Source organism: Camarhynchus parvulus, chromosome 12 (genome assembly GCF_901933205.1).
Source record: "Camarhynchus parvulus chromosome 12, STF_HiC, whole genome shotgun sequence".
NCBI classification, from domain to species: Eukaryota; Metazoa; Chordata; class Aves; order Passeriformes; family Thraupidae; genus Camarhynchus; species Camarhynchus parvulus.
The window spans coordinates 16,467,958-16,537,757 of NC_044582.1; the positions used below are offsets into that span (position 1 = coordinate 16,467,958).

Below are 69,800 nucleotides of genomic sequence, written 5' to 3' on the forward strand. Positions count from 1 at the left end.
ACCGTGTCCCCACGCTGCTGACCACCCTCTGGGCTTCCCCTCCAGCCACCAGCCCCTTCCCACCTGCGTCCCCAGCAGAGGCTCACAGGGAAAAGCTCTGACAGCAAGGCTCATCTGAGGAATAATTAAAAAGCGCTATTTAATTCAGCTTAAATACGGACAGCAAACAAAACCCTCGTGCACCCGAACCCTGCAGGGCCTGATCCCACTCCCCCTGCAGTGGAAGCCCTGGGAAAGCTCCCTCCCAGGCACCCTGTCCCTGCACACACGGTGCTGGATGTGCTGGGAAGGGCAGGAGAGGCCTGAACAAACGCTGCACCTCCAAAAGACACCCAGCTACCTGCAAAAACCCCACCGAGCCTTCTCCAGCCCTGGCTCAGCTGCATAAAAATATTTCAGCTCAGTGCCTTGAAGTTGCAATTAAATTGTAGTAATTTAAGATTATCACAAGAGCAAAGGGCAGCAGCAGCTCTTCACCAGACTCCTCTCACCACTTAATGCTCCTCAGTCTTGGGGTTAAATGAGCTTCTTTAGTATAAGTACCTTAAAGCAAGTGAATCGTAAACAAAATTTATACTATTTTCTGACAGCATATAATCTATTTAAATTTATTAAAGCTTCTCGGAGAAAATTTAAGATGACAGAAGTATCATTATGCCCCATAAATAACCAGACAGCCTTGCTGAAATAACTGTATTTTACATACAAATCCTACATATGTGTGCGCATATGTTATTTCATTTGATACACAAATACATGCTCAACGGATATTTCACAAAAGGAATTGTGTTATCCAGTTCAATCTCTCAATATAAATGACCACAAGAGGTACGAATACTAAACACTAGATACATTCCATATATTTGCCTTTTTACCACCAGCCTTTTTCGTAATTTTTACAGTGCTATGAAACAGGAGTAATTCAGGAGCTACAAATGTTTACAGTATATCACATCAAGGATGCTAATGTGAATTTTAGCTCTGAAAAAAGGTGATCCACTCCATGAGAAACGCACACTGCGGCGTGTGCTGCACGCTAATGTCCGATGCACAATTCCCTGCTCAACTTCCCTGCTCCTTCTCCTACCAGGGCAAAACCCAGCTGTGTTACGGTTACTGGTGGAACTGATTTAAGCAGAAAACGTTTATAGATGTTAAAAAACATTACACATTACGCAAAATGGCTTAATAGCATACATGTGCATGTTTAATGCACATAGTTTTTATTGTCTAATTAAAATATATACCATAAAAAAATCTTTACAGGCTTTAGAGTAAGTTATGCAGGACAGTTATGAAACCTTACCTTACAGAAAGTATAAAGTACTTATTGTGAGATCTGCACTGCTAATTAAAAAAATGCTTATGCAAAAAGATTTAGGATTTCTTAATTCTTCAGCAGATGTGCACTTGGTCTGCCTCCTGATTAATACACATTAGGGTAACAGCCTCTTACTTAGATTTTTTTAAAAACAGATATTTCATTGTTTTAGAATACTTTAAAGGAATGAAAGTGACGCACATTTAAAGTTTGAGTTCAAGTGTTTGAATACAAACATGAAACTGTCACACAACAAAACTAACCTCACTCCCCTGGTTCATTTCAACTAGTACCTAAATCCTAGCTGTTTATTGAAGTAAAATCAAGTGCCTATTAATACTCTTTACTGGTATTTCCACTAAAAACTACACAGTAACAGTCTCTGTGATACAGCCATGAAGACACATTACACACAGTCTTGTAAAAATCCCGGCGTAGCAAAACCAAGGTCCATCCTGACTGCTTGGCAACATGTTTGAAGGAAAGATATTACAAGTTTTCCAAACTCTAGGAATGCAGTCATCCAATATACAGTGCTTAATCAGAACCAAACTCCTCTATTATACACCAACACAGAACTTACACACAGAGAGAAAAAAAAACCAAATCCACGTTTCCTTACAATTCAGCGATCCAGAAATAAAAGCTGAATTCCACAGAACTTTTAGGTTTTTCTGCATTGCACTAATCTAATGCCTTCTTCTCTGCAGCTCTAGACAGCGTAAATATAATCAAATCCTAAGTCCCTCTGAAAGTGTAAAAATGCACTTCAAACCATCATCACTTAAAAAAAACCAAACAAACCCCAAACCCCAGCCCATGCACAAAAAACTAACTTTGCAATCAAAACGGTACGCAACAGAAAGCCTTGTTTGAAATAGTAGTTATTTTTCTCAGAGTTATCCTTTGGTTTCACAACAAAGATCAGCATTTGTAATGGTCCATTTCTGCATAAGTGAACATATAGCCTTGCTGCCTGATCGAATAGTCCAGAGCTTTCAGTGAGGCAGCTCCTGACAACAGCCCAGCAGCAGCTTTGTTTGATCTCTCCTGCCTTCCTTAATCTGGGTTGTCAAGGTTCACTTGTTGGAGGCTGTTTACTTTACTTTTTCCAGAAAAAAAAAAAAGTGATTTTTTTTTTCCTGTCTCTCATACAATGACTAATCCAAAGACTAAGGGGGAAGAATGCTGCCAATGCAAGATGTTAAAGCTACAATACCTTTTTGCAATGAGATTTTAGCCGACACCTTTTGAATGGTAACTAGTGGAGAGCTTCCTCCCCCAGTGCCCTGGTCCATTCAATATGGTTGGGAGATAGTTCAAACAAAATGTGCACGGGAAAAGCTTCAGAGGAGAGAAGTTGAAACGAGTAGCCCCAATTTCCCTGTCTTCCCCCAAATCTGGCTGCCGAGATGCACGGTACCTCCTTGCCCACACTCGCTTCTCTGGGAACTGGAGTTATTTCAGGCTCTCTCAAACTTACAAAACGTAAGAGCTTCTCAGCAGTAACAAAAACTGTAAAAAAAATATTAAACCGAGCAAAGTGTATGTGTTCCCAAATATTAAACCGTGGATTACCAGCACAGGGAAAAAAGTTTCTTCAATGACATGCTTGCAACTTTGTCTAATTAAGCAGCTGTCACTAGTGACATCAACATTTGGTCAAATCAGGTAAAATCCAAGTTTAGAAAAACTGTATGGAAAGCAAACACAGTTTAGAGAACTGTTTTAATATTTAAAACCATCCAGCACCCCAGAAATCAGCAGGCTAGACAGTGTAGACGACACGCTACGAGCAGTACACATCCATTACTCACTCCGAGAACAGTTACTAAAAATGAAACCTTAAACTTCTGAGCACAGAAGTTGGGCTCCAGCTTCTCTACAGAAGCGGCTCAGAGAGCGCTCGCAGGCGGCAGATGCCTCGGGTAGGGACCGGAGGGCTGCGCGCTGCCGCCGCTGCCGGGTTCAGAGGGAACCGGGGGGAAAAAAGACGGGAAAAAAGGAAAAAACAAAAAAAGTAATCTCGCTCGGGTTGGCTCACTCAAAGCAAAAACACGCAATTAAAATCATTACAGCGAAGTGGCAGCAGAAGAGTCGCTGAAAGCGCGGCGCTCCGCAGCCCGCCCGGCGATGCTCTCCGCGCCGGGGCCGCGCGGTCATTAATAGTTACAGGCGGTGCGGAGGGGGCTGCGCTGCGCCCCGCGGAGCCCTGCCCGCGTAGCTGCCCGCGCCCCGCTCGCTGCGCTGGTTTGGGTTTTTGTTGTGTTTTCTTTTTTTTTTTTCCAGGAAAGAAAGGAACCCACAAACCGGCGGGGCGGGGGTGGGGAGGAGGGAGGCGCGGACACGCCGCTCGGCCGCCAGCAGCGCGCACCCCTCCGCTGCCCGGGGACGCGGCCGCGCAGTGCGGGCCGGCAGGTGCGCGGGGCGGCCCTACTTACCGGGCACCGGCGGCGGCTCCGCGGCGCGCAGCGAGCCGCGGCTCCGTCCCGAGGCTCCGCACCGCGGGGCTGCGCGGGAGGGGGACGTGCGCACACACACGCGCGTGAAGGATGCGCGGTCCGCACCCGCGCAGTGAGAAGTTGCGCCGGGCTGAGCTGGGGAGGCGCGGGTGTTTATTCAAACACTTCGTTTCAAAAAAAAAAAAAAAAAAGACAAGAATTGGGGGGGATGGGCGCAACGCGTCCCAGGGACCCGCGGTGGGGGCGGATGCGCGGCGCGGAGCTCCGCGCCTGCGGAAGGGGCTGCGCGGGCGTAAAGCCGCAACAGGTGCTCGGGGAAGGGGGAACGGGCAGCCGGGCTTGGTGCGGGGGGGCGCGGCCCCACCGCAACTTCTTGCCCCGAGTGCAGAAGTTGGGGCGTACGCGCTCCTTGCGCGGCGGCTCGGAGGGACCCGGCGGAAAACACGCGGAAAGCGCGAGCGGGGATGGGAGGGGGGCGGGACGCGCCGCATCCCACCACGGCGGGGAGTGCGCGCAGCGCGGGGCGGGGGGAAGTTTCCAAAGTGGGCGGGGGGGGGGTGCGGGCGGCCCCGCAGCCCGGGGAGGGGGCTCCGCATCCGCGCACCGCCGCCCCATATCCCCCCACCCCCCCGGATACCGCGGCGGCGGTCGGGGAGGGGCGGCCGGGCACGTGGGGCCGGCGGGGGGAAAAGTGCAACAGCCCCGGAGGAGCGGGGAAAGTGTCGGGGGGCGCCGGACTCACCCGCAGGACTCGGCCCTGCCGCTGCCCAGCACGGCGCGGCCGCGGCGCGGGCGGGCGGCGGCGCGGAGCGGCGCGGGGCTGCCTCCGTCCCGTCCCTCCCCTCCCGTCCCTCCGGCACGCCGAGCCCGGGCGGCGCGGCGGCGTGCTCCGCCGCTCGGTAAATAACAATAGAGCCCTCCGCCCGGCGCCGCGCCCGCGGGCCCCGCACGCCGCCCCGCCGCGCCCCCGCCCCCGCGCCGCCCCGCGCCCCTCCCCGCCCCGCGCAGCCCCGCGCGGGCGGGCCGGGGCGGCCCGCGACACCCCCGCGGAGGGAGATGTTGTTATTTTTTGCTGTTGTCAGTCTCTGACGTCACATCCACCTGCTGGGTAAACAAGGCTCGGCGCAAGGGAAAAATAATAATAAAAAAAAATAAAATAATAGAAGCGGGGGGTGAAGGGCGAAAGCCCCGCAGGCGCGGAGCTCCGCGGAGGACGGCCGGGGGGCCGGGGGGGGGGCCGGGCCGGGGGAGGCGGGGCGGCCCCACGGGGAAGCGAAAGTGGCGGTGGAGCGCGGAGCGCAGCGCCGCGCATCCCTGCGCACCCCTCCGCACCCCGAGGGACAGCTCAGCGCCCGGGCCGGGGCCGCTCCGTCGGCGGGGGCGCAGCGCTGCGCACCCCTACCAACTTTTCTGCGGCCGCGCGGGGGGCAGCGGGGCATCAGGCCAGCGGAGCTGAGGGATGCGGTGGATCCCGGAGTGCCCTCCGCGGGTACCCGCGGAGCCGCCTTACCTGCGCGGAGCGGCGAGGCGGGCGCTGCCCGCGTTCCCCTCGCAGCGCCCGCCGCTGTGGGCGCAAACACCGCTTAGACACACTGCGCGGGTGCGCAGCGGCGCACACCGGCCGCTGAGCGGGACTGACCGTCCCGGGGACGGGGCTAGGTGCCCGCTCGCAGCCGCTCCGCGGGGGTGGGTCCGCATCTCGGTGGGCGCGCGGAGCGGCAGCGCTCCGGCCGCGCCGTCGGGGCTCCCGAGGAGAGGGGTGGCAGCGACCGCGGGGAGAACGCGAGAGGGGGCAGAGCCGGGACCACCCGGCTGCCCCAGCCCTGAGGCTCCGGCACTCGCGCACCGCGAATTTTAACAGCACCGATGGCCTTAGCGCGGATTTGGAACCTCCGGCGGCGCGGGGGCTCCTTTGACGGCGGCCGGAGCAGGCGAGGGGAGCGGCCCCGCCGGGCAGCCCCTCGCCCTGCCCGGGACCCCGGCCCGCTGCCGGCAGCACCGCGGCGCCGACGGGACGGGGCTCGGTCGCCGGGCGCCCCGCGGGGATGGAGCGCGTCCTGGCCGGCGCTGCGGGCGGGAGTCAGCAGGCGGCCGCGAAGTTACCGAGCGACCGACTCGTTCGGGGAAAAAACTCTTTTTCCGTGACCCGCTCGGCTTTCTTCCCTCCCTGTTTTTTGGGCGATCGCGTGTGGCTGCCCGCGGGACTGACCCGGGGGTGATAGTTTCACACTCTGTCAGGAGCGGTACCGCGGGGCGAGCCGCGCCCGCGGGAGCCCCGCGCTGAGCCCAGCCTCTCCCCTAGTCCCGGTCCCCGGCCCCGGCGGCTCCGGCAGCAGCGCCGGGCCCGCGGCGCCACCTCCCGGCAGAACGGCGGGAGCCGCGCTGGCAGCAATTAAGACCTGGAATTACCCTAATAGCGAGGTACTTATGCGTAATTCATTATATTTTAAATAATTGAGAGCGGAAAATCGCTGCAAATAAATATTTGCGGAGGTGATGCTCGCGCCGCTGCCGGAGCGGTGCGCTCAGACCGGCGGGGAGCGCTCGGGGCCGGGAACGGGCGAGAACCGGGAGCGGAGCGCTCAGCATCCCGCTTCTGCAGCCCCGGTACCGCAGGAGACACCGCAGGGGTTTGTGTCACCTGTCGGGACCAACAGCTTTAAAAGCGAACATCATCTTGTTATTATATCTTTTAGTTCATCTGTTTCTTCAGTAGGAAGAAAAGGGAGCTAAACCTGTTAAAAGAGCGTTTTTTAAACACTCTCCCCTGTACTGCTAAAAAACAATACTTGTTTTACATTTCATCCTCGAATAAATGCTTATTGGCTACTTCTTCATCTCCCGTTTTTAACTTCACACATCCAAACCAGTATATCAACTCTGTAAAACATGATTAATTCCACAGACAGTACCAGCGGTGGGACTTCTCCCTCCCCCTCTGCCTATGTAGCTGCTAATTGTGCTTGAATTGTTTACTGCTGTATTGTTTTACAAGTGCCTGGAGAAAGATGCTTGATATTCCCACCACCGGCAGAACCATCCCAAGAGCAAATGCTTCACAGATTTTGGCAGGGATGTACACAGGCTACAACTACAGCTTGTTAGCTAAAAAAAAAAAAAAATTATGAAGGTGATGACGCCTCTGTAATTATAGGTGTTACTTGTTATAAAGTCAGAATGTTTTCCAAGCTACTGTAATGCCACACCTCCAATGTCCCAGGAGCCAGGCCTTGGAGTCCTTTCTGCCTTAGTCACTGGTTTATGAGGCTTTGCAGAGCACATCACCAGGCTGCACGGCGGGTTCCTGGCCCACTTGGCACTCCTGCGTAGGTGCAAAGCCCATGTGGGTACTCAGCTGTTATTTTACCTTTTACATCAGACATGAAAAGATGAGATACACACCATGTACTGCCCCAAAAAGTTGGCGGACATAAAGAGAAATGTACATTGGATTTACAGCCTGGTTTTATGATTATCTGACTTTTGTTTCAAATAAGCACAAGCAGAAGCAGCCCTGTGAGTATTCTTATACTGCAACTTGAGGCAAAACCCCTTCTTGGCAAAATGGTGGTTGCTGCCTTCCACATTTCCTTGTTTTTGGTGTACTCAGGGCAAATCAGATCAGTCTGGCAACAAATAACCTTCAAAAAAGTAGAAAATGCAGTTCCACCCATCACATGGTACACGTGCAAGGTAAAATAACTGGACCTTTCTTTTGCTCAGAGAACTTCAAGGGCAGGAGAGGTCAACTTGCCTATGAGGGGGAATTTTAAAAGGTGTAAACATCAGCTTAGAGACTAAGCCCTATGCTCTTGGTAACACTTGCACCAGCTTTGGTGGAAGCTGGGTCTGTTCTCCAACTGGGGAAGTCCCACAAAGAGATAATGTGACACAGCCAAGGTCTCAAGTTGGCTTGTCTGACAAAATAAAAAGTGTAAGTTCTCCCAAATGAGAGCTGTAACCAAACCCAGATATTTTTTAAAATGAAATATTGTTGATGGGGAGGGGGGTTTCCAGCATGCCAAATTCTGATCCCTCAGTTGCAAACACATTTGCATCCTTCATCTGCTTTTGCTATTATACTTTCCCAGTTTCCCTGGCCACAGTAGAAGCCATGTCCTGGCCTGTGCTGGGAGGACAAGCTGGAACAGAACTGAGCTTCCATGTGCCAGGAGGTGCCTGGCAGGACAGGGCTGCCCCACAGCCACCCCGAGGGCTGGTGCTGGGCTGGCTGTGGCAGAGCAGGCAGCCAGCAGCACAGCCAGCTTGGTGCTGCTTGTAAGGGAAAGAAATGGCTGTGCTGCCCCGCAGCATCACAATCCAGGCAGAGCAGGCTGCAGCCTGGCTCCACGCACAGGGCAGAAAGAGTCAGGCACAGAATAAATGACATTTTGCTCTGTTGTGAGTCCAGAGAAGCTCCACTGCAGTCAGAGTTGGTTTGGATTTGCATGGGCAGTGCAGAGACATGAGTCTTGGATTCACCCCAGACTCCTCTGGGTTCCTGGTGGATGGGAAAGGCTCCCCACGTCCGTACCCACACTAATCCTCTCTGCTCCTGGAGGTGTCCCTCCAGCCGCCACTGTACCAGAAGCCACCCAGAGATAACTTTTCTATAGCACATTTCCATTTGGCCTGAGCTGCCAGCCAATACATATTTCCTTTTCCTGTGGGGGCAATGAATAGCCATTGTATTTTCGTTGGACTATTAATCTGCCTGAATTTGGTCGAGATTCTTAAATGAATATTCATGGGAATTAATGTAATTTAATTCCTATTGCTTCCTGAATATAATTACATGCCGTACGTGGATTGGCAAACGCCACGACCCATCCAATCTTGCTGAAAGTCCATGGCTGATGAAACACCAGGAGCTGGACACTCGTGCAGCACTGGAGATGCACAAAGCACTGCCAAGATGCAGCTTGACTTCAGGAGAAGAAACCAATAAAAGAGGGAAGATGTACACTATAGGAAGCAAACACCACCTTGAGGGATAGAAAGTATGATTAAAAAGGTATTTTAATACAAGCTCTTCCCCAGGTATTTGTCTACATGTAGGGACTACATTAAACATTTATATTCTTTTGAAAAAAGCTTTATTTCTTCCACTTCCTCAACCAAAGAAAAACATCTTTCAGGGCTCCTATCCTGACCTCTTCTGAGAGACAGCATCTCTTGGAAGACCTTCAGCACATCCTACAAATAAGAAGTGCCCAAGTGCAATCCTCCTTCTCCCAGCAGTCTGCCTGCCCAAGTTCATGCTGTTCCCTGAATAATAAAGCATAATCAGCTCTGTATTAAAGCAAAACCTGTCCCCAGCATCAGTGCTACCAACCCCTGTCGTAACATAACAAGGACTCTTCCCAAAATATTTGGGCTTGCCCTGTCACAGTGAGAGGCGTTCAAGTTCAGCGCTCTGTCAACAATGCCAGGTGTCTCCTGAACCTCCGGCGCCCGAGCCAAGAGAGAGAGCTCAGAAGCACAGGAATAATCATTATTCACATTACTAAAATGTAACGGAATGTTTAAACAGATAACGTAACACAATCCCTCACAGCACAAAAAAAAAAAGAAATACTGTTTATTATTTATCCCTGTCAGATAGAAAATGAACTCAATCTCCTGGAAAGGAAAAGCAAGGCTCCCTTTTTTTTTCCCCCTTCTTTCTGCAACTGACAGCCATGAAAAAAATATTCTATTGTGGCAGCTGCGCCCCTTCAAAGGGGCTGATGTTCACTGTGGTTCTTGATAAACCAACTGGTGAATTTTGGGGGTGAAAAAGAAGTGACTTGAAGCCAAACACATCTAAGGAAAAAAAGCCTCGTGAAGTCAAAAATCCAAGAACAATTTCATGTTGAGTCAATCCGAAGATTTCATTTCAATTTTGATTTTTTGGGGGAATAAGAAAAAAGACACACACCCCCTTGCTTGAAAATAAAATTAAAGGACATTTTGAACACAAAGTAGTTTCAAAATGAAAAATCAAAGTGTTTCATGTCAGAAGTGTCAAAACTAACAGCTTCAGCATTTGTCAGAGCTTTTTTGAGTTTTTATAAATGACAAGTTTGGCATGTGTGCACAGACCGTTTTGGTGCTGCTGAATCTGCATTTTTGCATGCAAAAAAAATTGGTCGGGTGAAATTTTCTGCGGAGGAACCGTTTGCCATTCCCTTTGTGTGGAGACCAGCAGCACTCTCCCCCATGGCTGCACTGTGCAGGAGCCTCACTGACACCTCCAGCTCCTCTTTGGCTTATTAATATTTTACCCTTCAGTTTGCAGGACTCCACAGGCCGGGTCTTTTCCAGAACCAGCTCCCTGGTTAGCAGGAGGAGGTGCAAAGGTTAGGAGAGACCGACTGTGCATCTCCAGCTTGATGTGCTGCTGTGTGACAGGCGGCCACAGACCCATCCTAAGGTGACATTAGGTAATTTATTAGCTTGGTTCATTGCTGCTAAGCTCCCTTTCATCGGCTCGCTGCCTTCCCAAAGTGAGGGTTTTCCAAAAATGTTTTATCCCAAAAAGTTGGGAGAGGTTACAGTCAGGTTTACACCTTACGTAGCAGGAGAGCAGGGGTGGAAAGTGAGGTATGTAGCACCTGAATTAAGACATTTAATTTAAAATCCTAAATTACATAAAAATCTTAAGTTACATAAATGCTATTGCTATAAAAATGTACCAGCAAGCATTTACAATATTAGCAACTGAATATATTCCTGCTAGGAAAGCAGCAGCCACCCGGATTTTGCAGGTCTGCTTCCAGCCTAGCTGACTTTGCTGCAGGTTTGGGACAGTGCCTAGTCCCCTGGGAAGGCAGCAAATAAGATCTTCTGCAGATAGCAGACACCTACCTGCCTTTTGCTACCCAATTTCTGTAACACTTTCTACATCTCTCTGATGACAGCAACACTTCTTGCTGTATCTTGACAACTTCTAATTAACCCAATCTCAGCATCTCTGAAGCTTTCAGAGGAAAACCAGCGTGCTTCTCTAGAGCAAGAGACCAAATCCAAAACACCATCTCCTCCTCTGACCTCCAGCACAGCCTTTACTCCATGGGGGATTCAAACCCCAGGTCATGTGCAGTGTGACTCTGCTAAAAGTCAGATCAGCTCCTTCCCTGCCTTCCTGGAAGGCAGCATTGGAAGAAGCCAGCAGAGATGGAAACAGATTTCTAACATCTTGTTGGCATTTCTGGGTCTGCTTAAACTCCTGCTGCAGGAGCACATGCAGAAATCTCCATGAGGACATGCCACACTTTCAGCTTCCAGTGGAACAAGCAGTCTCATTTCAGGGAATTGGTCTCTTCATTCCCTGCCCTGCTGTCCCCACAAGTTCAGCATTGCCTGTGAAGGAGATGCAGTAATTGCAGCTGTCCCTGTCAAGGGTTTTCTGTTGATGCTGTCTCCAAAGTGTTCTATGCTGAAGTATTATTTCATCTTAACTTTTTCCACTATTATGACTATTTTTAAATCCAAAAGTCCAACATCAACAAAGATTAAAGCTTTTAGGCTAGTTACATATCTATGAAAACAACAGTCTCCTGTGTCTTGGGAGATAAACACTACCAGATGCTCTAGTAAACACCAGAAAGGGGAGAGAAGGGGGAAAAAAAGAGAGTGGCCAGGAGAAGGAAAGGGCTGAAAATAAGTTAGAAATAGCAGAACAGGAAACCAGAAAAGTAAATTCCTGCTGTTTCTGGCTCTGTGGCAGTGAAGAGGTTAAACCCCAGTACACTGCCATCTCTAGACAGAACTAGTTGTTATTGCATTGATAAAACCCCAGGTTGTGTTTTCCTTGTCCATTTTGACCTGCATCTGACGTTAGCATTGCAAATGATGTCTGTTGCCATTCAACTACTCAGAGTGAGTGGACAGAAACAAGACAGAGAGCTTAGCAAAGACGATACTAATGGAAGGGGTGGGGAAAAGTCTGATTTACATGTAATTAATTATTATTTATGTAAAAACCATATCGTGGTGGTGGTTCTTGACATCATTTAAAGCCTCTTTTCAAAAGAGGAGTCTCCCCTGTTAGTGCAGTAATCTTTTCTGTGCTGCCAACATGAGCTGTGAAAACTGATGGCCCATCACCACCACTTGCAGGGTTCTCATCAACTGCCCAAAGGAGAGAGGGACAAGAATCCTACCTCCTTCATAACAGGTGACTTTGCATTACCAGGGCCATGGAATGCTAGCGAATCGTTCAGTGGGAAATCATCTGACCCGAGGCCAACACCATGCAGAAAAAGACAGAGTTATGCATTGCTATTGTGAAGAAGTTTCAGATTAAATAAATGTATTTTCTTCTGAACTTGTAAAATGATTAACTTATTTATTTGATTTCAGTATCTAATCACAAAATAATTACCTAACCCAGCCCCAAGGTATCTTGGCAATGTTGTTTGAGACACACTCCAGCACAGACAAAAGCTCCCGCGGGAAGACATCAATCATCTTCCTGTACAAATGAAACTGGTCCACAAAAATGAACGGCATGGCTCCACCCCAGCTCTTTCAAAATTCAGCTGTCTCAGCCAGAGCTCCAGTCCAGCTCCCAGACACATCCCTGCCCACTGGTTTGCACAGGAGCCAGGTCAAACCTCAAGTGCATGGATTACATATGGCAGCATGACCCAATTTATTCAGGCTCTGCTGGACAAAATCTATGCAGTGGGAAGTTTATTGACAGTGCCTCACTGGTTCTCTCTAATTTGTCAAAGAGGCTGCTGGGCAGGAAACTCTGTTAACCTCAATCATGATTGGGACAGATTAAAAGGAGCTGGACTCAAAACCAGGCAGGTCTCGAGCCACCTTCCTAATAAAGAAGAAATCCCACAGCACTAATTGGAGCAATTGGATGGGGTGGGAACTTTGGCCGGAGCCTGGGGGCGGAGGCTGGAGCGGATGGGATGGACGGTGCTCATTGGAGGGAGGGAAGGAGGGAGAGATGTCACCTGCACTCTGGTCCCACTCACACACTGCACTCTCTGCGCAGCCCACGTGTCCCTGCACATCTCCCCACCCTCCCTCTCCCCCACACCCACCTCCAGAGCATTTCCGCACACAGCACTGCCTCTGTCCATGCTGCCAGCTCACAGGGGACACAGAGGGACACAGAGGGACACTGGTGGCTGCTGAGACAGCCCTGTGCTGCCCAGCTTCATGAGGACACACAGGGCAATCCAGGTTTGCCTGCCACAGGCCAGGTGTACCAAACCAGAAGCACTGCAGGCAGAAATCTGCCTGAAGGTTACCACCTACCCTTCTGCTTTTAGACAACAGCACAACACAACCTGTTCTCCCATTGTCACCTTCTTGTCAACTGCTGTGAGCACCAAAGCATAGCTAATCCCACCTGAGAAAGGGTGGAAATCTCCCCTTAAACATATATTTTTATCACAAGTGAATAATTTCCAAGCAGCACAAAGCAGTATGTCCTTCAACCCTCACCCATCCCAGCTGTGATAGGATTTTCATCCTGGGTGAAATGGCTTGTCCAGCCTTGCCCAGCTTGTGAATGGGCTCAGGTACCAGGCAGGCAGCTGATATCCCAGTTGGGAGAAAAAAGATTGCCCTAACAGAGAACCATCTTCCCCCATTGCATTATTTGTTTCGTGGAAAGTAGGAAAAGCTACTGTCATCAGCTTGAGACCAAGCAAGCTCAGCTCGTGCAGAGCATGCTTGGCATGAGGAAGTGTTTTTGTTTCTTGAAGCAGGCTCTGAGAAGGTCAGACTGTCTTGCCTGCAACTCCATTTCAGGCTTTAAATGGTTTTTATTTGTTTTTGCAATATTTTTTGCCTATGTCATCATTAAAAGATTTAATTTTTCTGCTTGCTTTTTATTTGTTTAGTTGTTTTTTTTTTTAAGTCACCTTTACCTTAGGGACAAGTAGGCCAATATCTGTGTATTCCAACCTTCAAACTTGCAAAACTGAATGAGGTCAGTGCAGGGACTGTTTTTCCTACTGAAATTAGCACAATCATAGGACAGAAATGTTTTCAGAGCTACTGAAAACTCTTTATCTGGTCCATCTAGATACCAGATGTTTTCCTACAAATTCTTAGCTCTTTTTGGTTCACAACTGCTCTCTGCTGTCCTTGCACATCAAACATCTGCAAAGTCAAGACAGTGTTTTGAATCTCAGAAAAAATTCAGGCTTTCAGGAGGGTTATTCTTTTCTGCTGTGGGTTTTTTTTTCAGAGAGAAGGTATTGTTTTAATGGGAAGCCTCACACCCAAGAACCTTGTGGCTGTTTGTTCCTACCCACGATAATTGTCTGGCCAACACATTACAGCTTCCACCCCGATACTGTCAGAGTCAGAGGCACATTTCCTTCAACCCTCTGACTTGGTTAATCACATCAGGTAATTTGTTTATGAAGTTCAATTCTACAAAGCCCAACCTGGAAGCAGGTATTCATCCTCCCAGATACAAGCACTTCTGCTGTAATTTCTTTTAAAGTCAGAGCTGATCTTTATCTACAAAAGGCCGGAGCAATAAGTATTTGGTGTGTTTAGAAAACACCTCTCTTTCACCACACCTGCAGCCTGGCTGCCAACTTTCATCCATGTGGACTCTCTACAGCTCTGGGAGACTCTGGTACAGTAAACAAAGTACTTTTCTCTGGATTCCCATGTTCCAGGTACCTCTCCCAAATTTTTTATGTACTTATGCCTATAGGTCTTCATGCAGGCCCTGTTTCCACAGCATTTCCAAGGGTTTGGTGGGGGTGGGAGGTGATGGTAGTTGGGTTTCCTTCCACTTCTCCTCCAGATTGTCCTATTAATGATTTTACAAGAGATACAAAAGAGCCTTCACTGTTGAACAAGAACAGAAAACATTTCAGGAGTCACTCCTAAGATTTTTTTCCCCCCATTCTTGAAGTAAAAGACAAATGAAATTCTATCTTTTCAGTCTTTTGTTGAAAAACTGTTACAGCACCCAAATCTGCAGCTGTCTCCCACAAGCTGCTTCTACCTGATGCAAGGTCCCATAAGCCTCTCCCTTGGCATCCCCGGTGTTCATGTGGGTCATAGCAATGCCAGTGCCACTGAGCAAACAAACTTCAAAGTAAAAAGGAATGCCAGAGCCAGGGAGACATGCCTGGGGGTGAGAGAACTGGGCTAATAAACTCACAGCATCACCCTGGTGCCAACATCCCAGTACTTTTTGTGCCTCTCATTTATGCAGTTTCTTGGAATGGTTTCCTAAGCCACCATTTCATTTTGGAGATGAAAGGAACAGGCAAGGGTTAAATTGGAGCCACCATCCCCCACCCCAGTCTATTCACTGCAGAAGGAAATCTGTCTCTCTCCCACCCCTCAGCATCCTGTCTCTGCTGCCTTGGAAAACACACAAGTCCCTCACGGCTTCCTGAGGGGCAGAGACCTCAGCCTGCTCCCAGCCCTCCTCCGCCCTGGTGCACCCTGCAGCATCCTGGTTTTCCCAGGGCAGAGAACCCTTCCTGGAGGGCTCCAGCCACAGCAGCTTCTTCCCTCCCACCTGGCCTGGCCAGAGGAGCTGCTCTAGCAGCAACATCTCTGTCTCCTGGGTTTTATCCCAGCAGCTGCTCAAACTTGGCGTTGGGTACAGCGGGTATCCCACAGCTATCACAGCTTTTCTGTCACCAGGGACTGAATAATTCCCAAGTGGCTGCTTCTCCCCTTTGTCCCCCTTTACCAGGTATACTCCACTGGCTCATTTTCTTTTTTTTCTGTACAGTTGATGGGGACAGCCAAAAGGAACTTCAAACTGCTCCCCCCAGGTCATCCCATCCTCATCCAGTGTGCTCCCCACTGGGTGCCAAGCAGTTTCCCCATCCCTGTGACTCCGAGGAGCCAAGCCATACTGAGAGTAATCTGAAGGTTGGGAACTCACAGGCAAGTTCCAATGTTAAACCAAGTCACAGAGCCTCACAAAGCCCCCCAGAGGTCACACAGGGGTCGCTGCTTTCCCTACAGGGCCCTAGGCTGCAGCTGAGCACATTTGCTTTCACTGCATGGAAAGGTTGGCTCCAGAGCCTCAAGTCCTCACCAACAGGCTCAGAAAATGGGCCAGTTCAGTTTCCCCTTCAGATACAGGGGATGGATGCCAGAAGGAGGAGGAGAAGCCAGCCCTGGGCACCTGAGGAGGCTCAGCATCACCTGGAGTACCCAAAGTTATCCCAGGCACTACAACCACACAGCCCAGCACACTGGGAGGTGCTCAGTACCCCCACAGCAGCATCACCTCGAGCTGTGTCCATGCCAGGAAGTGCAATTTGAATTCCAGAATGGCCCTGCTGCCTTCAGTGCGGAGCTGGAGCAGCTTGGTGTGAGCTCCAGGGCTGGATGTTACAGAGACATGCCCTGAGAATGCTTCCAAAGGGCAGGAACTGCACACTGTGCATCCTCATGGGGAATCTGTGCAACCTAACTAGGGCACTGTGAATTCACACCCTGGCTCTCTGTGCTGGAACTTGTCCGTGGAGACGAGCCCCACATGGCTTCTTCCAACATTCCTGGTCCTGGGGAAGCAGCATGGAGAACTACAGCGTTGCCAAATCTAAACATTGAAAATCATGAGTCATAGTTTCCGAAAATTATCCCAGTGGTATTAAAAAACAAAACAAAACAAAACAAACAAAAAACCAACAAAAACCAAACAAACAGAAATTTAATGAATTCCATTTTTCATCTCTCAGATGACACCCAAAAGTTTCTCCACAGTTCTCAGGGCTAAAAACTCAAGGGAAAACAAACACATGACAGAAAGCGGGAGTAGAGATTTTCATGCATTCTTATGATTCCAGAAGCTGGAGTTTTAAAGAAAAAGAAATAAACAACAAAAGGCTTATGATATAAAGATTATAATTTGGCTAGCAACAGAAGTAAAACTTCATGGTTTATGTGACAAACCTCAACTGAACAACTCAGCTCAAAAACTTGGAAAAAGAAGGTGAAACATTCCAGTATCATTTTGGCTGCCAAAATAACAGAAACAATTGTGCAAAATTTCAACACAAGGAAAAAACAAAAATCATTGAGATTTTTTCCACTTTCATGAACTCAGAGACAAACAGATGTTGACAAAAAGAGGTTGCAAATAGTTCTTGCTGTTGCTCAGCTGAGCTTGAGTTGCAATGCAAGTGCATCTCTCGTTCATTTAATCATCTCTCTCCCTCACACACAGCAGCCAGTGCAGTGTCTCTGCACCCTTGGTGCTCCTTTACAACTTTTACCAGCACAACAGGGTTAACTTCAGCCTCTTGTACCATGTTAACAGTCAGAATGAATTATTCTCATTTCTTCTGCAAGAACATACCCATACTGCCCTAAAAGGGGCACGGACCCTGTTTCAGACATATGGAAAATCCCTGTTCCTTGGTAACATCTGCACTTTTTAATAGAATTCTACAATTTGGACTACAAGTATCAAAGGGCCCAGCTGGCTCCTGTGTGCTACTTTCTGTCCTCCTTCAGCAGAGAAGCAAGCCTTAATTGTATTTATTCTGGATTAGACCTGTAGGACCCAACCTAAATCATACCAAGATCCAAGAGGTGCTCTCCTGGAAAAAGCCTTCCAAAATGGATCCCATGTCCAAATTGCAGATGACGCCATCATTGGTTTCATTTCAAGGCCATCCAGATGTTCAGTAAAGTGATTAGGAAGTGGTGTGTATCAAATATAAGATACTCCACATTGAATTAATGCATTTATTTGCTCTGAATGGTTTTCCAGGTCAGGGCAGCACTTTGCCTGTCACAAGGAAAGTGCTTTGACAGAACACATGGACATTTCTGCTGCTTAAACCGAGCCAGCAAACAGAATGGCCAGCAACTCCCAAGCCTCAGAAGAGTCCAAAGAACTACTGTCTCTCTGATATATTTATTTCCTGGCCCACTAAATGCATGAGTTCAGATCCCATTTGTCAGCATCCTTCTTAGGAACAGCCATTTGAAAGGAAGCAAATAAACATAACAACGTTATGGTGGGGTCATCGAGTTTTCAGCCTATTACTGACTAGCAGGTGTGCAGAGTATCACTCAAATCAGTTGATACAGCCCTTTGCTTTGAAGAATGAAAGCCCAGAACTTGTCTTGTCTCTCAGTGGTGCAGCACCTCTGCCCAGATAGACTTGGTTGTTCCAGTGCTGTCCCCAAGCCAGGTGTCCATGCTTGGGGCACAGGGCTCTGGTACATAACCTCACCTCGGCTCTGTAACTGGGACAAGGTCAGCAAAACCTGCCCAGGACTAGCAGGAGCTGCTAAAGCCTTGTCTCAAACTACTGCAGAGTGTAAGTGCCTCCTACCTCTCCCATAGGGACCTACTGGGGGTTTTTCATTCCCTTCAAAGAGGAAGAATGAGGACCAAGAACAGGTGAGAGCACAACATGGGTGGATCCTCTGTTTTATTTCCACATTTAGCCATCCAGGAGAATCAGTGGCCCCCTTCTTGCTCCTTGTCAGAGAAGCATTCAGTGGATATGTTGACTATTACCCCATCTGCCACAGTTTTCTAGGGAGAATTTCAGAAACAAAATTGTCAGGCAATCAGAAAACCACTACATCCAGAGGCATCGCATCCTCTGCTAATGGAAAGCATCCATGGACATGGGCAGGATCTCCATTGTCAGGGTCCCTTCAGGCCAATGTCTCTTTTTCTCACTTGGGTTTCTCCTTACACCTTCTGCTTGTGAACAGGGGAGGACTCACAGGCACATGAGGGGAAGAAAATCCAGATAAGAGAATGCAGCTGGGTTGTAATTTGTAGTTTCACAGTCCTCTGTGGATAAGCCCCAACACAATACATCCATTTGCCTGCAAATTCTGAATTGTGTTAAACCCACAGTAGTTCTAATGTAACAATATCTTCATGCTGAGCAACTTGAAGACTACTGAGAAATACGGCACTTAAGCTGAACAAAAAGCAAATTCCCAGCAGCACCTTCCACCCCCATGTTTTTATTGAGTTTTAGTAGAAAAGAATTCAAAAATACAGAGGGCCTGCAGACCAGACTAGGCATTGTCTGCATTAATTTGGGGTTTACATTACTTTCAGCTGATACTCAGATGAAAAATTAACCCAGCATTCCTCTGTGGTTTAGGATTTTGTGAACGAGTTTTATAGACACATCTCTGCTCCCTTGACCTGGTGATCCCAATGATTTCCACTAACATGGGCACTCAGGAAAAGGAGGAACATCTCTCTGTGTGTGTATGTTTGTTTGCAAGCCAGTGTCCTGGATGAAAAGGGAACTTGCAGAAGAGTATCAGCTCTGATCCGAGAGCTCTGGGTCATGGTAATGTGACTTTTCACCAGCTTTAGTGACATAAAAATCTGGCCACCAAGATCCCCTGTCTTTTGCCATGCTGAGACAAATACCAGAAACTGATTTAAGTGGCATCAAGATTTTTTTATTAGTTCCTGAAGCAGTGGCACTCACATCTTTCTGCTTGTGAGTGGTGTTGGGCTGCTCAGTGTTAGGTGTTTCTTTAAGGTTTTATCTCAAGTTTATCCCTTAAGGCAAAAATAAAAGTTTTTCAGATTATGAAAGTGCTGGGCTTCCAGCTGCACTTATCCCATTAGGAAAATTGAATTCTTAAAATATATAACTTCATAGTTGTTGTTTCATTAGGTTAGGTAGGATGCAAAACAAAGGATCGCATTTATAAAGATTCCTCAATGTAACATTTACAGTTCCTAGTTTATTTCTGATGGAAGCTAAGTTTTTAGCAGCCACACATAAATTCAAAACACAAGGCCTTCCCTCATACCAGAGGATACAAACCTGAGCCACTTCTAAGAACCTCCAGGACCAGCCAACTCTTTCCATACAGGGGAATAATAAGCAAAAGCTCCATCTGAGAGTGAGCAGGAGGAAATCCCCGACTGTGGGACGATAACGGGGCACCAGCACACCCCAGCTGAACAGAGCACATGTTGAGAGCTCCAATCCAGACACCTTCAACAGCAATCCCACCTGCTCCACCATCCTGGAAGGATCCTGCAGCACTACTGCAGTACTGCCACCTCCCAGGAAAAGGCTGGTGGCCTTCTCCAGTAGCAACATTGCCAGCTCTTGGGAAACACCACCACAAAACTCACCAAGTCCCACTGTAATGACTGTGGCCTACCACACCACACAGATCACTCCTGACTCCATGAAAACTGCCTCCCACTCAGCTTTTCATGATTGCCCCCTCCCAGCAGCCAGTAACCCCCCTTAGCAGAGCCCAAGGAGAACACCTACCTCCCCACAGCAGCACATGAGCTTCCCTCTCTCCTGTGGCTTCATTCCAACTAGCCTTGGTCCATGACTGGCAGAGAGCTGAAACGCATGGGAGCCCCTTCTCAAAGGCCATATTGCCCTTTTTCCTTTCCAAACCACCTACTTGGAGCAGAGCTTACCTTCCTTTTGGGCTCCTATAGCCTGAGGCAGCTCTGGGAAAACAGCTTGTGCAGATGGAGCAGGTCAGGCCCATTCCCCTCACTGTCTGCTCACAGATGTAGGCGTTTTCCTCTCCTGAGCAGGAGCTGGAGGTTGCACAAACACAGTGTGAAGCATCTCCCTGCTCTGCTTCCTTAGGTGGGATGGCTGGGAGAGAAAAAAAGGGACCTCAGCGCCAGGATTTCTTGTCTGGATACATTCCACTTAAAGGAGCTGGACCCTCTAACTTAAAGGACTAAAAGGCGTTTATATGAGACAGGGCGGCAAAATTAGAATTAAAGCAGATAAAACATTAGGTTTTCAAAAGTAACAGTAAGAATAACATTAGTTGTAAGTGATTGGCAGGAATTAACATGGGCATCCTCACTGCAACAAGGTCTACAAGCTGTAGCACAGAAATATGGGCATTTCTATCAGGCATTGCTTTATATACACCCTGCAAAAGCAAATCATTGGGTGGGAAATGAAAATCAAGGAGAAATATATATGTTTCTGATTATTCTGTCCCTAAAGTTGTGTTCTGTCATTATGGCAGATTGCTTAATTGTGCTGCTGATTACTTTTCCTGAATTCTTCCTACAGCTGTAGTTTTCGCAGTGCCGAGAAAACACTAATTAGCAGGAGGAATGTTGCCTTAAATTTTTTTACACTATATATAAATGTTAAAAAAGAGAATTCCTCAGCATTTACCTATTTAGTCCTGGCTCTGTTGTTTATTTAACCCTTCTCACTCCTTGTTGATCCGTCCCTGCTGTACATGGTCTGAAGTGGGGAGGTTGCAGGAAGACAAGTCCCATTTGCAGCTGAAGGCAGCTGTAATCCCAGGCAGCAACAGCTCAATTCAGTCCCCCTCACCCCTCAAAATTCACCTTGACCAACAATCCAAATGTGCAGTCACTGTGGGGTGGGTTGGTCTTTGTGCTCATTTGCTACTAGGAATTACCTCTATACCTTGCAATATGTAAAATAAGTCACTGGTGTAGGAGCATCTGCACGATGCTGTAATTTTACCACACATTTAGACTCCACATCCTTAATGATCCATCACAGGGATGATTTGATGTTGTTTAACTCTTGTTTCTCTGTGGCATGCATTTGCCCTGATTGTCCTCTTGTATATTCCTGCAATATATCCACTCAATAAAGAGAAATGCTCCTTATTTTGTGTGAATTAATGCTGTGGCACTACACTTTTACATTTTTTTGTCCTTCAGTATTAACTGCTGGTTCACATAACCTTCCTCCTCCTCCTTCCCATCATCCCCTCTTCAGCAGATGCAATGCAAAGAGTGCAGTTGCTCACTAAAAGAATGTGTGGAGCTCTCACACAAGTTATTTTAAGAGGGGTCGGAGGGGATCCCAGTCTTACACTTCCATAAACCCACCAGTATAGGAATGTTGGGATTAACAGAAAAAATTGAGGGGGAGTAACCAACACATGGCTGCTGTTTGTAGGTTTTACCTCTCTCTGAAGTGACTGATGCATTGACCCCATCTAGCACAGCATTTTTTCTGTTTCTCTTGCACATTTAACCATGGTCTGAGCCAGCACCTCGACTGTGACCCAGGGCCAGCCAGCTCTGTGTAATCAGCAGTTTAAGCCTCCAGCACAGGAGGTTTTTGCTGGGGTGCTTGAGGCTACAGCTATTCTGTCAGCTCAGTTTGGGTTTGACTGTCTGGGAGCTCACACAGCCCACGCACCCCAGCATAGCCACCCTGCTTCCCAGGAAAGGAAACTTGGGTGGGATGAGAAACCTCTTCAGGCGCCCTCGCTGCCCCACGGCGTGGCTGACTCATGAGCAATGCCCGCAGGGCTGCCACCTGTCACTGTGAAATTTCGGTGGCTTCAGTGACTTCCCCAGTCAGCCCTGCCCTCGACACAAGAGATGGGTGTTTCGGTTCAGCAGCAGCACCAAAAAGTCAAGACAAAGCAAACCAAAAGCAGGTTGGGCTGAGCTGTTTAACAGACCGAAACCCAAGGTGAGGAACAGCTCGACTCAGCAACTGTGGTGGGTGAGAAGCGCCCAAAACTCACTGAAATGGGGTCTGACCACCTGAAAGTTGGGAAGGAAATTAATGAGAAATCTGGGTAAAGTCAAGGGTAGCTCATTAAGTCCCATTTGTAAGGAAGAAGCCAACTTTGGGGCTTAGAGCATGTGCTCGAGGAACAGCAGCTACACACTGCCACAGATCTGTCAGAGTTACCTTCATGCTTTATGTACATTCACAAAGTCCACTGGCTTCTCCCTGCATGTTTTCCCACCACTGTATTGCTTCTGAATCTCAAATGACTTGAACAAATAGTGCTGCCCGCTAGGACAAGGACTTCAGGATGCATCACAGTGACTGAAGCTGGCTGTGCTGCTGGGATGGGCTGCAGACAGAATCCCTGGCATGTCCTGGGCTCCCTCCACACTCTTCAAAGGGCCAGACACCACGTGCATGGCCAACCCATGGTGCTGGAGGCACTGGGCTTGCTTTGAGCCTGCAGTGAAAGAGCTTGTGCATGCTTAGCAGGCGAGGTCAGCGTCTCCGGACATCTGGCAGCTCCCAACAGGCTGCCAGACATTGAGAAATCTGAGACAAACACAAAAAAAGCCTCCAAATCTGCCTGTAAACAATGTTCAGGTGGGAAGCCAGCATGTACAGTAGTAACTCTGGAGTCTGCTTTGCTTTAGCTGTATCTGGAATGTAACCAGTTCTGGGTTTTGTGCAGTCAAAACTGGGACCTTCATCCCTGAACCCACTCCAAAGCCAAGTTCACTAAGGTATTTAGGTACAAGCATTCATTGAACAACTCAATCCCATTCATTTCACTGGACTTCTGTTCACAGGGAGCAGCTCCTACCCAAAAGAGCTTGCAGATGAGGGGCAGCAGATTCAGGTAGTACAGATTGTTAAAAACCAACAGCAGACTCTGTTTGCAGACTACTAACCCAGTCTCTCCTCCAGGAGAAAAGCAATTTTATCTGCCTGTTCCTGGTAAGCACAGAAAGAGGTTTCATGGTCATCATAAATATTACGATTGAATAATGTTTGTCTATATTAATCTGAAGTGCATAGCAGGGAATAAGGTAATTTTTCCATCCTTCTGATTATATGTAAAAATTTTATGCAAGCTTTTTGTGGATTTGATTGCAGCAACTTTGAATGTTTCCCAATTTGTTCTTCTCCCAGGACAGTTTTTCTGGATCTGTTGCTAACGAGCACTGGTAGAATGCATGGCATGAAATATTTGTTGCTTTAACATTTCAAACAACCTAGAGAGGAGGTCACACTCTCCTGGCTCATGTGCAGTGCCTTTGCTGTCTCAGAGGCCCTCTGTTAATATCTGCTGCAGCCAAGCAGCAAGGAGTGGGATGGTCCCACAGCAGGGTGCTGTCTCACAGTGACACATGTGCAAACCAAAATCCATGCTTTCCTGCTCCAGCACTCTCCTGGTGACACCTTTCAGTTTGTTTAAAGCAAGGACATGTTGGCTAAGAATGTCCTCACCCACCCTCTAAATGGCAGCGCACATAAATCACTGTTACCTACAGTCTGTATTTCTTTATCAAAGGAGATGCTGCAAGGTACTTGAAAATAATGTTGGCTGCTGTGAACTGTGGTGCCCAATCAATGAGAGACATGACAGTCAATTACCTCTCCACTTACTGATTGTCCCCAGCAATCAGCCTGGATCAATACCTTCAATCTCAATTGATAGCGGATATCAAATCTGAAATAGGACATTTCAGTGCTTTGGAAGTACTGTCAGAGGGTGTGCAGTGGTCACCACGTTTATTTAATCATTCATTTCACTTCCACCTGCTCCAATTGGCATGGGGATAGGCTCTCCAAATGGCTCATGCCCATCATTTCATCAGGAGTGCCTAGCCAGTGTCAACAAGGGGGACAGCTGGACTACAGTTCACTACCCCAGGACATCTTCAGTGCAGAGAGAGCATGTGGCAGAGAGTAGGGAAACAAAGCTCAGGCCAATGCAGCAGGGCAAAGCAGGAAAATAAGGAGGGAAACTTGGACACTGAAGCAGGGAAGGTGTTCCCCAAGATGCTGCTCTGCAGCAGCAACACCTAAGCAGGGCACCTGGAGATGGGCTGCAGTGCAGCCACCACAGCCTTGCTGTTGTCCCAGGTGGCATCTCCATCCATTGCCACCCTTCGTGTCACACAGTCACCATTCAAGCAGTGACCTTCTCTCAATACACGCTGGCAGAGCACTCAGCTTCACAGGAGGGATGGAGGAGAGGAGCAGGAGGTTGTGCCTGTCTTTGTTACAGGAAACTTAGCAAAGCTTCCAAATATTTGAAGAAGAGCTGTGCCAGGAGCTCTTTCAGAGTTTCCTTCAAGTTGCCAGTTTGAACAGGCTTTTGTAATTGAGAAGGATCATTTGCATTTATAATGATTTAAATACAAACCCATACACACCGGTATGGGTGAGGCAACAGGGACAGGGCTGACTGGGATGGAAATGGTGTGAGGCAGGGAAGAATTTCCCTGCACTCCTACCCTCCCATTCAAAAGCCTAGTGGGCTTTGATTTTGGTGTCCCTCAGGCATCCCTGCGACCATGGACTGCATGACACCTCCCTGCCTTTGGCACCCAAAGGAGCCTGGCCCTCTCACCATGTCAGACCTGTCCTTTTGGTGGCACTTCAACACCTGTCCTTTGCACACCAGTATAAGCTCCTCCATGGAATAACCACAGCAGCCAAAAACGCCCTTGCCAACTTCTGGATCAGTGCTTCCAGACAGCTCAACTGTGAAGTCAGAGGTCTCTTGCCTGCACCAATTTCTTCCCACAGGTGACTCCCAACCCCATGATTTGTCACCATGGTGCTGCCAGCTCCTGCAGGCTTCACTACAGGCAACTGGCTCCTTAAAACACCATGTCCTAGGGTCAGATGGCCAAGGTGCTTGGCTTTTCCTTAAAATACATAGGAAAAATAGGAGGGGTACCTGCTGCATCCTTCGAGTCATGGAGAAAAAGCTGGGAAACTTGAATGCAAGAGCTCAGGATATAACCAGCAAAAAACATGCTCTCTTAAAAATGGTTTACTATTGGGGTTGGCTGTTAATGTCATTTCAATGTCCACATGTGGCAGAGGCAGGAAAGCAGCTGAAAGATAATGGAGATAAAGCATTATCCCTAGGATCACAGTATGGCCAGAAGCCAAGGCATTCCCTTTTTTTTAATACACAATCCTTGTCATAAGATTGAATATCCATTTGGGGGCAGAATTCCCCTACTTTACTCTGCACACTCCCCTTTGAAAGCGTTGTAATGCTTTACTTATTGGCATCTTATTTTGATGAATAGGCTGCAATTGGTGCAAAAATCTCCTGAATGGCTTTAGGAGACTCAAGCATGTGATCGTTGGCCCATTTGTACTAAGTACCATCACTCAAAGTCTGTATTACTCACAGTATCCTTAAGCCAGAGTATTTTCCTAACAGGCACAGTCCTCTGAGGGGACAGCTAATCATGCTGGTGACTTCTTTGAAGTAGCATAAAGGCTAATTATTTCCCAAAGTCCCATTTAAAAAACACCCTTAAAAATTAACTTTTTTGCCTTTGGAGAAAAAAATCCCAACCCCAAGTACGGCAGTGCCAGGAGGAGTGGCTGCCTGCTGGGCTCAGAGCGGCACGGGAAGGAGACATGTCCTGTCTCTCTCCTTGTCTGGACTGAAATACAGATATTGAGGATAAAAATAGGGAAGAAAAAAGGGACCTCAGAGAAATGTGGGTCAAGTACGAGAGGCTGCTCTTTTTAATTTTTTTATTAATGTAATGGGCAGGGATAACACAGATCATGGTGCCTGGGAAAAGCAAACCTCAATCAGCAGTGGCAGCAGTGAAATCTCTGAACTCAGTTGATTTCTGCAACCTGTTACAGCCCTGAAGGAGCTTCTCTGCTGACAAGCTGGCCCCAATACCACACTACTCCCTACCCAAGCTCTTTTCCTCTCAGAATCACAGGAAAATGCCGGTGCCCGGGGTGGTTTAACACATGAGCAAGGAAAAAATCCCACTGCTGGTCCCAGTTACCAATCCCTCCTTGTGCTGTGGGGCAGGAAACAGGAAACACCACCTCCAGCCCACTCTCCTGGATGGGCTTTGCCCTTTTCTTCAGAATTGCTTCTGACCTGGGCAGCACCATAGAGAAGCCATGGAGATGCAGCCCACTCTTTCTGAGTGCAGAATGCATCTGATGAGCTGTGTTCACTTTCCAAGAGCCAGACCTGGACAAGGGCCTGTCTGAGCACCAAAAGAGCTCATTCCTAGGTGAGGAGAAGAGAGGGAAAGGCAAATATTCCATTTAGCTCATGAGAGGAGAGAAGCTGCTCACAGCACATAGAGGCTCCCTCCGCTGTGTAGTATTTCTAATTACAATTAATTAGAAATTGTAGCATGCTCCATCCCATGCTTTCAGCCGGGCTTTGAGCAAAAGGGTTGGCAAACATTTTTTCAAGGGTGTTTCATTTATGGTGTCAGAGATATCACCTGACACCATCAATGTTGCCTGGCCCTTCATAAGGAGCATGCTGCTTTGCCCCACTATGGACATAAAGTGCTTTTCCTATGTCCTACCAGGAGTTCAGAGCCCTGGGAAGAGATCCCATCCCTAAGGAGAAACACCATGGCAGCACAGCCAGCCCCACTCCAGCTGCAAACCTGCCCAGCCATGACAACTTCTCCCTGTTCCTACAACTTGTTTTAAACTTCTTGTATGCTCAAAGAAAGGGAGAAACGCACAAGTCCAGAAAAAAGTCATACCATTACTATTTTTAGCATGCCATTGTGTTCAGAAACTCCCCAGAAATCAAAGACTTTCTGAATTTGCCAGCAACAGTTAAAGAAAATCTATTTCCTTACTGCTATTCATAATTTAACCACCCTCCCCTCTTATTTGCACTGTTTATACATGAATTCCTACAGCATTATGTGCTTTGTATAAGCAGGAAAAGTCCAGTCCAGACACAGCTCCATGACAGCTCCTCCTGACTAATAGCAGAATTATCCTTACATAAGTCCTTTCTCTTCCTTGGCATTTTTTCTCCCTCCAGGAAGGTACTTCCCCGCGGGATGGAGCTGCTCAGCTCCATGCCTGATGTCGCAGTGCCATCTCATGGCAGCTCCAGTGCCAGCCTTTCAAAAGAGATCCACTTGCTCTCAGCTCTTTGCAGGTGCCTTCTGGTTGCGCTGTTGAGGCCTTAAATTTATAAACTCACAAAAAGAAAAAAACCAAAACCAAACAAACAAAAAACCCCAAAACAAAACAAACCAAACAAACAAACAACCAAAAAAAAAAAAAAAAACCAACACAAAAAACCTGAAAAGATTACATGAAAGTTTTTGGTAATGACAATGACTTAAAAACTTTAGAAACTTAAGAGCATTCCAAGGAAGGAGAACAATCAGCAGAGAGAACTTCTTTTTTAAGAAGCAGGAAGGATGGAGATGAGGGCCATGAAGATGCTCACATCACTTTTGTAGCTAGCTTGACTCCAGAGGGAGAAACTTTACCCCGATTGCTTCTGAAAGCATGGAGAGGGGCTGCCCTGTGCTCCCGTGGTCAGGCATCCTGCTGAAACTCCAGGAAAGTCACCAGCTGACCCCCACCACAGAGTCACAGCAAGAGCTGGGGAGATCCAAGACACAAAGCCAGAAGAGTGGGACAGCTGCTGCTGCTTCTGCTGCAGGGTGTAGATGTAGGGAGTGACTAACAAGCTGGCTGGGAAATACTGAACACAAAAAACCCAAAAAAGTCTCCCTGAAATTATTGCAAAGTGAAAAAAAAAAGCCATGAAGCTTTCTATGCAGACCGTGCTTGTGCCACAACGCAGGATCATCTCCCAGTTAACCTGGCAGGCCACCCTGTCCTTTCACAGGCAAATATTATTTTGAAAAGTTCCTAAGAGCCAGCAATGCTAATGCATTTGGATCATGACTTTCCCACTCCAAACCCCCTATTTTGTGACCAAAGACATGCAGGAAAAATCCCTTCTATCTTTGATGGGATTTACAGTATGATCCACCCCACAGCTGTGACAGCTCCAGCAGGGAGGCAGGGGTACCAGGATGGGTGCTTCCCTGGTGGGAGACCATGGAATATGATTACCCAGGGAGGGCACATCATGGTACAGGATTACATGTACCATCCATCACTTGCTGACTGGGTTGTTTTCTCTTTGCACACTTGTATGGAAATGTAACTAGAAAACATTCCTCTGAGCTGTTCACTTATGTGCAAATATAGCTTTAAGTGACTTCTCTAGGAAAGAATCCTCACTATTTTATACAAATTGTCTTGCATGTTTATTACACAGAATCATGATCCAAAAAGAAGGGGATCCATCCCATGCCTGTTCATAACTCTGTTACACATTATGAGCTGAACATAGTCCAGACCCCCTCACATGATGAATGATACCTACTTCACTTCCAGCCTGCTCCCATGTGCTTATTTATTTATGCAGCCTCAGTGCTGATGGATACACTCCCAGTTCCTCCATGAGACAGAGCACATCACAGGCACTGCCCTTGCAATGGGCAGTTTGGAGAGGGAGCAGTAAAAGCTGAAACTCTACTCCTGGCCTCACCACAGTGCAGGAACACCCCAGGACTGCTCCAGAACTGCTGCACTTCCCACTGACATTGTTCCCAACAGCTGGTAGTTTCTCCCCCACATTTAAAGCCATTTTTCCTGCCCCTTGACTAGGAGCAGAGCACCAGGCTGGAGTCAAGAGCCATGCAGGTGCATGGATGCCCACCCGCCCACTGCAGGAATGCTGTGCCTGGGAGGTACCCACGGGATGTCTCCTGCTGTATTTAGCTTGGCTGGCTTGGCCAGCCCATTCCATTGTCTGCACAGCCTCGGGGAGAGTGGAAGGAAACAATGTACTGCCCAGCCAAGCAAAACACGGGGAGGTCAAAAGCTGCCACACGGCTTCTTGGAGATGACACATGCTCCCGAGGCAGATCCACTTGTCTCCTGGCATGGGAGCATCTTGCAGAGCCCTGCACCAACACCACAGCTCCCAGTCCTGGCTCCTGCACACACCACCTCCCTCCCAGGGATGAGGTTCTGCAGCCTGGGTGGAAGGAAGCTACTGGGGTGGGTAGTCCCTGTGCAGAGCACAGCCCCCATTCCCCTGCATTGTGGTACGTAAGGCTTCAGAAATAATCCAGTGTTCATTACCTTGTCAAATTAAGAAATTGAGAGCTGTCAAAGTGTAGCAAAGATTGGAGGTGGCTTTTATAGCAAACCGTGGAATCTCCCACTGTTTGTCTAATCTAATTTCCTCATTCTTGTTGCCCTAAGAGAATCATTACAAGACAGGGAGAAGTAGAGAGATGAAGACAGGAACAATTTCCAACTGAAGGCACCTCCCCCTTCCATGTGTGTGTGCAGATGAGAGAGTTTATATAAGCTGTGTGGGATCAATAATTTCCCTCTGTCAGGTTTATGTTTTAAGACAACTCTTAGATTTCATCCCCTCTGGTTAATCTGCCATAGAAAGAATATAAAAATAAAAATATTCTTTTGTCTGGTGGCAAATACTCCTGTTTTCCAGCACTGGCATTACGAAGGCAGAGCTAGAGAGAGCAACATGTGGTACATCTCAAGCCTCTTCAGCTGAGATAAAGCCCTAGAGGAACCAGCTGCTGTGACAGCAGAGGGTGAACAAGCTGTCCAACAACAGCAGCAAACCCAAATAAATTAATAGCCACCACTGTCTCTGCTGGGGAAGGAAAGGTTAAAACCATGCCAGCAACTGGTTGGGGACAGGCTTTTGAGGCAAAGCTGCAGTTCCTTGCCTGCTAATTGTTATGTTTTCCAAAGATGTTATCAACTAAGTTGTGTTCAACAAACTGCTATTTAATTAGTAGAGTAAAATCCTGTTAATTAGCCAGCCCCAGAAGACATCCCTTCATCCCTGTTAAGTGAAATTCCCAACTAATCCCTCCAGCACTTACTGTGTTGCAGCCCAGAGAAGAATTAGTGATGGCCACAAAGGTGAGGGGAGCATCAGAGCTCAGTCCCCACCTGCTGCCAGTGGCTGTCTTCAGCCCTGGGAAGGTGCAGACCAGCACAAGTGGAACACTCAGAAGTAAAAAACTGTTCATTCCTTTTACCAATCCACAGCTCTCCTTCCTGGCCCCAGTTTACCAGGTGGCTTCAACCACAGCCTGGCCAGCATCTCCTCTTCCCCTGTGCTCCCCTGGGCTGCATCCCCTTCCTTCTGTGCAGTCCATGCCTGTGCCCATGCAGGAGGCTTCAGCTCCACACCACCCTCCACACCCTGCAGCACCCGAGCTTTCCCCAGCAGCATGCAGTGAGCACTTTTACAAGGTGCTACAAACACTTCTAAACACAGCCAGAACTCTCCTCTTAGCTCTCATCTCACCTGGCTTCCCAGGTGTATCAAGGATAGTTCCACAAAATTCACAAAACAGCCTGGATAAAAGTGACAAGTGCTCCAGTTACAGGAAAATCTTCAGCCCTTCTGGATAGTGCCCGAGGGCACCATTCCAGTGTGGAAAGGATCAGCCAGGGCTTGTTCCCACCCCAAGAGGGAAGCAGGTTTCGTTCATTTCATTTCATTCTTTCACTTCATTCAGTCTGGAGTCTCTTTGGAAGTCAAATGTTTTCATTTTACGTTGAAATGCCAGCAGAAATTAATTTAGATAGAAAGTTGTAGGCGCTTCTCTGATATCCATTTAAACAATTTAGAAGATTTTTAAGTACTAGGGGGCTCATTTAATCAAGTTCAATAAAGCAAATCTCCAGGTGAAAACAATTAATATTTAAAAGAGTATAAAAATTATCTGTTCAACATGATTTGGTATAAATACATCCCTACAGATGTAGGGATGAAAGGACAGTTCAGAAATTCTACTAAGTCTTAAAATCAATGATTGCAAGATTCCAATATGCAATTTGTCATGTTCCTGTGAACTTGCACTGCCCAGTTTGATCCAAGCCCAATCCTGGATTGTGGCATAAGAGACACTGAATTTTAGTTGAGAAGATATCCATCAACCCTTATTCTAAGTAATACTAACAACTACTATCAGAATTAAGGCATATGGAAAAAAATAGAATCCCTGATTTTATAGACTAGGAACTTAGAAGAATGAAAAATTTACAACTATTTTAAATATGGACCTTGATAGTCAGGACCTATTAAATTTAGTCAGGACCTTATTAATTTTAAATATGGATCTGTAGCTACCCTACCATATAGCTAGAATGATGTTTCTAAGTGTTTACCCAATGTTGAAGCAGAGAGGCTTCTAGTATTAAAGAGGCACACAAGGCAACAACATAAAAATATTTGCCTGCAGTTGGATGAATAAAGGAATACCTTAAACTGGAAAGTTCCAGTGACATCACCAGATCAGCCCCTTCTGCCAGCAGCTCCAGCTCTACCGGAATCAACATCCGTCCTGAAAACAAACCTGGGGAAGAAATAAGAGGCTGTGGCTTGTTTCCAAAAGTAAAAGGAAGCAGAGTGAGAGGTGCATGATTAATTCTCCATTAGTATTCCACTTACATTTCCTCCAAAGATAGGGAAATATTTCAAGTGAGAAATCTTGCTCATCAAGCAGTTGAAAACATTTCTCTTCACTGTGTTCTAACTCTCACTTCTCTGAAGTCACCTTTCCCCTCCATCACACAGGCCTGGAGGCTGTCTAGGTACATCCCTGCAAGTATCCACTGGTACTCCACACTTCTTCACTGAAAAAAAAATAATCTAAGAACAAAACAGCTTTTAAGAGAGTAAGTTTTAATGTAAAATACACAGGTTTGAAAAAGCAGGACCAGTAACATTTCATCCCAGAAAGCAATTACAGAAACAAGACACTTGGATTTTAGAAAATGTGTTTAATTAATAATGCTCATTAACTACACAGTTTTAATCCATAAATACAAGTTAAAGTCATAAGTACAAGATAAAGTTGTAAAAAAAAATCTCAAATGTGTGATACTTATTTTTAAATTTATTTCATTTTTATGGCTGCTTCTTAATATACTAAAGATGTGGAAATCAGTGCAACTTAAAGAGCTACCAGACAAAAACCTCTAAAGGATGAAGAAGGGCTCAGCAGAGGCTATGTTCATCTCTACCTTGCACCTTCTTGTTAAAGGAACCACATCAATCTTTGGCAGTATATTGAAACACATCAAATAGAGACAAATATTTAAAGGTTAACACTGTCTATATTCCTATTCAAGCTGCAACACAAATTTCTTTTCTGTATTTTTTGTTTACTTTAAAAAGGACACTTAGGAAGTTTTGAGGGCAATGGGATCAGACAATGGGATCTCTTCCTTTGTACTGAAGTCAGCAGCAATTCTGACACTGTCATAGTAAGTGCAGACATGGGCCTGACACATTTAAGGAAGTGGGAGGAATGGATCCAGTTTGTACAATTCATTAGAAATTATTCATGACACTTTTTCATGGATGGACAGAAAGATACCATAAGAGAGCATACAATATAAAACCATAAATACCCTATCACCCTTAAATAAGAAGTGTTGAGTTTGCAGGGTTTCCTACAGAGAAATTTCTCATTCTAACCTGAACAAGGGCTTTCTGAAATCAATACAATCAAAAGACATTAGCATCATCCTACACAGGGTTAGTCCCAATATAAATGTGTTCTCTTTAATTGATCATTTAAGGTACCTTTTTCTATTTACATTTACAATATGTGCTGTTATCAGTGCAAGACCAGATTACACTGAACATTAGAATAATAAATACAGTGCAATTTCTCTCTCTCTTGGGACAAACCAGTGAGTAAACTTTAACATGACAGGAATGTTTCAAAGTTAAAACTGAAAACACATTTCCCCAAGCCAGGGTTCCTCTATGTACAGCACATCTTGGAAAAGCAGCATAGCATCTCTGCATGTTTGCTTTTCACTAAGTACAGCACAGAAGAAGAAGCCAACTATCTTTAAGAAATGGGAACAAATATAATCAGGGTGAACAAACAAGTGGCCAAAATATTTTTTAGAGAAACAACTAAGAACTAAAAACACCAACTCATTAGAAGCAGTGAATCACATATTTAGTGGTCAAGGCAACTGTTCAAGGTTTTTTCATTTTCAGTAGCAATAGGCCAGTGTGAAATGTCAGAAACTCAAAAGGGCCAACCCCATGTAGCAATCCTGCAGGGCTTCCACCATCCTCCTCCTTGTCCAGACCATCCCAAAACACCAAATAACAACACATGATCTTGACATACAATGCACTCAATGCTTTCCACATCAGCCTTCAAAAGCATGATGCTGTCTGTGGGCTAGGGAAGAGAGGAGGAAAAAAAAAAGGAATAGAAGACCATGTAAACTCTGTCAAGGAGTTGAAAAGATTAAAAAAAGAGAAGATAAAAATGTATAAATCAGTCAAGGGAGAACACAATGTGCTAACAACTGTTTGATAATACATTTATAGGGAGCCTAAAATATGAGATCCTTTAAAATCCTGATTGCAAATGGTTCCTCTAAATTAATACTTAAATTGGACAGTATGTAGCCTTGACAGTTATTAAGAGATTTGTTTAACTTTTTTGGGAATCTGGTACATTAAACACAAAACAGATTGTACAATGAAATTTAAAATATCTTTTGAATGATAGCTAACTTCTACATTGAAGGGACATAATTTTAATGCAATGTCAGCTGCTACATTCCTAAGTGATTAATGATGAATCAGGCAGGATATTTCCATAGAAATACCCTACCAGCATCTTGTTTTTCTAATGAAGGTAGAAATGAACAGTACAAAATACTTACATTTATAAAAGACCGCTTTAAAAGATGTGTGTGAAAGAAGTTTATTAATCTTTTCTAAAACTTTTGCTTCACTTGCTGAAGAGGAATTCATGTTCCAGACTTGCACAACATCTTCACGGTCACGAACACTGACACTAACCCCTATTACTTCATCATCTGCACAGAAGGGGAAGAACCATCAAGAAATACTTTAAAAGTGAGACATGTCTAATTTGCTACTTATGTATTATGAAACAGTGCCCAAAAGCTGGAAAAAAAATAAAGATGTGAAAAAAAGAACAATCTCCAGTGAGGAAAATACCAATGTTCAAACCAGACAAAGTAGTTACCAGAAAGAAGTTATTGGAAATATTACCTCATGGTGGTTTTTATGAAGTGCCATAGGATTATTCATCTCTGCTATTAGCACTCTTAGACTTGATTAGAATGGAATCACAAGACTCCCTCCAGTAAGGTCAGCAATATGAACTACTAAAGACAATTTACCCACAATGATGTCTACAAGCAGAAATGGGAGGATGAGAGTGAAACAGCTAAAACCCCAGGAAAAGTACCTGGTGGAGATCAGACACCAGCTTTTCCAGACTTTGCTCTCTTTTTCCTTTACATTTTATCAAGGCAGCAACAGGAAAAAAATAAAACAAAATTAATGAAATGAATAAAGCCCCAGTCAGGCTGCTGCTGCTGCCAGTGCTGGTAACTCAGTGCTACACTGAAGAACCCCTTTCTCATGTGAAGTTCTCAGGATGCAGCTTTGTGGAGAGCTCAATGGCCATGCCACAGCTGGGAGCAGTGGCTGCTCCAGCTGTGAGCTCCATGGCACAGCTGCTCTTTGCATCCCAAGGAAAGGGTCACCAACAATGCACAAAGGTGGTGTCAGAAGCACAAGGCCAAGGGCAAGAACCACCTCTGTGGACAGCAGAAAATCATATATTTGCTAAAAGTGACCCCAAGACAACCCTATCAGTGTATAAAGGGTGTGAGAGTCCATTTAAAAGGTTATTTCTGAAGTGCTCTGTAAACTTGAGAAAGGCCATTCTTTTTCGTGGAATAATAGCCAGTGAAAGACAATTCCTACGAGGATATTCACTGTCACTGTAACAGCCACTTTTATCAGATATTCACGCTTAGAAGAGAAGCAAATATGGTGAAAAGAATGATGGAAAAATGTCTCAATCATTACCTGCTGCACAGAAATCTGTAAACTGCTCTCCAGTAGTTGCTAGCAGTAGCTCTTTCCAAACTGCAGCCTAAGAAGGCAGAAAAATATCACATTCACATTATTATTTCTTAAATTGAAAGTTAGGTTTTCTAGCTCAGTTTTGAGTGTCTTCTCTTTCTGAGGTTGTCTAGACAAAAAGAAGTATTTATTGTAAGTGCATGCTGTGTTATATAATTAAATGTTGGGTCTGTACAAGATGTTTCATCTTAGCCAAGGAGATGCTGTGCCCACATTTGATGAAGAATGAAGAAAAAAAAAAGAGAAACAGGCATAAAGGTGTTATTTATGCTATTTACAAGGCACTGAAAGCTGGCTGAAGTTCACCTTCAAGCAAACCTTTCAGAAGTGACTGAGGCCATGTGGTGCATAGTTTGAGAGATCAAAAGTATCTTCATGTCAAAAAGGGGCTGTCATTCAGCCTCTGAAAAACAAGGCCTCTGGGGTCCCTAAATTCACTGCCCAGTAATTCAGGCTCTCCAAACCACTTGTCACTTCTGACAATCTTCACACCTTAGATTATAGGAGGAAAAAGACAATTTCAATTTCAGTCTTTTGTGACCACTTGGGACTGCTGGGGAGGAAAGCTGCAACTCACAAGGAAAAAGCCCACAGGCAAAAATCAATTAACTTTTGGCTGAAATTTTGACTACCATCTTTCAGCATTTAATGCCTTCTGCAAGGCTGTCACATTTTTCTGACACTTCACTTTTTCTGTTTAAAGGCCTGATCCAGAGCACACTTACACACATAAACACCATGTGTGAAGAGGTCAAATCTCCTTTCTGTGGCAGTTCACAGAAGTTACTCACATGCATTTGATTAGAGAGGCAAAGAGAAACACAGTTATTTCACTAGAGCTCAAGGATATGCCTGAATAGACTTCATCTTTCACACTTTTAAATGAAAAATTATATAATTTAGCATAGATTATCAGGAAAAGGTCTTTCTATTTTTCTTTGTATGCCTATAAGCAAACAGTCTCGAGAACAAAGGTGATTATAAATTACCAAATTGAAACACTGTAGCTTTCATTATTTTTTATAATACATTGCCAAATGTTATCTAAAGCAAGAGATGCGTAATTATTGGAAAGTAAACTTCTGCTCTTTGACTTTAAAAGGTTATGAAAGTTAAAGTAGTGTTTGGTTGTTGTGTTGGGTGATGTATGAAGTAAAAATCTTTACAACAGCTTTATCAAACAGAGTTTAAAGAAACTCCCTTACTAAACAAGGTCTGAGTAAAGAGTCACTGTAACATACCGTACTTTCTTTAGGGACCTTCATTTTACATATACCTCCTTTGGCATTGCTTTCTTCCCTGTTATGGGAAATAGATCAGTGAAAATACACATTCAAATCCACATCTAGATAACCCTACGTTTGTGGTTTAACTTTCCTAGAAAAATCCCATCTGAAATGCAATTACTAACTCCAGGCAGCATGACTCTGACTTTTGACATCAGAGATAATTCTTTCATTGTTCATATGAAGTGTATCTCTCAACACCTAATCCTTTTCCTAAGTTTTGTGAGTTGGAAAACACTTGTATTTTCCCTGACTACAGACCATCTTTGAAGTGGCTGCACACTGCATGAGAACAAGCCACGAAACAATATTACATTTTACAATGGTAACCTTTAATTTTGGAAAACCTCTGGCATATTTTCACAGAAGCACCTTTTTACTCTTCCATTTATTCTGTTTAATAAAAGAACATGAGCACACTTCATTTCAGTTTTGTGACAGCTAGAAATTAATTGCCCTTATTAAAAAAAGACTGGAGCTGCTGCGGGTCAGGGCAGATGTACCCATTAAACTGCCTTGTAATGACAAAGGCACAGTGCACTAATATGTGAGCTTCTCAAGTTTATTCTGTCACAATACTTTTTCTAAGACTTTCAATTAGGGCTTCTGGTTTCCTGTTAAAACTCTGTAAAGGCCAAATTAAAGGAATAACCTAAAAGTTCATCTTTGGATTATCTATATCCAGTGTGATTCCTGTAGATTCCTCAGGACCAATGGTCTCCCATCAGTCCTGACAGATTGTACATTTACATCCAGAGGTGGACAGTGAAATTACAGTCTGTGTTTTTAATAAAGACTCTTTGGTACAATTAACTTTTAAACTGAACAAAACCTCAGGGTTTCTTTCATTGGTCTCGTGACTTCGGGTGTTTGCAGCCAACAGAAACAAGACTCTCCTGTCCCAAACCTTTCACTCCTTCAAGTTATTCCAGTGCCCATTCCCAGAAATGTCTGATGACAGCACACGTACCAAAGCGGGCGCCTTTCTCCCCGCATTAAATGGTAGCTACATCTCAGAGGCAAGTTTGTCACAGGAGGAATGTTGTTGTAGACACTCCAGAAATCCTTGAAAAGGAAAAATATTAGTTGCATTAACATAAGAGAGTGCTTCATGCAGATTTATTTCCTTGCTAATTTCCTCTGAACCAATTACACATCCTTCTCCTGGAGAACGGGCACCTTCTATGTTATAATAAAATGCTCTGAAAGGAACTTCTTACAGAATCATTTCTACTTTTATATTTTTTAGATGCCAATCCTGCATATGTGAAGGTGGAAAAAAGGGAAGCAGTCCAAATGTGGATTATCCTTTTGAATCCAAAGGGAAAAAAATCATCAAAACCAGAGTTACACTGACTATGTCAGAACAAACCAGTACATAAAAATTCCTTAGCATATTAAAAAGACATATTTATATCAAATATCCACCTTGCTTCACTTAAGACTTCACTTAAGCATCATTATGATTATCCTGAGTTACAAAAACACCACAAACAATAATGCTGGTGAACAAATGTCTAACCAGCAAACAACTAGTTTGTCTGAGTGAAAGATTTCAACCAGATGCAAAGAACCTGAGATGCACATGTTAATACAGGAGTGGGGAAGAAATGCAAACATCCAAGTTACCAGGAACTATTGGATTACTTCCCAATGTTTCTGCTGGTAAAAGCAGAAGCTGTCAGGGAGGTTTGGGGTAGATAAAAAGGCACCCAAAAGTAGTGAGCAACAGGGAGGGATGATTGAAAAGATTCCAATCTCTTCACTCTTTATCTAACAGTTGGGAATAGAAAGGATTTTTAAAGACTTAAGTTGCATCAACACGTGGCGATGCTATATTAATCATTAGTGCAACTCATTAAGTATTATCTAGACATAATATGTAAGTATTATCTAATACATTAAGTAATATCTAATACTTAATCACTAGTACAACTTTAGAAACAAGGATTGCAACATTATGTGATAAAATTTTGCGGCCCTTGGCAACTCTGCCTAACAGCCATTACCTCTACCCAGGCACAAGAAGAAATTGAAGACTACTAAAAATATGAAAACTTGGTATGAAATACCCATTTCAACTATGACCTTACTCTTAAATGGTTGTGTACCCAAACCCTTAAGCTGCTTTCAGAAGAAGGAGCAGAGAGTACACTGGTACATGGCTGTGGAAACATTTGAGAGCTCTTTTTTGTTCTGAACTAGAGACGTGGTTTGGAAGGTTTTGTGTTTGGAAATCTCATGCAATGTACGAAGTTGTGCAGACCTTCATGAGAAAGCCTTATTTAAAACTTCAGTAGATTGCTACAGGTGTGCTTCTCAAAGAGAAGGGTCTGGCATTACCCTAAAATTTCAGAGATTTAATGAACTAGTCAGCTTAGCCGTAAGGTGAGACAAATGCCACTTTGCTACACACTTCATGCTAACTGTGGTATTAAAACACAAATACAATTTTATTTGCAAGAGATACCCACTGCTAGGCAATGGCAGATGACACAGACATACAGAATTTCTCGCTGCTGCAAGTATTACACAGCTTAAGGGTCCTTTAATTCAGTTTGCTAGAATCTTTTTTTAGATACATACTCAAGGAGAGAAACCGCACCAAAAAAAAGCCACATGCTGCAATTTTTAGTCTTTGTGCAATTAATTCCTGTATTAGAAAAAGGAGAAAGGGTGGGAAAGATATTAAAAGTACATCAAATATTCAATGTACTAGTGGAAATACGGGAAGGTTTAAGAATCCACATGCCAAATCCAATATTCCTCCTCCTTTCCCCATCCAGAAAACCAAATGAAATGCAAACACTGACTCAGTAATACAAACATACAACACCAGGACCGCTCACGTTTCACACCTCAGGTAAGCAAAGCCACAGGTGGGACTCATCCTAGGAGGAAAAACGAAACTTGAGGTGTGAAGTTACATTAATAGCATGTGGCAGCTCCTGTAGCAGAGCCAGGTGCCTTACCTGCACTGTTTGGACTGTATATATCTTCAAATTTAATGCACATTCAACCGCTGTTGTACCAGGAAGTGACCTTGAAGACAAAGCATTGATTAATTAAAATATTTCTTTTATCAAGGAGGTGGAGAAGGGAGATGGAGAAGGAATGTGAATCGCATGAGTGTGAAGTTGAAATGTTCACATGTCAAAGGGGAAGTCCCACTCCAAATTATCACGAGTCACTTAAACATAGGAGTTAGAGTTCTTTAATACCTGCGAATAAATTAATATTTGCCAGACAATTCATAAAACTAAACAGAAGTATCAGGAATTTTAGTCAAGCAGCACAGTGCTGCCCTCAGAGCTACCACACACCATCAAAGCTCTGCTGTTCACAGGCTACCAGAAGGGAACCGCATTATCTCACCCCGGAATTATTTTCGATTGCATTTAATGCACCCCAGCCCCCGTTTTTGGCATTTTAAGGCCCTGCCGGTGCTTCACACTGAAAATGAAGCTCATCCGCACAGCTTGTGCTGCCGGGCCCTCAGAGCGGGCCGCTAGGTGGCGCAGGCGCACAGCCGGCGGGCAGGCGGGCACGGCGAACACGGCGGGGCAGGTGGGCACGGGGAGCACTGCGGGGCGCGGGCACGGCGGGGCAGCGGGCACGGCGAACACGGCGGGGCAGGGGGGCACGGCGGGGCAGCGGGCACGGCGGGGCGCGGGCACGGCGAACACGGCGGGGCAGGGGGGCACGGCGGGGCAGCGGGCACGGCCGCACCTTCCCTCAGCCCCGCACCGGCCTCACCAGCGGACACACCCGCCACGAGCTCCTCGCTACCCCTGAAGGCTGGGACACGCGCACGGGCTGAGGGGAAGCACAAGTCCCACAGGTCGGTCTATGGCACCCAACGCACCCAGGGAACCTCCATGACTCCAGGCAGTTCTTCCACACTGGCACCGATGCCTTCAAGCCGCGTTTACCATCAGCACGCCCTGTAAAGCCAAGACATCCTTGGGCATCCAGTGAGACATCCTTGGGCTGGTCTCACTGCCAGACAGCCTGGTACACCAGGTGTGGTTCAGCTTCTTTAGATCACCCTCACACTGACCATACCCAGCTCCCACCTGGAGCTGCTTCTCTCCCTCAAGGGCCTTCAGGGGAAGCCATAAGAGGAGTGGTTGAGGTCACTTGGTCTGTTCAGCCTGGAGGAGACTGAGGGGAGATCATTGCAGTCTACAAGTTCCTCATGAGGGGAAGCAGAGGCGCAGGCACTGATCTCTGTGGTGACCACTGACAGGACCCAAGGGAATGGCTGGAGCTGGGCCAGGGGAGGTTTAGGCTGGATATCAGAAAAAGGTTCTTCCCCCAGAGGGTGGTGGGGCACTGAACAGGCTCCCCAGGGAATGGTCATGGTCCCATGGATGCCAGAGCTCCAGAAGCACTTGGACAATGTTCTCAAGCACAGGGTGTGCCCCTTGGGGATGGTCCTGTGCAGGGCTAGGAGCTCAATAATCCTCATGGGTCCCTTCCAACTCAGGATATTCTGTGATCCTTTAGGCACACAGCACCAGCTGCAACCCATCATCTGAAAGGTCTTTTCCAATCTAAATGGTTCTATTTATAATCTTTTCCATGATTCTTCAGTGCGTGAGACATGGGACGGTGCATCCCACACCCCCAGAAATCCCTGTGTTCCTGTCACTGCACTAACATCCTAACACCCACCTTACAATTTCCAGCACCCAATCCCACAGGCACAATTTTGGGGGAATGAGGTCAAAATTGCTAAGGCGCATTCAATTTCTTAGAACTAGAAACATTTTTCTTTCCCTTCAGAAGCTGAAGTAGGATTTCTAAAGAAAAATGAAGATCAAAGACAAAAGCAACCTCCCATTGTGTCTCAGAAGAGGAAACAAAAATGTGTAAAATTACTAAATCAGGAAACAGACGCAAGAGAGCAGGTTTAAGGAAACAGAAGAAAACGCAGCTGTTGCTCGGGTACCAGCTGAAGAAAGGATAAAAGCAAACCAGATCTCAGCATCCCTCCCTGATACATGTGATCAGCATGAAATATGTCCAGGGAAACACTGAAGTTACTCTCAGTTGTTACAGATATAATTGAAGCTCTGGGCAAACCCTAGGTATTCATGTAGAGGAGGAAATTTAATATGCAAAACTCCTGAAACAGCATCACATCTTCAAAAGTCTAATAATAGCTCTAAGGTTTTTTCAAGGCTCCTATTAAAATAAGCTGCTTTAAAAATACATACAAAACCAGCAGAAAAATACCTCCCAAGTTTTTCAGTATGAAACAGGCAAACTCACATCTGCTTTACTATTTGCCTGTTAATTACCCGAACTAAGAGCACATTACCATGGTGGAACCGGCAGGAAACAAACAAAATAAAATCAACAAGAAATTGCCATGGCACAGCTGGTAGTCCAGTGGTTCATGAACTATGAAAGCTCACATGAAAAAACTGATAAAACCAGCAACAAAAAAAAATCTGTCATCAACATGATAAAAGGAATTATCATAGTAAAGTTTGGAGGTCTGGGATTTTTTCATGCATGTGTTTTGGCATTTTTTATGTACACTTTACACTCAGCATTAAAGAGCAAAAAGACAAATTCACAGTATTTTACAGAACCAGAGCCAGTCAGATTACTTTTGAGAGCACACAAAAATCTAGTAAGTTCAAACTGACTTTAAAACTTATCAAGTGATCTATTTGTCAGTAGAGAGAAGTGGATTCACAACTAACTAGCCCTTGTTCTTTTCTTGCTAACCATACTAGCGCCTCTCCACTAAGGCTTTGTTCCATGTAGAATGGAACACAAACAGGCAAAACCTGAGAAATTTTGCCTCTTTTTGTCTCACCCCACTGCCCAAGAATTTACTTCTCTTCTGGACTATTTCTGCCACTGGTGGCTTAGCAGTCACCAAGGCATCTGGCATTACATATGCTGTACAACAGACACTATCATCACTTGATATCCTTGTGCTGATACTGCCACTGAGTTGCTTCAATAGTAAGGTCTACTCAAACAGAAGATTAAAATGTATTCTCTAGCCATAGCCTTCAAAGGTTACCTAGATCATCATGGTAGCCATTCAACAAATTTAAAGCCATTTAAAAGAGCAGCTAAGACAGGTAGACAGAATATACCACTCCAAGGTTATAAAATGGTTCATTTTGATAGTTGCAAATAATGTTTTCCAGAGAAACTGTGACCAGCTGGCAGAAAGCACCAACCAACCAGAAAATTACCTATTTTAAAAGTTATGGTGAGTGACCATTTATTCCTAGTACCCTGCCTGGTAAGTGCTCCAGGCCCACCAGATTACAGTGTTATTTCAGCCTTTCATTCAGCTCTGGAAAGTGTAAGTCACTTATGGATATGAGCATGAGCACCCAAATGTTTTTATCTGAAAAACAAACAATCAAGCAAAACCAAAATCCTACTTAAAAAAAACATAATTGAGAAAATTATGATGCATCAATTTAAAAGTTCAGGATCATTTGCTCCAGAATTTACGCCTGCACAAATTTGTTTTAATGCATGGGTATAAGGCAAGGACAGTATTTTAATCAGACAGACAGAAGAAAAAAGCATTGACTTTCCTACAAAATTCCAGACTGCTGACGAATCTGAACTGTAGTGTTTCTGTTTCACCCAGAAACTCAGCAGATCCACACAGATGACCACTCAGAAGTTTTGTGCCTTGAAACCCATGAAATTGGGATTTATTTTATTTTTAGTTGAGTACGCATTTTAAGTTAAGTTTAAATTAAGTTAGCAGAAATGACAGATGATTTTCAAGTGAAAGAATCTGTAGAAATTCCTATTTCTGTAACTCTCCAGCAAAAACTTGCACTTTAAGGTACGAGCAGTGAGACGATTGTGAACTTTACTAAAAACCTCAGTACACATGGTACTACAAAATAAGACCCTGCAAATATTGACCCTCGAAAGGAAGCCATTATTGGATTCTTCCCATTCAGATAATACTGCCATCAACAATACAAATAATCCAATACGCCCTACTGACCTGTCAGTTACTGCCATGGTGAACAACTCATTTCCAAGAACTCAACAGGCTCTGCTAATCCCCATGAGCACAGGAACAGGAAGGAGCTGGATCACGGCACCAGCCTGGCACTGACAGATCCTCTGGGGGTGGAAATTTCTTGTTCTGTCACCACTTCACCTACAATTATGCATCTGGGTTTCCCATGGAGAGTCTGCACATAAAATATTTCTGTGCTTCTCCTGGTCTGCCTGTTTCGTGCCCTGTGATGCCACTGCATCATCAGAACATTTATAGGAGAAAATTTAGTGCAGTATCAGGACTAATTGAGCTGCCTAATCAGGCCAGACCTACTGTACAGCATCTCGTGGTGAATCACACAGGAATGTGGAAAGAGGAATAATCTCCACCAAATGAATCCTAATGCCAGCTTTCTTTGCTACTCCTTCATTATTCCAGCATGAATAAAGAACAAAGGATACAAAGATAAATTCCATTGTTTTATCCATGAATAAACCTCCAGGTGGTTGCGCTTATGTTAATTTCTGATGCTGAACTGTAGCTTTTCTGTTTTTCTGAAAAGAATTAAGTATAGAAGTTGTTTCGTATGTGCTCACATTGGCCTTTGTTTCCCAGTGGGAATCTCATCACAGCTTTAGCGGAAGCTTTAAAAGCTGCCAAGCAGTTCTGAAAATACCCCTGTAAGTGCTTAGCCACAACTGCTTTTGGTATAAATAAGCAAAATATTTATTTACAAAGCATAGAGTCAAAAACATGCTGTGGCAACTAAATAAATCTGGTAATCCATTCTGAATACAAAGACTGATTTCAAGCCATCAAAGCCTGTCAAAATGCACTTACTGGATTGAACATTCTTATAATATTAACCATCATTTTTCATTGTAAGCCACCTACTCATAAGCTGTAATAGATGAAATAGATGATCCTAGATAAATAAATTTTGCTATAGGGAAGAAGGGAAATTACTAAGTTTAGTTTCAAATATCTGATGAGTTCAGTTAGGAAGATTAACTCATTATTAAAATGGTTGTTATCAAAATGTATCTACTCAGCTTTATATACATTTCATCTACAACATAGAGAGAGAAAGATCAGCACATAAGGACAATACCTTACATAAGAATATTTTGTCTTTCCTGGAGTAGACAAGTAACACTGCTTATTTGACAATGTTTATACGCACATACTTCCCCTCACAAAGATACTGAAGAGTTAAACTATTCTTGCAAGAGAATTAAGATTATCTAAAGGGCATTGTTTGTAGTCAGGCGAGAAAACAGGGCAAGCAGGCCATGATCCTGCAAAATAATGGGAAACTGGGAGGAGACACAGCCAGGACAGCTGACCCCAGCTGACCCGAGGGATATTCCAGACCATTTGACATTGTGCTCAGTATATAAAGTGGGGGAGGAGGAGGAAGGAGGGATGCTTGGAGTGATGGTGTTTGTCTTCCCCAGTCATGTGGATGGAGCCCTGCTCTCCTGGAGGTGGCTGAACACCTGCCTGTCCATGGGAAGCACTGAATTAACTCCTTGTTTTGCTTTGCCTGCATGTGCAGCTTTTGCTTTCCCTATTAAACTGTCATCATCTCAGCCCCCTACTTTTCCAGCTTTTACCCTTCCAGTTCTCTCCCCGATCCCGCTTGTGGGGGAGTGAGCGAGCACCTGTGTGGTGTTTGGGTTCTGTCAGCGGGGTTAAACAACATTATGTGATACCCAGGCTAAGCGACAGTTGGGATTTGCAAAGTTAATTAAGTAGGATATTTGCATCATGTCTACACGTACATCAAAAAGTATAACCATCTTCACAGCTTTGTATTTACACAAATATCACACCCAGATCCACAGACCCAAATCCCATCAAGGGATGATTTCAAGTGCATAAGGTGGTTTGTTATCCAGCACAGTCCAGTCTTTGATGGTCATGTCACTTGACTTTTTCTTTTGTGCACTCCCAGTGTTGATTGTGCGACACAATATAATGACCAGATTGGTAATTCTCGTATTTTATTTGTTATATTCAGTAAAGTATATTGACACTTCATTCTAAAAAATAACTATAAAGAAAGACTATACAATGTAGAAAACCTAAGAAGGCAACCTTTCCTTTCAGAGCCAGAAGCCACTACAAGCAGAACCAGAGTCTTCCTGAGATAAGCACGAGCGTAAAGAGCTACCAGCATGAATCAGCCTCCCAAGGTGGCACCAAAATCCCCTGCAAGCTTGCTGAAATTCCCCCTGCCCCCTAACATCACTGCAGGCAAGAATCCTACCAATGAGACATGTGGGTATGAACGTGGAAATCTGTAGAATGGACAAAATAAATAGCAGATCTAAACTCATGTTTTCCAAACTTATATCACTTGACCTTGGAACATTTTAAAAAGGAAATCTCATTTGTCTGAAGAGTAAAACACCTGCCAGCTTCTCTGCATCTTCTTTGGAACTGCTGACCTGCAAGCATTTGAGGATCACAGATAGGATCTTTTTTTGTCAAACTGGTGAATAATATTCCCCCAAAGCTTTCATCATGCTCTTTTTCCCAAGGCATTTACGGGGTAAGATAGCAGAGAGCACTATCAGATATTGCTATTTCAGACTCAGATACCAAGAAAGGCTTTGCACTAATGGGAAATGCAGATGCCCCGTGACGTGTGGGATGATGGCAACGAACCAGGACCTGGCCACAGGATGCCAGCCTCCAGATGTTCAGCCTGTGCCAAGGCATTCACAGAAACAAGTGCTGATGTAGATAAAATAAAGGCATTTACTTCTAAAGCAGGACATGGATCCAGTGCTGCTATGATAAAAGCAAGGCCGTGAACCCCAAGGGTAGCACATCACTAGTTGCTACAGAAAGTACCACTTAGCTGATGGATATTTATTTTAACAGCATGACTTAATGAAAAGATATGTTTTAGAGATCTTAAAATTGTATGTCATGGATCTCTCTCACAGTAATTTAATAGAAAGAGATAACTATGTATCCATCTCAACAGCTATTTATCTTTAAGCGTCACTTCTTCCTGCTTTTCTCTGCAAGTACAGGGTAAAATGTAGCAGCAGTCAAAAATCAATATCATCTCCTGAGGAAACAGCACTGCTCCACACTAGGTACTACTGAAGTCGGTTAAAAAAGTGCCCACAGTTATATTCTACAGAAAGTCCAACTGATACAAGCCTAAGCCTCCATCAAATCTCTGTGGATGTACCAATAAATGTCCCAGCCACTTCTGTGGGGCTCTGCAGAGAGATGGGAACTTCCACAGACAGCAGTAAATTAAGATCACGGTTCCATTTCTTGTCTGCTTTTTAATACCTTAAATGATTTTTGAGTGTATAAAACATGTCAAATTTGCAGTCATTCTTGTTTCCTGTCATTATTCTATCCCTGTTACTGGTAAACAAAATACACTTTTGTGTATTTATGGTCCCCCATTTTTTTTCTTATATATACACTCTTGGATTTATGAGTTAAGAAACAACAGTACTAATTAAATGCATTTACATGTGATCTGAAAAATAAAAAAAATCTGTAGAATAACTGAATTTTCAGCATCTAAAGCATTGTGGAATTCTTAAGAAAAAGAAATGAGAGGACTCAGGAACTCAAAATGGATTTTAACTGCTGACACTGATTATAAGAAATAGACATGCTTATCTCCACATGGCTTATGTAAACAAACGGACCTGGTTGGTAACTTGATTAAACACCAGTTCAAATGACGGTTTTTAAAAACAAAGAAGGAAAAATTCAACTTAGATCCTGAACCTGACCATAACTGCATCACGACTGCAAAAGGAATAATCAGAAATAATTGGTGGGTTTATTTATTAGATTTGATTTGCTGGACCTGAGTTTTCAACAGTTCCTTGTTATTTCTCTGTCACGAGTTGGAAAGTTACCAGAAAAATAACTAAAGAGGAGAATTTTACCAATAGCATGGGGCAGTATATTCAGTGGCATAAAAGCTGATAAACTTGCCTTCTGGAGTGGGGAGAAAGGAGGGCTAGGGTTAGGGTTAGGCTTTTTAAAGCAGAAAACCCCGAGCTACAGGCACACTGCAGCTGCAAAAGGAGTAAATGCATATTTTTTTAATATATCTCCAAAAAATAAATGGAATAGTTCCTGCTCAACTTATGTACTAAAATTAAGTCAGCTTTGGGCCAGGACACTGTGTAGAAACTTTATCCTGAAGAGTGAAAACAAAAATGAAATAGAAAATTGGCTCCAAAATCACTCTCATGGAAACCACTGTGCAGACTTTCTGGAGCAGCATCCAAAAGAAGGTGGTTTAACATCTCCCAAGGGACCAAGATTCCTGATTGCCCAATAGAAGCTGAGCATTAACAAAAAGGCAAACAAAAGGAAAACCTTACCCTTAAAGTTGTTACATAACTGAACATTCTGTAAAATGCTTCATGGGAAAGAAATGACATCTCACGACCTCCTGTGAAAATGGAACAGGAGCTTGCTAACCTCTGGGCCAGGTGATCCTAGATTTCTCCAGGCTTTCTAATTACAGTTAACAAAGGAAAAAAAATTGGTCCAATAGCTCTTTTGGTATATTAAAAGCAACTGCCAGATATGAGCATGGAGAAGGCAGTACCTACCCCAAGGTAGTGTATAAGTTGGAAAGACATCAGTGTTTCCAGGATCTTTGATGCATTCCAGAATCACAGCTCTCTCTGGTTACCACCACTTGTGAAGGAAGGCTGAGCCTCATCCAAAACCTTTACAGTTAAATAAGAGCATAGATTGACTTCATCATGCTTTAGATAAGATCTTTATTTCTTTACCTAGCCATCTCTGGGGAGCTGAACTGGCTTAACCCAGCATCCAGTCCATGCAACAGGTATTAGGAGACTGGAATTTCTTACTTAGCTTTGGACACTGGGCTTCTGCTTTCATCCTTCCCTGTTCCCCACACTTGGAAAGCACTGGGGCTCTCTGAGGTGCTAAAGAGATACCCAGCAAAGGTGAGGTCAGGAGCATAAATGCAAGAAACCTGGCAGGTCTCAAAGTTACATGTTGGAAACAAACTCCAAACATCTTGCTTTTCCTGGTTTTCTAGTAAAATATCTGCAGTGTTTCACTTAGATATTGCTTCCCCAAACATGAGGATCCCAAAATAGCACCATCCTCAGTGCTATTCTGTGTCATAATGTTATTGGCACCACATCTGGCACTGGCTTTGATGTGGAACATGAGCTTAAATGCTGATCTCTTTTCTACAGGCTTCCCAGTGTACAGCTGAAGGAGACAATGTGCAAGAGTCACATGCTACACACTGCACAAACCATATTAGCCTGGACTGCAGAGTGAGTCTGGGATGGAAACCCCCCACTACTCTGGATATTGTAAAAAACAAGTACATTCTAACAGATAAAAATTACAGGATATAGTGTTTTTATATGAGCTCGCTGCTCTATGGTTCAGCTCATGGGGATCATTTTCTGCATCACACCAGCACATTTGGTACCTGTCCAAGCCAGCAAAGCAAAGGCCCCCTCTGGAAATAAACCGCTAGAGGGAGACTGACTTCAGCAATGGAACACCCACAGGGAGAAAATCCTGCACATCCATTAAGAAAACCAACAGGATTCACGTCAAAATTGCTCTTTGTGTTTCTTCTTCACACGTAAAAGTGGCTGAAATTAAAGGGTCAAATTTGGCTTCATCAAGGTAAACTGAAGGAGCATCATGTAAATGGGATCAGGCAGTCACGTGTTCTACTGTTTGTAAGAGAGGTTAGGCCAACTCTATTAAAAAAAAAAAAAAAAAACCGCACCAAAAAATAACCCAGCCACTGAAAATACTAATAGCTGTATCCTAGCAACATCACGGATTCCATGTGGACTTTGTTCTGGAGTCTACAGTCCTATTTCATCAAAATTATTGACTTTCTCAAAGTCTCTAAACGACCATCAAAAAAACTGTTAGTGCTTAAAAAATACAAACATTTAATTAGTCACATTAATAAGAAAAAACTAAGAGCAGCATTGCGTGCTAGTGCTCCCTTTTCATGGAGCTCAATTTAGCTTCCTTTGAAATCAGTGTCAAAATTCCCACTTTATTCATTGGTAGCAGAGCCTCTCCTTCGAGGAGAAAAGCTGGAAATGGCCCTGCAGAACTTGGCAGATGAGGTTTGTTTCCAGGCTGAGCTCACACATTGCACGGATAGAATTCATACAGCTCTCCGTGATCCTTCCAATCATCATTTCCTTATTGCAAAGGTAAATCAGTTGGCATGCCAGTGGCACCCAGAGGCTTTCTACAAGGCTTCTGTGCTATGCCTATAACCAGTGTCCTTTTTTCCCCCTAAGCTTTGTTTTTGTTTAACCCCAAAAACTTTTTTTAAGATCTCAAAAAATGTGGAATCCTGCTGGATCTTCCCAAAGGCCCAGGCCCGGCTTCTCTCAGGTATGAAGATTTCAGGTTTAACACAGCTATGGGAGGATTTTTTCTCATCAGTCCTGCATCACTGAAGTGAACTTTGTTAGATAAAAAACAAAGGCAAAAGGCCAAATAAATAAAAAATGAAAGAACCCAGCCCTTCCAAAGAAAAGCCCTTTGCACAAAAGGAATGCCTCAGAATAAACCCAATCCCAAAGAAATAAGCTCTTACCCTTATCAACTTGCATGATGATCCAAGGAATCCTGGGCATTTTGGCATATAACTCAGGGTTTAGGCAGACTCAGATTTTGGTCACAATTTTCACGCAGATCCAAAGTACATCACAGCTTTTCTGACAGTTTTCATCTGTTATTCCAAGCTCTGCTTCAACAAGTTAGCAACACCTTTTACCAGAGAGAAAGCACTATTAAAAGAATATTTTTCTTTTCATCATTCTGCCTTAAAAGTTCAGTTGATAGGATAGTGTGGTGAAAAATATTTCTAACGCTTTACTTAGCCCACAAAGTTGCTTGAGACCCACCAACACTTTAAAACTGCAAAGCCTTTTAATGTGCTATTCCTACAGTTCAAAGTGAAATGACAAGAGAACGCCTTTGTTGAAGAAGTGATTTAAATACAGAAGGGTCAGTTAGTGGCATTTAGCTCGTGAGCATGAATCTGGTGATGGCTGGATTTGAATTCCAGGCATGGCACTGAACTGTCTGTGCTGCTCCAGCAGCAGTGGTGGAGAGCTTTGAGCTGACCTCACGGTGTCACAGGAACACTGCCAGATCATCACTCCACTCCAACACCCCAGCAGGGGTGTTATCTCCACAGACAACACCCATTTAACTATGAATTTAGCATTCAAGCAGTGCTCATGGACTCTCTGGTACAGTTAAATCTCACAGTTTTAGTCACACCAAAGGTTTTACTTTGCTCATCCTTTCGTTTCCACCAGCTGTGGAGGGAAGGGGCCATAGGCAAGGAGAGGATATCCATTTGCACAGAGTGCCAAAATAAGGGAGTAGTTCTGGCTTCATCTAAGCTGTGCAGTGTAAACCAGCAGGAAAGGTAACAAATAAGGACAATGGAGCAGCAAAGAAATAATATTTCAGATTTTATCTACTCAAATTAAAAGATGGTATCAGAAAGTACTTCCATCACCTCAAATAACTCTCTGTGATGACCAGATTAATTCCAAAACTGTTCCAACAAGAGCAACTGAATAAAAATTTGAGAGTTGCATGCCAAATTCTGCTCCTAGTTATGCCTTGAAAGAGAGCTGTTTGGCTACTTTATACCTGGGTAAAAAGGGAGGGAAAAAGTAAAATACACAATAAGGACAGAGATGCTTTGACTAGCCAAGCAGATTTGAAGGCTCTCCCTAGCATTTTGTAGGAGTAGCAACCTCAGCCTGTTGGCCATTTGCAATGGGATTGCTTTTGATGGTAGACACTGCAGAAAATGAGTGGAGAACAGCAAGGGCTGAATTCGTATGTAGAAAATAAAAACTTGCCCTCACACTGGCTTTGCAAGTGAACTTTCAGTTCTGCATTACCTCCATTTTTTTTTAACCCAGTGAATTTTCTGGACAGATACTCACAGTAGGTCTATTCAAAAGCAAAGAGAGGATAGCAATGGAAATAATTTGGCTCATGACCAACATAGCCACCTATTGTTCTGAAGCTGCCCACACTGTCCATGGTGAATTTCCTGTTGGGTGCCAAAGGCCATTTCACTGTGATGAGGATGGGGATTCATGCTGTACAGATGAGACAGCACAGCCTCAGTGCAGGGAATGGAATGTGCTTTGTGAGGGTTGAAGTCACACACAGGGAGATGTGACAGCAGTGTGGAAAGCCTGGTGTTGCCTGCTTGTCCCACTGCCTGGTTTTACCTCACCCTGTGGAGAGGCTGCAGTGTGCACATGTACACATGGAATCAGGAACACATTTATTTCAGGACTTCACAGCCCCTGCTGCTAACGCAGAACTTGGGCCCGAGAAGCACCGCAGCAGCAGAGCCAAGGGCTGGCAGTGCTCCTAAAGGCAATAAGCTGCTTATCACTGGCCTAAGGAGTTTATAGCACCCATGTATCCCCAAAAGCTCATTACCTCTTCAGCAAGCAGCTGAGACATTAGATGCACAAGCACAACAGCCGTGGCTTGAGTTTGCTACAGCACAGATAAAACTTCTGGGCTTGGCTAGTCTGCAGCAGACTGGTTCAATAGCCTGAAGCAATCCCACTTATGTATAAACTGGAGAAAGCCTGATCTTGTGAAATGCTCCTTAGTGTCTGGCTTTGCTGGTAGGAGTGTGTGTAGCTAAAACTCGGCCCTGCCATGAGGCTGCATCCGCCTCCCTGGTACCTGCCAAGAGCCAGAACTGGCATCTGGCAGCATCCCCTGCCACGTGCCCTGCCACAGCCTCACATTGCATCTGCTTCTTGCTCACCCTGCACTCCTCCATCACTCCCTGCCTCTGGGACAGAGGGGTGGGAATGCAACCCAAGCAGCTGGCCTGCATCTCATGGAAGACAGCTATAGATACAGGAAGAGAAGGACAGGAAAATCTGTGCCTGGGGAGATTTTAAAGGAATGGTTTCTCTTAACTGTCTTGGCATGTCCATGGGACTGGATAGCAGCTATGAGCTCCTGTAGAAAGCCATCATGTCAGGGATATTTCCTCTCTCACAGCAGCTATTCCTCATGTCACAGGGGAGGTCTTCCACAAAGGAGCTGCTTCTGAAGAACAGTGTGTCACCAACAATTCAGCAGGTTAAGTTTAGCAGAGACAGTGATAGAAGTGAACAGGAAGGAGCTATTCTTCCCCTCTGCTTTTCTTCCCTCTCCACTGAGCAAAGCCTTTAAAGACCAGGTCACTCTGCAGAAGGCTACAGAACTTTCAGCAAGTGGCATGCATGGAGGCTTTCACAGCCATGATACCTGTGTCTGGTTATTTCCAGTCAAAATAATCTCCTACTCAATTATGGAGAAGAATAGAGAAGCTCAGCCTGACTCACAATCACATGGGGGAAAAATGAGAGGAGTTGTTCAAGTTCAAAACGTTCATCTTGCTGTGGAGGAGGATTAGTACTGCTGTGGAAGGAGGCTTTCTCTCCCCCTGCAACAGCACAGCACTAAGGGATGGAAAAGACCCGAGTCCACTTCCCTGCTGTGCCAAATATACTCCTCCGTTCTTCCCTCCTCCCTCCCCAGGAGAGCAGATGAAGTATTAAACAGCCAGGAATAAGCCCTTGAAAAATGTGATTGCTAGCTGTCAGATACCCCTCTGCCACAGATGCAGCTCTGGGACTGCTCGCCTGCACATCCTCCACTGCCATCCAGGAAATCAGGATTCAGCAGTGACATTAATAGTCCCATCCACTCTGGTGTCGTCTGTACATTTTGCACTACTGTGCTAATAATTATGGGAACAAAACCACATCCAAAATCCTTCATTAGTGTTTTGCTGAGCTCTGCTGGCCCATGCCCTTCCCAGCCTGATAGCAGTGCCCTGTCCCCAACCTGGCATCTGGATCCTCTGTAAACAAGAGGCAGGGTGGAAGTTTTCCAGCATTGGTTTAAATCTGTCTTCATTTCACTGGCAAGTACTATACCTGTGCCCTGGTTACAGAGGGCAAGCATGGCTCCTGCACAGAGCAGTTATTTTGGGTAGTACTGTAAATGTTGCAGATTTTAATCTCCTCACACTGTTTTCACATTACCCAGTGCCCAAACATTACCTTAATGTGTCATCTTCTGTTCTGTCATTGCCACAGAGTATTATCATGATCCTTGTAAACACCCACAAACCTGCCTCATTAGCTCCTGACACTCCCTCCTCCCCTTCCAGGGATGACTGATAGCCACCCTTATGCCAATGCCATTACCTAGGCTGCAACCTCGTGCTTTGCTCATTCTCCCCCTTCTCTAGGGCTCGTATCAGCTTTCTCTCCCGTTGCACTGACGGATTTTAAGTTTCCTTGGCAAAAGGACAGCTTGTGTAGCACCCTGGTCCCTGACTCACTCCACTAGGTGCAAAGATAACACAAATAATGAGTGTCATCCAGAGAACTTTCTGGGAATTACAGGAAGCTGGGAAGGAGGACCTTTAATCTTTTTCTGCCAGATCCAGCTGAAGCCTCTGTTATCCCTTTTTGCTCCAGCCTGACCTTTCCATCTCCTTGATTGCAAAGCCTGAAAACTTTTCCTTGCCTGAATTATCTGTGACAGCAAAATTGCTTTGGCTGACTGCTCTCACCTGTCCTGCTTCCCTGTGGTGTGTCAGCCATGGTGGAGCTCAGGAATTGTCCTTCGGGCATGTCCAGACATTTCCTACTTCTTCCTTTACATCACACCAGGGACAACACTGATTTCAACTACACTGTTACAGGGATACAGGACACTTCTCTTTCCAGAAACGTTATGCAGAGCTCCCAGCCACAGGAACACAAATAAAACCACTAATAATAAATAGACAAGGATTCAGGAAGCACACCAGTGACTGATAGAAAGAAGGCAATATGCCACAGTATTTGCCGCAAGAGTCCCTATTTCAGCTGTCTTTCCCATTCAAGGCAGTGAGAGGAGAACATGAAGAGGCAGCCAATTCAAGTAAAGCACACTGAAAGGTCAGAGGAATCCATCTAGCTTGTGCAGCACCATTTTGTAAGCAGAGAATAGCTCTTCATTAAACTCGTTTTGTGAAAGTGATTGAAGGGAGAAAGGAAAATAGCTTAACACTCTCATTACAATCTCTGGGAATTACCTGTTCCCCACGACTGCTTTGATGGGTCTGGCTTTGCCCAAATCAATAGACACACAGCGTTTCCAGCCCCCAGCAGGGCACTGGAGGAAGGAGCTCTGTGTTTCACTGTCCAGGGTACACCCATGCACAGAGGTGTCCCTGCTTGGCTGGGGGCTGGACACCTGGCAGAGCCAGGCAGCACCAAAGATGAAGGCTTTGCCATGTGGATACAGGGGCAGTCCCTGCTGCTCCTTTTGGCTCTCAGTGGTTGACACTTCCACAGGCACTGCAGTCCCTGCAGGTGGGAAGAGCTCCTTGAGCACCCCAGCAAAGGGGTTACAAAATACCCTACTTCTATTCTTTAGTCAAATGCTGTAAGTCTGGCACTAATGTCCAAGCTCAGACTGAGTCTGGACGAGGAACTTGTTTGAAGCTGATGGGTCTGATGCAACAAGACATGAAGCAGCCTGAATTGGTGTTGGCTTGCCTGTATGGGGTCACCCAGGTGGGGCAGAGGGGCTCTTCTCCTGGCAGGGTGTAACTAAGAGGCAGAGTTATCCTGGTGGGTCTAATGCCAGGTCAGCCCCTTTGGGAGGTGAGGAACCTGCTCATATAAAGACTGTTAACCCCCTGCCTGCCCTTTATTTTCTTCATTCCTTCTGGCTGTCCCTTTAGTGTCACATCTCTCAGTCAGCCAAATTCTAGGCTCACACCTCCTATAGCACTATATAACAGCCTCATCAGGGAAGCAGCCCTGGGAAAATGGATGAAACACCATTTCCTGCCGGCTCTCTTCTCGCTACAGGTGGAAGAAAGATGAGCTAGCAATTTGCTGCTGGCCTGGCAAGATAGCAGTGAATTACGGCAGCTCCTGAGCCAGCTCAGCTGCGCTGGCGAGCGTTCAGGGAGAGGAGAAACCCTTCCCGCAGGAGCGGAGGAGGGAAGCAGGTGTGTTATTCCCTTTTGTTCACTTGATGGCAGAGATCACAGCGCTAACACGGGCCAGAAGGGATCCTCGGCTCCTCTGAAAAGCCACATGCCCCAATCGAGAACAATCGATCCTCGTACTCGTGTTTGGCAAAGCACATTGTCCTGGCAGCCTGCCGTGGCAGAGCCCGTTCCTGGGCTGCACCGGGGCCAGCCACACACGCAGTGTCCCGGATCCTCCGCAAAGACAGAGGTGCCAGAGGTGCCAGGGCTGCCGAGGGGACACCGCGAACCCGGTGCTCGAGTCACTGCACGAATGTGAGAAACGCCTGGAAAATTGCACAAAGCACTGAACAACCCGTGGGCAATTCTCTGTCACAGTAAAACTTCGGTGCAAATGAGAAACGTAACAACTGAAAACAGCTCAGATGCACTGGTAGGAAGCAAAAAGCAGCCTCAATTATCTACCACCTATGGTTTTTTTTCCCCCTCTCAGGATTTCTTTGGTGTCCTAAGACTGCAATAAATAACGGACATAAACCAGATCCTGGGGCAAATTAAGTCCTGTGTGATACAGATTGCCCTCGACACATCTTTGGGCCAAAGTCTGGCTTTAGTTCACCACTGTTAAAATGCCAGGAGTTCAGCAGAGCTGCTCTGGACGTCTGGTGGCACGATCAGGGTCAGAGCCTGGTCCCTGCTACATGCAGAAAGACTTTCTGAAACCAGCCAGAAAGATCTGCTCGAAAGATGCTCCACCAACCTTCACTTTTGGGGCCAATGCAGATGATTTAATTGCTACAGTTTCTGGAATAACGCTGAATTTACTGATGGCTTTTAATAGAATGCTCAAAAAGGATTTCAGACGTGTCCTTCACAAGAGGCCATGAAGGAAACTCAGTAATAGCACGATAATTGCATTAGCATCTCCAGTGAGCCCAGGGCCGTGCGTTGGTGCGTGCCTTACAAGGCACGCAGAGAGGCCTTGCCCTACATACACAGGGATGGCAAAGTGGGAGAGAGAGGACAAGGATCTGCATCTCACTGGCCTACATTAAACTGCCCATTATAAACATGCACCAACAGCAGATGCTCTGTGCTAGTCGGGTCAAATGTGGTTTATCCAGCTCACAAAACCTGCCCAGCCCTCCGTGGCTCCTGTGTAACTAAGCCTGGGAGTTGGTAAGCCCCTGAACAACACAGAAACATGGAGAGCATCCTTTTTGATCTTCTTAAGAGCGCTCGTCAGACCCCAAATGACAGGTTCCACTAGGAACCCAAATGTCAGGCTCCTGATTTGCAGAGGCACCTTTTCCTTGATGTTCACACTGAAACATTTGCCCGGTACGCTTGCTGCAAGCCTCCTTCCCCTCCAAATCCCCCTGCCAAGCAAGGGACAGCACACCCAGATGCTGCACTGCAACAGGTGCTGCTGGACTCGCCTTGCATGCCAGCAGGAACTTAAATGGCCATTTAGCATGACCACATCTAGCAGGAGCACACTGGTGACTGTGACACGGGTGTATCACTAATGTGTGGCTATACTGAACCAATACACATGCCATAGGTACCGGTATGCGTGTATATGGGATTATACACACACACACACCTGTCTTATGCCCAGACACACTGTCTCCATCAGCTGTGAACGGCATCACGCTCCCCGGAAGGGGATGCGGGGGATCCCCGCCACGGCCGCTGGAGCCGGACACCTCAGCGCACCCCGCGGCTGTCCCCGAGCCCCATCCCGGCACTCGCCCCCGGCGGGAGAAGGGCGGGGGCCGGGGGTCCGGCTGCGGGCGGCTCCGCTCCGCCCAGCCCAGCCCAGCCCAGCCCCGCTCCCATCCCCGCTGCGGCAGCGGGACCTCCGCGCCGCTCCGCGCCGCTGCGCGCCTGGCTCAGCCCCGCGCTCCGCAGGGGCCGGGCTGCGCGGGGGGCGGAGGCGTGGGCGGAGGGACGGAGGAACAGCAGCGGGAGGAGGGAAAGGAAAAGGAGGGAGAGAGGGAGGGGATTTACCCCATTGTCCTCGGCGGGAGCTGGGCAGAGCCGCCGCCGCCGCTGTGCGCAGGCTCGCCCGGCCCCTCGCCCGGCGCGGAGGAGCAGCAGCCGGCGGTAAGGGGAGGCTCCGCAGCGCTCCGCGCCCCCCCCCCCCAGCGCATCCCCGATGCCCCCGGGGCGGCGGCGGCGGCGGGCGCGGAGCTAGCGCGGGCGCGGGAGCCGCATGGCCCGCGGGGAGCGCGGCGGCAGCGCCCCGCCTCGCCGGGGCGGCCGGGGCGGCGGCGGCAGCGCGGCGGCGGCTGCGGGCATGGGGGCGCCGGGCGGCGCGGCCCTCGGCCCCGGCGCGCTGCCGCGGCGCTGAGCCCCCGGCCCTGCCCGCGCGGAGGAGGAGGAGGAGGAGGAGAGGAGGAGGAGGAGGAAGGACCCGATGGCGAACAGCAGCGAGCTGGGGAGCAGCAGCAGCCCGCACCTGCCCAGCGCCGGCGGCCTGCTGAGCGCCTCCGGGCTGAAGCTCGCCACGCTGGGGCTGATCCTGTGCGTCAGCCTGGCCGGGAACGTGCTCTTCGCCTGGCTCATTCTCAAGGACCGGCACCTGCACCGCGCGCCCTACTACCTGCTGCTGGACCTCTGCCTGGCCGACGGGCTCCGCTCGCTCGCCTGCTTCCCCTTCGTCATGCTGTCGGTGCGCAGCGGGGCCGCCTGGCCCCACGGGCCCCTCAGCTGCAAGGTGCTGGCCTTCCTGGCCGTGCTTTTCTGCTTCCACGCCGCCTTCCTGCTCTTCTGCGTGGGGGTTACGCGCTACATGGCCATCGCCCACCACCGCTTCTACGCCAAGCGCATGACGGGCTGGACCTGCCTGGCTGTGGTGTGCATGGTGTGGACCCTCTCCATGGCCATGGCCTTTCCCCCCGTCTTTGACGTGGGCACCTACAAGTTCATCCGGGAGGAGGAACAGTGCATCTTCGAGCACCGCTATGTCAAGGCCAATGACACGCTGGGCTTCATGCTCATGCTGGCGGCCGTCATCGCCGCCACCCACCTGGTCTACATCAAGCTGCTCTTCTTCATCCACGGCCACCGCAAGATGAAGCCGGCCCAGCTGGTACCGGCCATCAGCCAGAACTGGACCTTCCACGGGCCGGGAGCCACCGGCCAAGCGGCTGCGAACTGGACGGCTGGCTTTGGCAGGGGGCCCACGCCGCCCACCCTCGTGGGCATAAGGCAGGCCACCCACAGCCAGATCAAGAGGCTGCTGGTGCTGGAGGAGTTTAAGATGGAGAAAAGGCTCTGCAAGATGTTCTACATGATCACCTTGCTCTTCCTGCTGCTCTGGTCCCCCTACATTGTGGCCTGCTACCTGCGGGTCTTCATTAAGGCCAGCTCCATCCCCCAGGTGTACCTGACCACCTCCGTCTGGATGACGTTTGCTCAAGCAGGGGTCAACCCGATCCTCTGCTTCATCTTCAACAAGGAGCTCAGGGTCTGCCTCCGAGCCCACTTCCCATGCTGCCAAAGCATCCAGAGCACCCAGGGCACCATCCTTTGCGATCTCAAGAGCTTTGGGATGTAGGGGGGCTTTTCTCTTTCTAAAAAAAAGAAAGATGGATATAAATTTCCATGTTTCTGCATATGAGCTCAAGAGAGTGTGACCTGTGGGGGACATACTAAACCACCACCCAGCACCCAAACCTTAGGCTGTAAGAAGCTATTTTATTTATTTTTCTATATTTTGCGTATGCTCTCTTCAGAACATAACAGGTTGCTGTCTATGGGAACAGGTACTTGAGCAGAACACCCCCAAACCTTAGGCAGTAAGAAGCTGTTTTTTTCTTTGTGATTGTGTGGTTTTTAAAAACAAAACAGGGCTCCGAGTTTCTGGTCTTGCTTCTAATGTTTCTAAACATGATTCCAACAGATACGGATTAAGGCCATGACGTTTTTTTTTGTTTCCCTATTCCTGTCTGTTTTGATAAAGGCTTAACAATTTTACTCATGTAATATTTGATAAGGGCCAAGACAATTTTATACTAAAGTTATTTTTGATGACCTCAAGAGGTGTTGTTTTATTATTATTTGATTTTAAGTGAAGAACATGAAGAGGACGTTCCTAATGTGGTCAGAAGTCAGTTTTGGTGGGAGCTGTTGGGTTCATTCATTCTCAAATGGTTTGAGTATTTGAAGCTGTTAGTTATAACTTTTGCTTGACATGCAAACAGTGTAGAACTAATTTCAAATTTTCTTGTTGCACTATTAATTTGGTAATATTTCAGAACTATTTGTGAAACGTGATTTTAAAATACCAACTTTAAAAATAAGCAACTATAGCAGTTTTTAAAACCTAGATTGAAATTCATATTTTACTGCCTTTATAGGAAGTTATCTACAAACCTGGGTAATACTTGTACATTTTGACTGTTTTCTTTAATAAAATATTGAAAACCTTTACTGTATGTAATTGTTTCAGAATGGCAGCATTCTGCTTTGCTGACAAATAACTTGTGTATGTGGAAGGTTGTATGTCTTGTGTCTGAGTAGATTTCACAGCTAAGGTTATTATGGACAAGCACAATCCTTATTTGCTGTTAGATCTCAATTTAGGTGTTTATACCAATAAAAGTGACTAAAGCTATTTTTAAGAAGACTTAAATTCATGATGGGCAACAGGTTTAAATAGCACAATTCTTTGTGTCTGCTGAAACCAAATTCCTGTTGTAGCTAATTGCTCCTCTGTTAATGATAGAAAAGACTGTGTAATTGTGGATGGCTCATTTTAGTTGGCAAAGCAGTTTTTTAACACTGTGGCTTGGTCAATACCATACTCATTTACAAACTATATTCTCAATGGGAAGCTTACATTTATTAAGCATGGCATTTTAACCTGCTCTGTTCTACAAAAATGTCTCTGAAATTGTTTCAGCCAGTAACCTGATGGCAGGATCCTGGCCCAACTTCTTAGCTACCTCAGAGGAAGCTGTCCCTGAGGTGCTTCCCCTCTCTGGATGGATCATGTAACGTTTAACAAACATGTTCTGGAGCAAGTCTCACACAAAATAGCAGGGATACAGTCTGCATCTGCTGAGTATTTCGCTAGAGAGTAGTCCAAAACTATAGACATCAACTGAGACAGAGTTGTCCTGTGATTTTGAAGGGAGCACAAAAGAAACGTGGCACATCAGAAGAAGGCAAAGGTGGCAGTTTCAGATTGAGGCAGGGAATGAAATTAGGTGGGGCTCCTGGTTTGGTTTAAATCTTGTTTTCCACCCCCAACTGGGATTTGGACACCAGAAAAGCAGCATTTCCTGCAACGCATAAGGAGAAGGTTGCAATTTGAGTTTTTTGGTAGAGTTGCAGTACCAGTGCTGCCAGAACTGGGCTCAGAAATATGACCATGGATGGGGAATCTTTAGAACAAAGTGAGACTTAATGGTCATTTCTAAAGCTTCTGAAGCATTTTGAAAATGCACCTGGGTACAGAAGGAAAGCTGTCACATACTTCAGATCACAGCAGCAGCTGGTTATCTGTGCTAATTATATTTTCAGGCTGGAAAATAAGATGATAGCTTAGTGAGTCATGGAGAGCAGTGGAGTAGAGGTGTCTTGTCACTGGGACAAGACATGGATGCTGTTGCTGGGAATTGTGTTCCAAGTGTACTTTATACCCCTGATTTACTTTTAGGTCTTTTCCGCAGGGTTCCAACTTTTGGAACTTTTCTCATACCTCATATTTCTCCCAGAAGCTGCCTACATAGTAGGGGCCTAGAACTGTGATCTGTAACTCAGATCTTGCCATCTTTTTCCTAATCCTGCTGGTAACCAAGCCAATATTTTCTTTCTCTTTACTCTATTAAAAATGTCTGATATTTTGGCATCCTCTCTCTCTTCCAGGCTATAAGTAGTATGGTTATGATTCTATTTAAACCACAGAGATGGGAAAATAGTTATTTTAAAACCTCCTTAAAAGCTGCAAGGATCAGATTTTTCACTTCTAGGAAAAAATGAACACAAGTTGTAGAGTCAGTAGTATATGTGGGGGATGAACACTCACCTTTGGGTGACCTGATGATTTTATTTAGGCTTGGCTTATCAAGCCGTGCTGCTGTATTGAATCCCAGCCTCTGTGCAGAGGCATCCCCTGGCTCATTGATGTCCTCACAAGATGGGTGATTGGTTCTTATCTGGTGAAGATAATGGGTGCTATGCTATCACCCATCACTGGCAGCCAGACCCAGCCTTGCTACAGCACAAGCATAGGAAAAATTTTCTGTATACCATGCCTTTTGCTTGCACACAGCTTCCAGGGCTGTCTCAGGACTCCTGATATACTCTGAGGGCAAAATCACTGCTGTTTGAAGTTAATGTTTGAAGTTAATTTTATATTTTAGGTACTTGTGATGTCAGTCAGATTATGATCCAGGCTGTGGTAGTACAAAAGAGAAGGAACTCCAGTTGCTTTAATTCAGGGTTTAGATAGGTGTTCTACAATAGGGCTTAATTCCAAAAGATGTGAAACTAAATATCAAGGACATGGCAGAAAATTAGGGAGTATTCAGTGCCAGCACACCAAAAACCACTACTTTGCTTGCTGAGAGTGCACCAAGAAAGTAGGGAAAACCAGCAAGGGCTGGAGAAGCACCAGAGGATAAATATTCCTTCTGAAATCTGAGAAAATAGAAGAAAGTTGCAAAAGGAAAAAAAAAAAAAATAAAAAAAAGCACTTCCAAAGCACAGCATTCGCATAGCAGCCTTTAGTCTGCATATGGGGAAAGTGGGTCACAGAGATTAAATGCTTTGACCAAGATCAGAGAAGGGGTGTCGGGGAGGATAAAAACCTGCTCTGGATTAAAAAAACAAAAAGAGAGAAATAATGTTGGGGAGAACGGAATGAGCACAGGGAGAGGTTGTTGCTGCTGTATGGACTGTGAGGTGTGGCTGTAAATCCTCCATCCTGCAAAAACCAGAGCGCTTTCAGTCTCACTCACAAGTGCCAAGGGTTGAGACTCAGTGAGAGCTGGGCGTTAATAATTACTCCCACATGAGAAGCTATTGCTGCTTGTACAAGTCCTGGGCTCTCTTACAAAAACTCAGATGGTTTGAACCTCTCTCCCCCATCCCCACTGACCAAAACACAAAGTACTTAGGAGGTTTGGTGGGTTGCACAGCAGCAGGGCTCTCTCAGCTCTCCCATCGACCTGTGCTTCACCAGAATGTACATTCAGTCTTCTCTCCACCCCTCCAGGCAGCTGCATGATAGTTTCCCATATTCTGGGCACCACAAGTGCTGAGTACCACAGGAAATACCAATATCATCTCCCCCAGAGATTCTTCACAGTCTGGCTCAGAGGTCACAGCATGCTGCTTCTGCATATCTGTGGTGAGGGATTGCAGTTGTGCTGAGAGCTGCTCCAGAAAAATCTTGATTGCTGCTGGCATCTTCACTCACTCCCCAGGTATTTAACACATTCCTTATGAGTGTTTCCAGTCAAAATCTTCAAGTCAGCAGAGATTTTTAGTATAGACTTAAATGTCAGGCCAGCTTGAAAAATGGCACTGGTCTGAAACCCCAGTTAGCAGCTAAGATGATCTCTGATTTACAGCACTCAGTGCCTGCAGTACTCTGGGGTGCTTGTAGCTCTGCTGTTAGATTTGGAAAGAGTTTGCAGGAAAGGAGCTGAAACATTTGGCCTCAGCCAAAATATGTTGTTGGGTAAAGGTCTCATTCAGTGGTCATGCTAGAGGTGAAAGATGAGCAGGGGATGTGTTGCCCACAAGCTGTCATCATTTGCTTTTCCAATACCAGCTCTGCACAGAGGAGGCAAAGCTGCCTCCCAGACTGGTGTGAAGCCAGTAGCCTGGAGGAAAAGGGCAGGAATTTGGCTCAGTCTGATAGCAACAGTTCTTTCCTGAGGCTCTACCTGGATGTGGTGCAGCTACATCTCCAGAAGGCTGCTCTGCCATATGCTGTGGGACTGCCCTGGGACACACTGTGCAGAGCTCAGAGGAGAGCAAAGCTGGCATTTTCCCTCTTTTCCCAGAAAAGGATGTGGCTGGACCTCTGCCACTCGCCCCACATGGTTAGGCACAGTCACCTTGCTCCTTGGAGGCACCTGCACTTGCTCAGAATTGCCAGCAAACCGCCCTGAGGGAAGTGGCTCCAGAGTAACAGACACACATTGGCAGAAGGCAATGCTGAGTGTCACTTCATTAGCTCAGGCTGCAGATTGGATCATTCCACACAGTATCAGAATACCCCAGAAACCTTATTAGACAGTTATGCTGCTGATCAAAAAATTATTAGAAACATGGCAGGGGGGCTGTTTTCTAATAGAGGTTTCCTAAAGTCGTCAGTTTTTGCACAGCTTCCTTTGTAGTTGCTCAAAACACTGCACAGGCTATAATTAACTCTATTGTGATAGGAACCAGAAAGCATTTCCCATGCTATGATGTTCTTAGGCTTCAGAATATTAAAAAAGATATGACATGTTGAAGAAATGCAGCCATCTGAGAAAGACCATCCGTGAAAATGGTCTCCTAAAACCTGGTGCTGAATCGTGCTGGGCTGGGGCTGTGCCTATCGATATCTTACCCCAAACCTCTTTTCATGCTGGTGACCTCCAGTGCCATGTCATTCCTGAAGGGTTTGTGTGGGGTAAATCCTTATCCATCAGTTGTAGAACTGGTGACCGGGAGCTGATTTTCCAGCTTGACATCTGTGGCACTCTGACTTTCCCTAGAGCTGCTGATGCTGAGCATCTCTGAGCCTATTTTCACTTGGTACAAATCATTAACTGCCCCACACCTCAATGCTTTATCCCAAGAATGATTAGTTATTCACCTTTCTAATGCAGAGAACCACTGATGGCAAGAGCATTATCACGGGTGAACAATCGCTGACTACACAAGCTTTCATCACTTTAAAGTCAAGCTCAGCCTTTCATGCAAGCTGTTGCATTTCTGTATTTCTATTCATGTTTAATGACCTCAGCACTTGCACTCTGTCTTTGATCTCGAGTCATGCATGGCTGTACTGTGGATCTATTTATTGGAAGGCCGCTGCATCCAGTGCCACATTTTTCTCATCTGCTGTGACCAGGTTGATAGCACAAAGCACTTTGTGTAGGAGGCTTTCAAGTTCAAAGCTAGTCTTGCAAGGGCACAGGGAAGCTGTGAAGTCACAGCTAATTTTAGTCAGTCATCATGGCATTCATAGAGTAGGCAGAAATCAGGAGATTGCCCGGTGGAGAGAAAGCCCATCCTAAAAGTTTCTGAATGTTATGTACCGGTATGTCATTAAAAAAATAATCCTGTGTTTGTGTGAGGGTGATTAACCATTGGAACAAATCATCCAGAGAAAAAAATGGATCTTCCATCTGTGAGACGTGCAGTGTGAGCCTGCGCGCCTGCCCACGGCACACCTGCCCAGAGCCTGCTGCCTGCCCAGCCGGGGCCCCTGCACCACGGTCTGGGGCTCAGCCCCAGCACACAGGCAAGAAAAAGAAATCAGAAGCACCAGCAAACAGCACCAGAACCCTCTCTGTCTCAGGGTGATTCACTCCTTCCTTTTGCTAACTGTTTTACAACACCCATTTTATCATAGCGTATAGACAGCAGTGCTTGCTTCTCTCAGAAATTTTAGCAGAGGTAGAGCTAAAATGGCTTTGTCATTAAGGAGGGAAACACAGGAAGATTCAGAGGAAGGGCTGAAGTCTGGGTGCCTTCTGACAGTGAGAGAAAGAGGAATGATTTAGTGGAATGTTACCTCACTGCATCGAACCACTCAATCTGTCCCCATCTGTCACTGAGCACTTGCAGGAGGGTGCTGAAAAGGAAATGTTGAGTGGCTTGATAGTCGAGTAAATCAAGTGGGCTTTTTCCTTTCCTTTTCCTTTCCCTCCCTCATTAGGCTTTGCACTCTCACAATACACAGCAGGTCCCTCAGTGTGCTGTGCCCAGGGTGAGGGACAGCCCCTGGGTGCCTCAGGGCTGCAGTGGCCCTGGGACACAGAGACCAGCTCGGGGTGCCCACAGGGCCAAGCTGCCCCTGGGAGCTGCCCCTGTCTCCAGCAGAGCCCCAGGAGACATCTGGGTGTGGACAAAGGTGGATGAAGAGGGAATATGTTCAGCCAAGCTGCAGTGACTACAGGGGGAGAATGTGGGCATCTGAGCCAAGGAGCCAGCAGCATCACAGGCAGAGGTAAAGCTGGAGCTGTGGTGTGACAGCAAGGAGGGACATGTTTGGGCTGAGCATCACCAAAGGGTGGCCCAGCAGGGTGATGAGGGAGGCTGCAGGAACCAGGCTCTGCAGGACCTGCCACAGAGCTGCCAGTGGGCACAGAGAGCTTGGCAGTGATTTTCCTCCCCAGTAGATCCTAAATACTCAGCAGGACAGACTTTTTCTTACTGTTTGTGCAATATCTGTCTGAGCCCAAGTGCTGATGTAAAGCAAATCCAAATAGTTGAAGGCTCTGTTGCAATGTGTGAAAGGTTTGTTAGCGACTTTGGAGAGTTTAATGAAAGGGTGAGGAAGGGAGCTGGGATTAGGACACCACCACAGTCAGGAAATTTTGCTGTTGGATTTGAAGGGGTGGGGGAACCTTTCTGTTAAGGTTTCATCCATGTGAGAAAAGAAATTGGAGAGGAAAAAAATTAAGAACCTACTAATTCTACAGGATGTGGTGAAATTTTTGGAAAGAGTGAGAATGTTGGCAGCTGCCTCACTGATGCCTTTCCCTGAGCTGACCCTTCTGGTCCCATGAAAGAGGTCAGAGGTGTGCTCTGCTGCCTGGGCTCCCACGTAGCCTGAAGGAGTAAATAAAGGGTGAATCCTGCACCCCCTGAAATTAATATCAGCCTTTCTGGTTTGCAGACTCCTTGCAGCAAGAGCCACATCTGCCTGTTTGTGGTGAAAGAGCCCACAAATCGCTGCATGAAATGACATGAGTGCACTCACATGTGCAAGAGAAAAAGTAAATAAAGAAGACCCAGCCCTGCTTGCTGGGCTGGAACCAGGCCATATTTTTAGTCTGCTTCTGCACTGTGTTACTGCCTTGGGATTTACAAAGCCACATTATGCTTTAAAAGCAGATTTAATCCTTTCCATGTGTTACAATGCTGTGGCAGAAGCACGGCACCAGAGTTTGGGAGACCTGGTGGAGATCCCGGCCTAGGAAGGGAGACACTGCCCAAGCAGTGCAGTGCAGAGCTCTCCAGGGTCCATGGCCCATCCTTCCTGTGCCATCTGCTGGGATGCAGTGGTTGCATCCCAGGCTGGCTCGGGCTGCAGCAATGCAGGTACATGCTAAGTACAGCACAGGCACTTGCTTAAATGGTCTGGGAGATTTGTGACCTTCTGGGGACAGGGACATGTGTGTAACACTCTGATATCTGGTGCCTTAATTTGATTACATGCTTATTAGGAAAGGGGAAGCAAGGTGTTTGGGGTGGAGCATCAGCCTGGGGTGCTCTGGGCACTCCTGGAATGCAATAATATGCACAGAGTTTCCCAGGTTTTGCAGAGGAGACTTTCTGTCCTTTTGGCATCGTGCTTGCCTTCATTTTCTGCCCCACTAAGCTGCTCACACTCAGATTTTTGGGAAACCCCTGCCACAGGGGTGTTTACACCTCTCCTCTGTGGTTACATTGCTCTTTCCTCCTCTCCTGCACACTTTGCTGTCACCCTGCATTGTACATCTTGTCACAGAACAAGCTGCCATCCATCCTTCTCCATTCAGTGTACCAGGATTGCTCAGCTTCAGCCTTTCCCAGCCCTGATGACCAGGCAGAGTGACCCAAAGGCTGCCACCATCCTCCAAGACACACATGCCACATGGGGGAACCTGCCCTGCCAGATCCTTGGAATGTGTCCTGCTGCACTGGGCTCGGTCTGCCTGCACTCAGGGCTCTCCTTGAGAAACCACAGGTGATTTGCTGATGTGCATTAAACTCATCTCCATTCCTGTGCTCAGAATTATCGATCAGTCTAATGACTGCACCCCTGCTGGTTTGCCATTTCATATCTATGTAACAGAGAAAGGCACATTGATTTTGCTGTTATCAAAATCCTCTTGCATTTGCACAGTCTATTCTCTTCCTGCAATTTTCTAATTCCTTCTGGAAAACACATTACACATTGTCAGGATCAAACTCCTGAGACATCTTGTTTAAATCAAGGGATTCTTAGCACCTTCTGTTTCTTTTGAACATCCATCTGTGCAGAAAGAACAAATCCCAGAGCTGCTGGGGTAGGGGGAGGCCCTGGCAAGGACCTTGGTCTGGGGTCACCCTTGCTGGTGTCATCCTTTGGTTTGGTGGATTGTGCTGATGAAGAAAATTAGCTCAGTCCCTCTTGACAAGGAATGTTGATGATCTTCAAACACAAAGAGCTTTGGGGTCACAAGACTACTGCTTCCCACACCACTACATATTAACAGTACCAACAATAATCACTTTTCTTACCTTAAATTTGACCTGTCTCTTCTGTATGGACCCACTCAGATTTGAGTCCCCCATTGTCACACAACCAAAATAATTTCCTTTGTGTCACCTCTGTAACACAATTTTCCAGGGGTGAATTGTGGGCAGGAGGATGCAGATGAAGCTGAGTTTCAGCTGGGCTTGCTGGTGCTCAGGAGCAGAGCCTTCCCTGCAGTCCCCCAGGCTTATAAGTGTGTGCTGGCTCAGCCAGCTGTGCACCCTCAAACCCCAAACACATTGCTTCCCCTTTCCTAATAAGCACCTAATCAAATTAAGGCAGCAACTCATTATATGTGGTGGTGCCCTTTCATGCAAGCTCTCTCTGTTAACCTAAAATCTGGCAATAAACATGGAAATGCCTCCAGTGTGGTGGGATATCAACGTTATTCTATAGCATATCTGTAATATCAATATTCATATAATATTAAAAATTAATGCACACGTTTCTATTAATAATGAAATTACTGCAATATTAATAACGTTAAAACACACGTTGGCACAGATCTAAGTGCAGTGAATAAAGGGAAGTGTTTAAACCAGCCTCTCCCTTCACAGGCTGTGGGTATGGGGAATGAGGCTTTTCCCCTGCACCAAGGAGGTTCCAGGGCTGCACACGTTCTGTTCTATTTTCTCATCTGATTTCTCCTGCAAGGGCCTGTCCCCTTCCTTCCTTCCTTCAAGGCAGGTGAGGAAGCTGTCCCTGGGCTGAGATACTTTCCAGGGTGATTCTGGGGCAGGCACAGGGGACTGCAGAAAACTTTGTGGCAGGGTTGGCTTGGGGCTGGCCACCTTTTCTGTGGGGCATCCTGAGTCATTTGCTGCGCTCCTCAAGGCAAAAGCTGGCTCCAGAGAAAAGCAGAGGGGACTGCACTGCAAGGCCATTCATATTTGGAAATACTTGTGGTCACTGGTTTGTCTATTATCAGTGTAAAGCAAAGGTAAAGGGTGCCCTCCCAGCCCCTTCCACTGCAGACAGAAATTAAAGGGCCTTTGCAGGTGTGCTCAGGAGAGGAAATCTCCCCTGGGATGGGAGAAAAGATAATTGATTAGGGCAGAGTTTAGGAAATAATGGGGATGCAAAAGCTTAATCTTCCTTCCAGAATGATTCTCTCAAATCAACTAACCTCCATTGTGAATGTCAATTAATGGAAATTAAATTACTAAAAGGGGAATCGTAATAATTATTGCCAAGTGAATATAGTGGGGATGTAGGACAGTGAGGTTTTGCCTTTATCTCTCCTACATCACAGGGAAGGTGTGGAGAAGCCCCTCAAGGACAAGTATGGGATAATGTGTCTCTCAAAGCTGCACCATCCAAATTTCCTGTCCAGGAGTGTCTGCAGGACACAGGAACTTCCACTGCTATAGGGGGTGTGAACTCTGAACTCGTGTAATTGGGGCTGTTCTCATTACCCAGATAAATGCTTAATCCCACAAGTTAACTGGCACAAATTACAACTACAAAGCTGCTCTGCTCTTGTCTGATAAACTCTCCTAGGATCTGGCAGGTCTGAGGCAGTCCTTAGGTACAACTGTCCACTCTTTTACAATGATACAAACCAGGGCTACTGCCTTCAGTAGGTGAATTAGGCCAGCAGGAGATGAGGAGCAGGGCTGCTGTTTCCTCCCATGGTTCATTTTTTGTGCTCTGATTTTAAAATTGGAGCAAGAGATGGGACACAGGCACATTTGGATGGCT

The 69,800-nt window shown here is 46.0% G+C and overlaps 3 protein-coding genes across 8 annotated transcripts in view; 1 reads left to right on the forward strand and 2 right to left on the reverse strand.

The window, feature by feature from the left end:
• The window catches only part of FOXP1 (forkhead box P1), a 378,109-nt gene extending 372,595 nt beyond the window's left edge, over positions 1 to 5,514 (reverse strand). For 3 of the 6 annotated variants that reach the window (XM_030956504.1, XM_030956503.1, XM_030956497.1), the window contains exon 1: positions 4,526 to 4,604. The gene's annotated coding sequence lies outside the window, so the exon portion shown is untranslated. Of the gene's footprint in view, positions 1 to 3,762; positions 4,121 to 4,525; positions 4,605 to 5,293 lie in introns of those variants that run through there. The other 3 variants (XM_030956506.1, XM_030956500.1, XM_030956498.1) reach the window with 2 other exon arrangements.
• Positions 5,515 to 33,500: 27,986 nt separating this feature from the next.
• EIF4E3 (eukaryotic translation initiation factor 4E family member 3) lies at positions 33,501 to 57,792 on the reverse strand. Its single transcript, XM_030956986.1, has 8 exons — positions 57,650 to 57,792; positions 39,993 to 40,280; positions 39,524 to 39,593; positions 37,522 to 37,616; positions 36,507 to 36,564; positions 35,209 to 35,275; positions 34,026 to 34,181; positions 33,501 to 33,532 (listed from the first exon to the last, which is right to left on the reverse strand). The coding sequence occupies exons 1-8, from the start codon at positions 57,790 to 57,792 to the stop codon at positions 33,501 to 33,503; spliced, it is 909 nt and encodes a 302-aa protein (XP_030812846.1).
• A 209-nt stretch (positions 57,793 to 58,001) lies between these two features.
• GPR27 (G protein-coupled receptor 27) lies at positions 58,002 to 60,260 on the forward strand. Its single transcript, XM_030956654.1, has one exon. The coding sequence runs from the start codon at positions 58,059 to 58,061 to the stop codon at positions 59,199 to 59,201; it is 1,143 nt and encodes a 380-aa protein (XP_030812514.1). The 5' UTR covers positions 58,002 to 58,058; the 3' UTR covers positions 59,202 to 60,260.
• Positions 60,261 to 69,800: the final 9,540 nt, after the last annotated feature.

Coding starts and splice junctions, on each gene's coding strand:
- EIF4E3 (XM_030956986.1), bottom strand. CDS start 57,792: ATGCGCTGGGGGGGGGGGGCGCGGAGCGCTGCGGAGCCTCCCCTTACC. Junction 37,617..39,523: donor ATACAGTCCAAACAGTGCAG/GTAAGGCACCTG, acceptor TTCCTTTTCAAG/GATTTCTGGAGTGTCTACAA. Junction 35,276..36,506: donor AGGTCCCTAAAGAAAGTACG/GTATGTTACAGT, acceptor CTGCCTTCTTAG/GCTGCAGTTTGGAAAGAGCT.
- GPR27 (XM_030956654.1), top strand. CDS start 58,059: ATGGCGAACAGCAGCGAGCTGGGGAGCAGCAGCAGCCCGCACCTGCCC.